Source organism: Cucurbita pepo, chromosome 5, assembly GCF_057944985.1.
Source record: "Cucurbita pepo subsp. pepo isolate OVF chromosome 5, ASM5794498v1, whole genome shotgun sequence".
Classification (NCBI taxonomy): Eukaryota; Viridiplantae; Streptophyta; class Magnoliopsida; order Cucurbitales; family Cucurbitaceae; genus Cucurbita; species Cucurbita pepo.
In genome coordinates, this window is record NC_141802.1 from 15441766 (window position 1) to 15513566 (window position 71801).

General features: G+C 36.2%; 6 protein-coding genes and 1 non-coding gene across 9 annotated transcripts; 2 read left to right on the forward strand and 5 right to left on the reverse strand.

Annotated features, from left to right (window-relative positions):
* The first annotated feature begins 5790 nt into the window (after positions 1-5790).
* Positions 5791-8279, forward strand: LOC111795658 (WAT1-related protein At5g64700). 3 transcript variants are annotated; one of them, XM_023678203.2, is made up of 7 exons: positions 5793-6102; positions 6194-6256; positions 6354-6470; positions 6920-7178; positions 7256-7414; positions 7499-7650; positions 7978-8279. In XM_023678203.2, exons 1-7 carry the CDS (start codon positions 5834-5836, stop codon positions 8153-8155), a joined length of 1197 nt encoding a protein of 398 aa, XP_023533971.2. In that variant the 5' UTR covers positions 5793-5833; the 3' UTR covers positions 8156-8279. The 3 variants fall into 3 exon arrangements, with proteins under 3 accessions (XP_086979894.1, XP_086979893.1, XP_023533971.2); XM_087123768.1 differs by lacking the exon at positions 7256-7414 and having other exon boundaries at positions 5791-6102; XM_087123767.1 differs by lacking the exon at positions 6354-6470 and having other exon boundaries at positions 5792-6102.
* A 5971-nt stretch (positions 8280-14250) lies between these two features.
* On the reverse strand, positions 14251-17359 carry LOC111794691 (uncharacterized). The gene is made up of 3 exons (XM_087123766.1): positions 16926-17359; positions 15117-15485; positions 14251-14936 (listed from the first exon to the last, which is right to left on the reverse strand). The coding sequence occupies exons 1-3, from the start codon at positions 17151-17153 to the stop codon at positions 14478-14480; spliced, it is 1056 nt and encodes a 351-aa protein (XP_086979892.1). The 5' UTR covers positions 17154-17359; the 3' UTR covers positions 14251-14477.
* A 2264-nt stretch (positions 17360-19623) lies between these two features.
* On the forward strand, positions 19624-23390 carry LOC111796190 (Chaperone DnaJ-domain superfamily protein). Its single transcript, XM_023678933.2, has 7 exons — positions 19624-19941; positions 21382-21414; positions 21655-21744; positions 22303-22441; positions 22555-22852; positions 22937-22991; positions 23077-23390. Exons 1-7 carry the CDS (start codon positions 19807-19809, stop codon positions 23149-23151), a joined length of 825 nt encoding a protein of 274 aa, XP_023534701.2. The 5' UTR covers positions 19624-19806; the 3' UTR covers positions 23152-23390.
* A 238-nt stretch (positions 23391-23628) lies between these two features.
* On the reverse strand, positions 23629-24289 carry LOC111796192 (uncharacterized). The gene has a single exon (XM_023678934.2). The coding sequence runs from the start codon at positions 24287-24289 to the stop codon at positions 23696-23698; it is 594 nt and encodes a 197-aa protein (XP_023534702.2). The 3' UTR covers positions 23629-23695.
* Positions 24290-44376: 20087 nt separating this feature from the next.
* On the reverse strand, positions 44377-46985 carry LOC111796096 (V-type proton ATPase subunit D). The gene is made up of 2 exons (XM_023678787.2): positions 46827-46985; positions 44377-45316 (listed from the first exon to the last, which is right to left on the reverse strand). The coding sequence occupies exon 2, from the start codon at positions 45302-45304 to the stop codon at positions 44519-44521; it is 786 nt and encodes a 261-aa protein (XP_023534555.1). The 5' UTR covers positions 45305-45316; positions 46827-46985; the 3' UTR covers positions 44377-44518.
* A 661-nt stretch (positions 46986-47646) lies between these two features.
* LOC111795877 (uncharacterized) lies at positions 47647-63806 on the reverse strand. Its single transcript, XM_023678504.2, has 24 exons — positions 63387-63806; positions 62608-62717; positions 61720-61885; positions 61507-61607; positions 61345-61417; positions 61124-61259; positions 60002-60162; positions 59184-59308; positions 59011-59110; positions 57898-57994; positions 56122-56173; positions 55765-55866; positions 55531-55677; positions 55268-55430; positions 54935-55162; positions 54685-54839; positions 52165-52293; positions 51569-51686; positions 51216-51411; positions 50925-51036; positions 50668-50822; positions 48883-50338; positions 48551-48745; positions 47647-48393 (listed from the first exon to the last, which is right to left on the reverse strand). Exons 1-24 carry the CDS (start codon positions 63517-63519, stop codon positions 47923-47925), a joined length of 4881 nt encoding a protein of 1626 aa, XP_023534272.2. The 5' UTR covers positions 63520-63806; the 3' UTR covers positions 47647-47922.
* Positions 56787-56888, reverse strand: LOC111796275 (U6 spliceosomal RNA). Its single transcript, XR_002815320.2, has one exon. It is a non-coding gene; the product is annotated as a U6 spliceosomal RNA (small nuclear RNA).
* Positions 63807-71801: the final 7995 nt, after the last annotated feature.

Consider the following 71801-nt stretch of genomic DNA (forward strand, 5'->3'; position numbering starts at 1 on the left):
CAACTTAATTGAAGCGCTTCCACTCGACTTGACTTCCCACTCACTTTAATTGTGTGGGTTTAACAGAAAACTAGTTACCTAAAAAATAGTAACTAAAAACAAGTAATGATTTTCAACCTAGGGATTTATCTAACAGCCGATACTTGTCTTGTCTTGACCCCATTGACACTATTCCTATAATACGAATGGTTCTTTAGAAGACACCGGACCTCGCGTGTCTTATGTTTTATCTCTTGACCACACCGGCCCCAGAACCTGAGTTGTCGACACATGATACTAATGAACTTTAGGTAGTCTTGGCTTCAACCCACCACTGATTCTAATTCTGACCCGCAACTTTCCTGCTCACTCTAATACTCTTGAGAAACTTGCAAGGTCTGCAATCCACTCTTGGTTCATTTCCTTGACAATCAGACACAAAAAGTGTGGCTTTGATACCAACTTTCAGGGTTTTACTTTTTCAACTGTGTGGTGCGTGATCTTGACACTCTCACAACCAACCTTTAGAAAAAATCAAGCTCCATATATATTTTTCACCCGGTTTTGCGGCTTCGTCAAACTTTAGGCGAGGTTTGTCTTCGCTAACCAAACATCGCTTGTGTGAAATCTAAGCTTGTTTGACCACACAAGCTGCCTACGCGTGCATGTTCAATCGTCTGTGACACAATCGACTTACCTTTACACTTGGTCAAGTCATTCGGCTAGACCTTGCCTTTCATCATGGCCAAGGTCTCTCAATGCAACGTCGTATCTCATCTTGACATCTTGGTTTCCAATTAACATGGTCCTCATTTCTAGACACAATCCCAAGTTGTGGGGTGTCTTCGACCATTGTAGCTTACTCGATCATGTCATCGAGAACGGACCTGTGTGCCATTTATAATCATCAAAACATCCCAAACATCCATCAATCCATCTATCGAGGCATTGGCCTTCTCATGCCATTCCATGTCATTTACGGATAATGTATTGAATAGTGGGTGTATAAATCAACCTCCAACACTTGAGCTAAGATGCAATATCAGCACACCCATGGCGCCCATTACTGTCCTTCAAAAACTTATTTCAAAAAAGTTGCCAAAGACACTCGTCTTAGAACCCTCGCCCTCACTGTGACACACGCATGTGCCATAGGGTAGCTCGCATAGGCCACAGGCCCAGGGGTGGTGGAGAAATGAAACCATGTCTCCCCCTATAATAGGACATTTTGAGGCATTTTCAATAATCTACGTGTAGATGTCATTTTTGCAAAACTTCATACGGTGTCGTGGAGTGTCCGTCCGATGTCCGATACAAACCAAATTTGGTGAGCATTCATATTTCATATGGATGAACTTAACTCCAAAATTGCATGTCCAAATTCCTTCCAAGATCTCGACTTTCAAGGTTAAGGCCGAAGGCCATACCCCGTCCTTCAACTAGTCTATCTTTGGCACTCTTGTCTACTTCTTGCTCTTATCTTGCTTATGCCTCGACTTCTATTTAATGCCTACTTTGTGTGGTGTATTAGATGATGTACTATCCTTCTCGGTTGTATCATGACACTCATATAGGTCCTCGTGTGGCCGAATGGGTGCCAATTGAGGGTCACCACTTCTCTCGTCACAACGTGAGGGTCACAACCTACTCTCTTCATAGTTAAGTTGTGACGTTCTCCCCCACTTGAAATAGTCACGTCCTCAATGACTTACTTGCGGGCACAACAACTCTTGGGATTGTAACACTGTCCCCAACTTAATCTCGGCATCTTCCTCATGGCGATTCAACTTTGGACTGGCTGCTGAAAGACCCGCTAGAAATAAGTGCTTCAGAATAAATACAGAAACTGTGTACTACTTATGAGTTATCCCACTAATGGAACTTCCCACGATCTTCGAGACTCGCGACATAAGCATGGAAAACAACTGCAATGGTTGTGGGCAATCCCCTTCGGGGCCTCCCTTGCCCTTCTGTGGAACTTTCCTTGATCTTCGAGAACGGGCCCGCGTGTCGTTCATAATCATCGGAACATCCCAAACATTCATAAATTCAAGTTCTATCGAGTCATTGGCCCTCCAGTGCCCATTCCATGTCATTTCAGATATTGTACCAAATAGTGGCCGTATAATTCAACCTCTGACACTCAGGCTAGGGTGCAATACTGACACACCCATGGCGCTTGATATTGTCCTTGAAAAACTCATTTCAAAGAAAGTCGCCAGAAACACTCGTCTCATAACGCTTGCCCTCACTGTGACACACACATGTGCCACAGGATAGCTCCCTTTGGCCTTAGGGCCCAGGGGTGGTAGACAGCTGAAACTAAGCATCCCTTTATAGGACATTTTGAGGCATTTTATATACTTCACATGTAGATGTCATTTTGACGAACTGTCATACGGTGTTGTGGAGCATCCGTCCGGTGTCCGATTGACACCAAATTTGACGAACATTCAAATTGCATATGGATAGACTTAACTTTAGAACCACATGCCCAAATTCCTTACAAAAACTCAAATTTTGAGGTTAAGGCCTAGAGCCCTACCCAATCCTTCAACCAGTCTATCTTTGGCATTCTTGTCTACACTTTGCCTTTATCTTGCTTATGTTCGACTTCTCTTCAATGCCCACTCTTTGTGGTGTGTTAGATGATACATCATCCTCTTCGGTCACATCATGGCACTCATATAAGCTCTCGTGTGGTCGAATAGGCACTACTTGATGGTCGTCGCAACATGAGGGTCACAACCTACTCTCTTCATAGTTAGGCTGTGACACAATGCAAGATGACCCTTTGACACAGACTACGTTGTAGGAAACGCATGAAGCCATGGGCATCGGTACTTAGACTATCTCATAGGAAACGCATGAAGCTCTAGTCATATGTATGCAAATTGTATTGTAGGGAATACATGAAGCCTTTGATGCAAGTATTAGACTATGTCGCAGGAAACACATGAAGTCTTAGACATAGGTTAGGACTGATGAGACAGGTTAGTTTTACCCTACTGATGACAGTGTCGCAATAATAATTCAACCTAGTACGAGAGGAACCACTATGGATGGACTTAACTCCAAAATTGCATGTCCAAATAATAATAAATGAAAGATATCTATGTTAAGAAGGCAAATATCAAGATGTCATTTTGATATATATGGTAGACTATCAAGTATGATATATATGATAAACTATAATTTAATATTAAATATCCTTAACAACTGATATGTTCACTAACCATGGGACCCACAACTCTCTTGGGGTGTCTAAGAGATAAGAACTCAAAACTCAAGATCAAAGTCCTAACTACAAAACTAGGTACAAAAAGGGGTTAACCCTAACTAAAAACAAATATTAAAAGAAGAATGCAAGTCACCTTGAGAGAAGGAAAAGTTGGGAATTAAAACTAAATGAAGTATTTGAGGTTTTTTAGCATTAATATTGACACCTTAGCATTTCCAATTGAATGCATTAGTTTTGATCATTAAGAGATATGATCCAACCATGCGGCTATTTATTGAATATAAGGAATTGATCAAGGTAGCAATGAAGAAGAGGTACACTTCCAAAAACCAAGGATCTCTTAAGTATAGGAGCCAAGAAAGACAATGTTTCAAAGATTTCCACTAAGTTTCAATATGGTCGTTAAGAGTGACGAGGTCTTTTTGGTACTAATGTCCCATAACTTATGTAATTCCCATGGATCAAATATTCAAGGAAGCTTCTAGGCTTGTTTATAGAAGTGCTCATATCGATTATAGAAGGCTAACCGAAGATAAAAAGAGTTGTTTGATATATATATATATATAGTTAGTTGTTTCCTTTAGATAATAAATATTAAAGAATGTGGTCTAGTAGATCATTTTAAGCATGTAATCGGTCTAGATCGGTACCGATGCACAAAATTATAAGTTTACTTGATATTAGTGAGATGATGTAAAAGGTTTGTCCATATGTTAATTTGATATAGTGAGATGTGTTTATTTTTCCACTCAAATGGTAAGATCAATTGCGAGATATTTTTAAATATCTATTCTATCAAGACAAGGGCACATGCATAAATGATGACATTTGTTTTATATTAATCGATAAGACCTAAATTTTAAACTTAATCAACTTGAAGTAGTCAAGCTCATTGGGCTCATCAAGCATAGGTTGGAAGAAAATTTGGGCTTGATTAGATGGTAATTAGGAAGTTGCCTAGGTCAAAATCATATTAGAGTTTTAAAGGAATAAAAAAAAAAGACGCATTAAATAATTTCATCGAACCATATAAAGGTGCACAACAGTACCACTATGTTCCTCGAGCAGTCGTTCTCGACACCCAACAATCTTCTCCGTTCGTTCAGTACGCCTAGGCATTTTATACACATGTTGATAAAGAATCATTATCAGGGAAGTAAGATATAGATTACCTTGATGAAATATCTCGAGTCACTCCACAAGCAAGATCGATCCTGTAAATCTTGAATGATTCTAAACATGTAACCTAAACTACATAGAATTATAAAGAAACTTAGCTTTTGACTAAAAGAGAGATAAGAACACTTAACCCTAATGAAAAGAAATCCATTCAAAGGAAAGTAAAATTCGGATTACCTCGTTAGGCTTTTCTATAATAACCAATTAGTCTAGGTGTCTTTTTGTAATTTCCTATTTTTAAATTTTTTATCCAAAGGACTAATTAATTAATTAAAACTCAAAGAAGTTCGCTAAAATTGGAAAAATGACAATTTTGCCATTTTTTCCTTTCCATTTGCCTTAGATTCCTACCCCACTTTACTAGGGCATAAGGATTCCTTTCTTAAGCATCTTAAACTTAGTTGAATGTTACAATCCCCAACTAAGCCCTAGTGATGCTTGGTTTATCATAATTGACCCGCACAATCAACCTAGTTAGATTAGCTAGGATGGTTAATTGCATATCCAGATAGAATAAGATATTTACCGAGTATTTTTATGTCATTCAACCCCTAGATTAGTTGAACTTATGAGGAAACGAAAAAGAGCGTTTAGTTTGGAGTGACTTCGGAGATAACGATGAATCGGAATTTTCTTTTATATGTTATAAATTTCCAGTTCATATTTTATGTTTCTTTCATGCATTCATAATTCGTTAATTTGTAATTATTTAAATATTTGCCCAATGAATCTAGAAATAAATGTCCAATTTACCTTTTGAGTTGTTCTAATGTTCTATCATATGTCCAAATTTAAAGTATTAAACTTTTTTTATCGATTAACTTCAGATTCTAAACCTTTGGAACTTCCAAAGTAATTTTAAAACATGAAAATTAATAACAAAAAAAAAAAAAAAACATTTTTAAACGCCATTCTTTGAATTGAAACGAATGTTAAAAATAATTATTTTTTTAAAATAAAATCAATAATTCTATAATACCTTTTGAAAAATGAATAATTTAAAGTATGTTTGGCATGCATAAATAAAAAAAAAAAAAAGAAAAAAATTGTAATTAATAGAACATGATGAATAACATTTTAAAAAAAAAAAAGAGGAGACATAAAAATAATTTTTATAAGAAAAAAAAAATAAAAGTATATAAGGTATTTTACACCGACCATAAATTGAAATATCAAGTAAAGGACCACACACGATTTTAAAAGCTCAGAGACCAGAAAAAAAAACGACACGAGAACAAATTGTAGAAATAAAAATAAAGTAAAAAAGAAAAAGAAGAAATAGGACTAGTGAAAAGAGAGAGACCACTGAGGTAGAAAAAAAGTGGCCCCAATAAAATAATTTAAAAAAAAAAAAATAAATAAATAGAGAGATATCTTTTGGAATAGGAGCAATAAGGCAATGGGGATTGGAAGTGGGAGGCAAGTTATAAGCACATGGATGGATACACACCAATGATTCCAGGTGTATCTATAAATACCAGTTTGTTCATCAACAAAAACAACCCAACCCACTTCACACACCCTCACCACATGGAACACAACAAGCCTTTGGCGGCGGCGATTCTCATTCAAACCATCTACGCCGCCATGTTTCTTCTCTCCAAGGCCGCTTTTGACGGCGGAATGAACAATTTCATCTTCACTTTCTACCGCCAAGCCTTCGCCACCATCTCTCTTTCACCCATTACCTTCTTTTTCAAATGGTACTCTTCTCTTCTTTTTTTTTTTTTTTTTTTTTTTTTTTTTTTCTTCTTCTCTCAATAATTTAATTTTCTTTTTCTGTTTGTTTCTCAGGAAAACTGCCCCACCCTTGACATTCTTCACCTTCTGCAAAATATTTTTGCTTTCGTTTTTCGGGTACGTTATTGATTAATTCACCTGTGTTATGTTATCGTTACGTCGAATTAATTATCGATAAAACCCTAATTTTTTTTTCGATTCTTATGGTTTTTAGAATTGCTGTGTCTTTAAATCTTTATGGGATTGCTCTTGTGTATACATCGGCAACGTTAGCGGCAGCCACTACGAATTGTCTTCCGGTTATTACGTTCTTCGTCGCGCTTTTGCTTAGGTATACAAATTTAAATCTTTTGATTTTTTTTTTTTTTAAGCTATGGATTGATTAGTTTTATTGATGTTGAATCAAATATTATGATAACATTTAAGGAAATAGAAGGATAGACGGTAAAAGGTTTGGAATTTATACACATCTTTGTTGGTACTTTTTGTAATTAATTTAATATTGTATTTCATTCCAACTTTAGTGAAAATTAAATTAAAAAAGTGGATTCTTTGATGATTCCCTCCATTTGGGTCAAAGTTGAATGAGATAAAAAGATAAGAAAATATTGTTACAATGTATTTGGGGCGTATATGCTCGTTTTTTATACATAAGAATAATTCTTTTCAGATAATTGGTAGAATTGGTTCATCTGAGGAGAACGAAACACTGTTTATAAGAAAACTTTTCGAAAATAGAAAGTCGAGATTGAGATAAAATGGTGTTGATTTTTGTTGTAGGCTTGAGGTGTTGAGGTTAAAGTCAATAGCAGGAATAGCAAAGCTTGCAGGCATAGTTTTATGCGTCGGCGGTGTGGGGGTGTTGGCATTCTACAAAGGCCCACAACTCAAATGGTTCAATAATCATCACCTCTTTTCTGCCCATATCGCCGCCACCCACGCCCACTCTGCCACTGCCTCTTCCACCAGCTCGTGGCTCAAGGGCTGCTTTTTGATGCTCTCTTCCAATACCCTTTGGGGCATTTGGATTGTTCTTCAGGTATCCATTTTGAATTGTTTTTGGTTTTTTTCTTTTGTTGTTTTCAAAGGTTTAACAAAAAATTACATTGAAAACAGACATTTGTGCTGAAAAGCTATCCATCCAAGCTTGTGTTGACAAATCTTCAGTGTTTGTTGAGTTCATTTCAAACATTTGCTATTGCTATTGCAATGGAGAGAGACCCTAAAGAATGGAAATTGGGGTGGGATGTTAGGCTTCTTTCAGTGGCATATTGTGTAATTTTCTCTACCAACATCATCTTCCTGTGATTTTTTTATGTGTAATTTTGGATTAAGAATTAAGGAGAATTTATGTTGTAGGGTGTTGTGGTGACTGCTGTTACGTATTGCCTTCAAGCGTGGATTATTGAGAAGAAAGGCCCCGTTTTTCTTGCAATGTCTACGCCGTTTTCTCTAGTTATTACCACCGTCTGTTCCGCTATTCTTCTGGGCGACAGTATTACCCTTGGAAGGTACTACTACCTTCTTTACTCTACTAACAGTGGGCTTGGGCCGTTATATTTTTTATCTGGGTTGGATTGAATTTTTGAAAAAACGGAAGATTTGGGTCCATTTATGAATAGAAATTATTTAGTTGGGTGATCCCGACTAACCCAAAAGTAAAGTTATAATTTTGGTGCGGTGGTTGCAGTGGGCTTGAGTAGTTATATTTTTTATCTGGGTTGGATTGAATTTTTGAAAAACTGACGATTTGGGTCGATTTATGAATAGAAATTATTTAGTTGGATGAACCCGACTAACCCAAAAGTAAAGTTACAATTTTGATGTCGTGGTTGCAGTGGTTTGGGCGGAATTTTATTGGTGGGAGGGCTATATTTTGTGCTGTGGGGGAAGAGCAAAGAGCAAAAGATAAGTGAAGGGTTGAAAGAAGGTGGCAAAGAATGCAGCATGCAACAACACAAGGAGAATACAAAATTAGGAGATGAAAATTCAGCATCTCCCATTGAAAATGTCTAAATTTACAATCTCATTATATCTAATTTCTTTTTTTTTTCTTTTTTTAATTTTGAAGATAATCCTTTCTTGGTTGTATTTATTTTAATTTTGACTATGTTTTATATTATTTTAATTTCCTTTTCTACTTTTTCTTTTGCATTGTAATTGCATTTGTTGTTTGGTGATAAAAACATAAATATAAAAACAACAAAAGTAGCAGACTTTAAGAAAAGAGAACCTTGAAATTTGTAAAAGGACACAAATAATTAAATCCTCCCTTTTAAGGAAAGACTAATTTCTCTCTCTTTTTTTCTTTTTTTTTTTTTTTTTTTTTTTTAATTTTATTTTATTACATTAATTACATAAATTATTATTATTTTGTTAGGGTTATTCAATTAAAAATTCTAAAATTAGGAGATAAAAAAAAAAAAAAAAAAAAAAAAACAAATGACCCTTTATCACTAGAGCCGCCACTCCCTTCTTCTTTCATCTTCTCCGGTAACGACACACGAGCAGTGGCTTGCGGTTGGTCGGTCATCCTCTGACTCACGAGTGGTGGCGGCATGAACAAGGGGTTTTTCAGGCACTTCCTCAATTAAGAATGAGAAATATAATTGAAATTAGATATGTGTATTCTCATTGATATTCATAGCTTTCGAATAAGATGCAAGCTACCCACAATTAAATATTGAAAATAAAATAAAATATATTATAAATCAAATCATAAAGAAAAAAATATATTCGAGAAGAGGAGAGCTATCGGGTTAGTGCGAATTCGGTTGGGAAGGGTGGAGAAGGAAGTGATTTACCGACCCTCTTACAACGACACATACACTTTGGGGAGTACTCGATTCCGGAGAGAGCATGTGAGGACTAAAAGGGTCGCGACAACTGACTTTGTTGTCGGACTGCAAAAGTGTTTTGGGAAATTGTGTACTCACTCAAATGTTGGGTTTTAAATGGAAAATGATTACAAATGTATTTATGTGGATGATATTGTTGTAACCACCCAATGCATCATCTTACTTTTCTATCTCATAATATTCACATAAATTATTTCTAAAAAAAACTATGTTATAGACTTGAACCTCCCAATAGGAAGTTTTCAAGAAGATTTAAAAGAATGCTCTAATTTAATCTAACATCTACAAAATATAAAATAAAGATGTTCAATAGAAATAGAAGCTTGTTGATGAAGGTAAAACGATCGTATAACCTCTTGTATAGGATACTATTGGAGACTAGCCAATCTACCTCTCTATTGACGAAACTTGCAGACCCAGCTTGGCTATGGCATGCAAGACTTGGGCACATGAACTTTCATACGCTCAAAATGATGGGAGAGAAGAAGATGGCTACTGGGCTACCTAAAATCATACACCCGAACCAGCTGTGTGAAAGTGATCTAGTCTCCAAACAAGCAAGACTATCGTTCCCAGCTCAAACTAGTTTTCGTGCTGAGCGACCATGGCAACTGGTTCATGCAAATTTGTGTGGCTCGATCACCCCATCAACATCTTCCCAAAGTATCTATTGGCATTGACAACAAGAACCAGTTTCCGTGCTTAGCGACCATTGCAACTGGTTCATGCAGATTTGTGTGGCCCGATCACCCTAATAAGTATTTTCTCTTACTTGTTCTTGATTACAGTCGTTGGATGTGGGTGTACGTGCTCAAAGAAAACGGAGACGCATTATGTACATTCAAGAAATTCAAAAGACTCATTGAAAACGGGTCTGATCACAAGCTAAAAACCTTGTGCACTGACCGAGGTGGCGAGTTCTTATCCCAGAACTTCTCAAAGTTTCGCGAAGAGGAAGATATCAAGCGTCAACTCACTACACCGTACACTCTACAACATTAAAAGCTTACTCAAGAGAATGCAAGTCCAGGTGATTTTATGGGGCGAGACAATATGACATGTAGTTTATCTTCTAAATCGTTTACTGACAAAGGTGTTGGACACTCGCAGCCCCTACGAAGAATGGTTCAACAAGACACCTCACTTCGAGTACCTAAGAGTGTTCGGTTGGACAACACATGTTAAGACTACCAAACCATATATCAAAAAGCTTGATGACATAAGCCAAAAGATGGTGTACTTTGACGTAGAGGATGAAACCAAGGCACACAAGTTGTATGATCCACAACATGAGAAAATTCATGTAAGTAGAGATGTCATATTTGAAGAAAAGAAGAAGTGGGATTGGTGCAGCGTTGGCAATGACAAGCAAACTATTGGAGAGTTCACTACTCTGGAAGAAGAGGGAGACACAACAGACCTAGAAACTGCCCCTACAGCAATACCAACAAGTCCACACATGTCATCACCGGTGACACAGAAAGGCGTGATGGACTCTCTAGAACAAGAGAGCTCAAGCGAGAGCACAGGAGGATCCACAACAAAGGATGAACCAAAGAAGTTTCATTTTCTTGCTGAAATTTATGCAGATACACTTGAAGAAGAACTGGATCTTGATGATTTTTGCTCGTGGCCAAGGAGACGACAACCTACGGTGAGGCAGCAACTAACACGATGTGGCAGGAGGGCATGCAAAATGAGCTTGAAACTATTGAGAAGAACAAGACGTGGGAACTAACTAACTAGTCGTCTAGACACAGGTCCATTGGTTTGAAGTGGGTGTTTAAGTTGAAGAAGAATAGTGAAGGAAATGTCATCAAGCATAAAGCAAGACCCATGGCGAAGGGATAAGTACAATGACAAGGAGTTGATTTTGAGGAAGTTTTCGCGCCTGTGGCTAGACTGAACACTGTTAGGTTGATTCTTGTCCTCGTAGCTCAACACGGTGGGAGGTCTATCACTTGGACGCCAAATCAACATTTCTAAACGGTGACCTCCAAGAATAAGTGTATGTTGCCCAACCTGAAGGGTTTGTCATCAAAGCCAAAGAGAAAAAAGTGTACAAGTTGTCAAAGGCCCTCTACAGTTTACGGCAAACACCGAGGGCATGGAACATACGTCTGGACAAGAGCTTAAAGAGTCTAAACTTCAGGAAATGCTCACAAGAACAAACAGTGTATACAAGAAACGATGGGGTTGAAACAATCATCGTTGGCGTGTACGTTGATGACCCGATCATCACTGGTACAAGTGTGAAAGGCATCAAAGAGTTCAAGCAACAAATGATAAAAGAATTTGAGATGACTAATCCCGGGTTACTCACGTACTACCTCGGTATTGAAGTCGGCCAAATGAAAGATTGCATCATGGTAAAGCAATCGACCTATGCTAAGAAGAAGTTGCAGCAATTTAAGATGGCAGAGTGCAACCCGACCAAGTATCCCATGGAAGCAAAGTTACAACTCGAGAAAGATGCTGAATGAAGCTTGGTGAATTCCACTGAGTATAGGCGTGTCATCAGAAGTTTAAGGTACTTGACTCATACTCGTCCAAACCTTTCATATGTTGTTGGAATAATGAGTAAGTACATGGAAAACCCCACTATGGTGCATTATTAAGCGGTTAAGCACATCTCCGCTATGTGAAGGGAACCACAAACTCTGGGTTGAAGTATCAAAGAGGGCAAGGTCCTAAAGAACTAGTTGATTTTACCGATTGTGATTTAGCTAGAGATATTGACGATAGAACAACTGCAGGAATGACATTTTATCTCAACGAAAATTTGATCTCTTAGCAATCTCAGAAGCAGCAAACTGTGGCAATACTTTCCTGTGAGGCTGAGTTCGTGGCAGCAACTGCGGTGTCATGCCAAGCATTGTAGCTTAGAAATTTGTGGAGCAAAGTGACTAGAATCACTAAAGCCAATAAGTCTCTACGTCGACAACAAATCCACAATTGCACTGATGAACAATCCAATATTTCACGGACGCAGCAAACACATTAACACTCGCTTCCACTTCATCCGTGAGGGTGTTTAGAAGAGACAATTCGTTGTGGAGTTCGTATGCACTAGAGAGCAACGTGCTTATATTCTAACCAAGGCCCTATCAAGGGTTAAGTTTGCATAGATGTGGGAATTGACGGGAGTGAAAAATCTCAACCAAAATCAAGCTTAGGGAGGACAACGTGAGTTAATAAGCTTGACTCAGCGAAAACCTAGAGCAATTTTAGGATAATGGTTAGTCTTTAATTACAATAATGTTAGTAATTAATTAACTCGATGAGAAAGTTTAGGATTTCTACACTATAAATACTCAGAATTGAAAAGCTAAGTGTTTAAGGTTACTCTGTTCAAAAGCTCTCTTCCCTCACGCTGTTTCCCCTATTTCATTTATTTGTTGCGACATATTTCGATTGTGGGCCATTTCCAGCCGTACTTCTCTACACACGACTGGTCATCTTAGTCTCATAGTGTACGTGTACGTACTCATCATAAAAGAAAAATATCCCAATGCACGTGAACATATAAATACGCATGAGGTTCCCATATTTTCACGTGACATAACAAATCATGCAAGACAACCCCATTCTTTCATCACATATCATACTAACTAATATGCATGAATAAACTTTTATAAATCATTTCATTTATAACTTTCAAACCATGGCATGGGGTTTTTCTTCGTAGCTTTTCCTTATTTCAAAATATTTCATAGCATATCATAACCTTACATAATATATCATAGTGCATCATGACATCTCATACATTAGATAGCTCATATCATTTGGCATATCATATAAAAACACCTTCATAACATCACATCATATCATAAGACATATCACATATATGACACGTGAAAGGCTATTGTGCATGTGTCATCGTACATAAAACAATTCTTTTAAATAGAGCCATTTACTTGCCCTAGGTGGGAGTTACTAATTATTTTTTGTATCAGTCTGATTTTGCTCCTCAAGTTTCAATTCAACCTCAGGACCATAATCTTGTTGATATTAATTAAAATAAAATGATTGCAAAGATCAACGAGCTTGTAGTCCAATTATTGAAGGTAAAGAAATATCTCGACATATATATTCTATCTCTTTCTTTTCTTTCCAAAATCAATCTATTGTTTCGTATTTAAAATTCTTAAAATTAAAAATCATACGTATGATAAACTATTCTAGAAAACTAGATTCATATTTATCATTAGCCTAATAATTCTTAATAAATTTTTAAGCTTTCAATTTAGATTTAATGTTTCTTTTATTTAACAAATACAATACTTAAAATACCAATTATTAGATTACTATGGTTTATAAATGTGTTTGTTACGGTGTTATCTTTACTAAGTGTTTTAAACTCGGAATAACTCAAGTCTTTGTCTATCTGGATAGGTTCTTAGTCTAGAACGTTCGCTAAGTCAGTCAAATATTTACGAAGCATGGATATGTGACAATTGTTATATACTGCAAAAAAGGTCTCGAAAGTGTTTTAATCTCGGAGAGGTTCTTCGTCTAGAACGTGTGCTAAGTTAGTCAAGTATTTGCGAAGCATGGATATGTGACAATTGTTATATACTACGAAAGGCATATGTGGTAGAGTTGTTATGTATGTCATTGGTCCGATCCAATCTAGAATGTTGAAAGGTCCGATGAAGAATGGACTTAGCTTGCCGTTTCATCCAAGCCTTAGTATGTTGTTCATCGAGGTCACCTTCAAGCATACCTTGTTGCCTACTTCAAACTCTAGGTCTCTACATATTACCTCAATGTAACTTTTTTTTTTTGTCTACTTCAAGTCTGTACACATCCACATTCTAACATTTTACACGACCTCATTACTGGCTTGGACAAACTACAAAATGTTTCTCGTTTAATATGGTTCACTAGACCACATTCTATAACATTCAATGTCGAAGGAGAACATTTTTGTTCACAAAAAACTCATACTGTGAGAGTTTTGTGTAACACTCACTATATAGAACATTAAGTTCGCTTAAGTGTTTATCCGGTTACTCCCTTTATCATACAGGGTTTATACTCGTGATAGCGCATTATACAACTTGTGGATGTTAATAGCTGAATGCATAGAATGCATGTGATTTGCTTTGCAGACAACATATGGTTGAACTGTTTGTGTGAAAGCATGATCACAACCTCAAAATTCACCAATCTTGACTAATGCTGTCTTGGTTTCTCTCAGGTTTTTTTGTTTTCACATTTGGTTTGTGAGTTACTATATGAACAAGGAACTCCTTTAAAACACAACATTCTATGTTTATACTAATCTCTCAAACTCAAATGTCTATGCAAACTGAATATGCAACTCAATCAAAAACCAACAAATCATATATAGAACAAAACAATAGAAACAAAGCCTCTCAAGAACTTACCTTCATGACGAATCTAAACTCTTCTTGATCATCCCAGATTCCATCCACTACTTCTTCTTTGGCCAAAGTTTCTCCCATAGAATAAATTTAAACACTCATACTTTCTGTACTTCGACTTCTTTTTTCTTCACTACTTACCTTGGCTTCCTCGTTTTTCTGTGCTGGTTCGGTACTCCTTTCTTTCTTTGTCTCCATCTCGGTCTTCCCGATATTGCTGATATCTTCTTTCTTCTGCTCAGATGTTGTACTCTCATGTTTTTCTGGTATTGCTTCAACTAATGTTACTGCTTCAGGTTTCTCAACTTTTTTGGGCAATTTTACATTCTCTGATGTCTTTTCCACAGGTGTTTCGCTTATTGGCTCGACGTCAGATGGTGAGGTTATAGTTACTTTCTCGTCGGGAACGGTCGCAGAAGTTGTAGGACCATCAGTGATCAGTATCTTTTCAGCTGGAATTTCAGTTTTTTCAGTCTCTACTTCTGTTTGAGGTGCCTTTACTTCAGATTCTTCTGCATGTTTTTCAGACTCTACTACAGTTCGAGGCATCTTTTCAGCTGGAATTTCAGATTTTTCAGTCTCTACTTCTGTTCGAGGTGCTTTTACTTCAGATTCTTCAGCATGTTTTTCAGCTGGAATTTCAGATTTTTCAGTCTCTACTTCTGTTTGAGGTGCTTTTACTTCAGATTCTTCTGCATGTTTTTCAGGCTCTACTACAGTTCGAGGCACCTTTATCTCAACTTCTTCTACTTGTTTTTCGGTTTCTACTACAGCCCGAGGCGCCTTTGTCTCATGTTCTTCTATACATTTTTCGGTTTTGACTACAATTTGAAGCCCCTTTGTCTCAGGTTCTTCTATGCATTTTTCTGTTTCATCTACAGTTTGAGGCGCCTTTGTCTCAGGTTCTTCTATACATTTTTCAGTTTCAACTACCGTTTGAGGCACCTTTGTCTCAGGTTCTTGTGTACACTTTTGGGTTTCTACTTCAGTTTGAGGTACCTTTGTCCCAGATTCTTTCCCATCTTTTTCTGTCTCTATAGACTCCAGTTTCTCTGTTTCCCCTGCTGGCCCCTCACATAATTGGTTCACCCCTTCTTTCTGCAGAATATTCAGAATTCATGTTTAAAATAGCAATTTCAGAAGACGTTGAAGGAGGATTTAGATATGCAAAGAACATTAACCTGTCATATGACATTTTACACCACAAAAATTGATCGAAGTAGAAATAGATCAAAATAAAATGTGTCCCATAATTGGAAGTAGTTCAAACCGACAACTTCAAAGCACAGCTACAGCTTAGCTAGCTAACACATTTATGAATACACATACCATACTTATCTACACAATCAGTTTGGGCACCCACCACTAGGCAACGCAAGATCACATTGATGAACAATCATTATCCAAGGCAAATGATCTTTCAATAAACTTCTCGAAAATTTCTGGCTCGCCACTCATCTGATTCTAACAACAACTATTAGCATAACCTATCAATCAATCTTTACCTGACCGTGTAACTAGGACCCAGAAGCATGTCATATCAGAACGTGTGGGTGAAAAATGTATCAACACTTTTCCCATCAAGATCACATGGGAATGAAAGAAATTTCTATAAGGTGCAGACAAACGGGTAAAGTTCAATGAGCCGTGAAGCAATCACAGAATTGAGGCAAGGCATGAGCAGGAATAACAGAAGAAAGTGGAGGAAAAAACGGGTGCCCCTCAAAGGAAAGACACTTTTGCTAGTCACCAAACAAATGTGTCAAGGAATGTGGAAGACACGCACTTACATGATCAAGCCTCCTAAGTGCTGCTGCTGCTGCTTGCATATTATATATCTAAACGTCCAATCAGACGAATAGGGTTCTTGAATGGGAAAGGGAACCATTGGAAATTAGGTAAAAAACGTTCGAACCAAAAGATTTCAGGATGCCGACAAGTCATAAATTATGAAGAAACTGAGCCAGGTTGAAAAATATAATTGCATTTCTTTACATCACTTTTCACCTTTGGGAGGACCGTTCATTTAGCTTTACGCCCAAAAGAGGCTAAAAGTTTCCTTCTGGAAAAGAGTAAACAAATCTGTTTGGTTCCCGAGAAACCGCCGAGATTCGCGAATAAATTGGAGGTTCCAAAAGAAAATATGAAAAAGCTACAAAAACACAACCGCATGTTCATTTAATTCTTTTCCAATAGAGAAACACGAGGAGGCATCAATAGCATATTCTTCAATTTTTTATACGTTTTCCTCAGTTCTTCATCGAGAACCTAATGGCAGCAGAACGCCCTAATTTCAGAATCATTCAGCACAATCATCCAGTTCATTCAACGAACAACAAACAGCGAGAACATGATTTCAACGAAAAACTGAGAAACAAAACCTAACGAGTTCATACATTTAAAGAAGAATAACGATGAATTTATTTTTAATTAACAAACAGCATCGAGAACAGAATCTCAAACACTGATCAGCAGTCGATAATCGGAAGAAATTAGAAATCAAGTCGAAGAAACAAAGAGACGATTATAGCGAAGTACCTCCTTAAACAAGCGGCTAAGAGAGCGGCGTTTAACACTCTGATCATCCACTTTATCGTCGTCAACAACTTCCTTGCCTTTATCGCTCTGGTTTTCCTCAAATGTCTTCTCAGCTTCAACAGAGGCTACAGTGTCAACAAAAACATCCTTCTCCTCAACATTCTTCTCCGGCACCGGCGCCGGAGCCTTGCCGCTGTCGACTTTCGGCTTAGTCGCACAAGCTCCCATTTCTCCTCCCGTTAATTGGATTACCTCTTCTTCTCTTATCTAAGGAACAAGAATTTGACAAAGAGAAACAGAGAGAAATTTTCGAGAGAATTTAGGATTTCATAGGGAATGTAATCGTTTGAGTGTTCGTTGTTCCGACAATTTTTCTATGGCGAAACAGAGAGAGGAGAGGAAATGGTAATGCTGAGGCAGAGGTTTTTAAAAAAATAAAAAAATCATATATTGAAAATAATAATAATAATAATATTATTATTATTATTATATATTGCTATTGTTTAATTAATTATGAAATTAAATTACAGCGAGGCAATGGTGGTACGTGAGCTGGCTATATCTCATTGGGGAATTGTTATTTCCAAGTCATCCCGTGTACACCTCAGCATGTTTTTTTTTTTATTAATACAAATATTTTTCAAAATTTTAAATAATAACCTTTTTAATTAAAAGAAAAATCTTTAAAATACTAAACTAAAAAATTTCTATTAATTTGTTTATATACACTTTATTAATTATCTCCCTCTTCAATTCTCTCTCTTTATACCGTTTACTCTGACTTATAATTCAACAAATTTTCATTCTTTTTTTTTTTTTTGTCTTCGGTATGAATTTTCTTCTTTTATTCATGGTCTCGATAACTTTCCTAATATGAACATTTATGAATATTTCCAAATATAAATATAATAAATTTCAACATCCAATTTATTTTTAAATTGAGTTTTTTAAACTTAAAGTTAAATATAAAAAATTAGCTATTTAAAGTGTATAATAATGATTTATGTCCATAAGCTAACTATACCAAAATAATAATAATAATAATAAATAAATAAATTTCTAAAAATTTTAAAGATAGTAAGTTACCTGTAAAAGTTTATAAATGTTTTATATGCTTATGTGCATTACTAATAAGGATATTTTTAAATTATTTAATATATATATATATAATTTTAAAAAAAATTAAAATATTAATTAAATTTTGAAAGTTAAAAGAGTATTTTTAAACACTGTAGTACTTCTCGAACAAAGTATTAACCATTATGTTATTAAAAGTAGATACATTTATTATTATTATTATTATTTATTTATTTATTTATTTATTTATTTATTGACAAAGTGGAAAGTTATTTTTTTTTAATTAATTTAACTTATTTTTTATCAATATTATGGTCTTGATTTGGTAAATTTGGTTTCTACACGGCCTTGTTGGTAGACCGAGAAATAGGTTGCACATCAAAGGAGAGTCGCCACAGAGAGGGAGCCACTTCCCTCGGAGTAAAGGAAGAAGATAGTGTTGAAGCTAGAAGAGTCGCCACAGTGGACGAAGGTGCTGATTTTGGTGAGGAGGCCGGCAGCGACTTGGTTGGCGAAGAGGCCAGTGCGGCACTCGAGACTTGGCCCAAAGAGTCAGCGATTAAAGCGACAAGGATGACAAAGACAAAAGTAGAAGAGGAAGTCATAGCAGCGAAGAATGGAATGAGAGGAAAGAAGAAGACAAAAGTGGAAGATGGAAGGGAAGTCTTAGTTGCCGAGGTTGAGGATGAAGAGATTTCTAGTTCAAGGGGAGACTGAATGTGTTGGAGAAGGTGAGGTTGTATGTATAGAGTATGGTGAAGAGTGGGCCTGCTAAGGATGATTTGGAGGCCAAAAGAGTGGAGCCGAAGAGTCATCAATTGGCTCTGCTTGCCCCTCCAGCTTAAGTAGTGGTGGAGAAAAAGATGAGTAGAAAATTCATAAGCCATTAAAAACAAATGATCGAAGTTGCTAAACCGAAAGGGCTCTTATACCATGAGAATATTTGCTAAAACTACCGCACCTAAACGGTAGTGAAATTCTCTATTTATAATCATAACATAAATTACAAAATAAATGGAAAGAACAATAAATAGATGAAAGATATTTGCGTATAATAAAGGTCAAACATTATACCTATGGTAAATTGTAATGGAGATATTTGCCTGTAATAAAAGATCAAATATGACATAAATGTAAACTATAATTCAAAACTAAATATCCTTAACAGTTCACGACCAAACGTAACATTCAAAATTAAGTCACTCGACTGTTGGGGTTAGATATGCAATCATATACAAAACATGAGTGAGACCTATATTTTATAAACATTATGCAACCTTAGGCTATTTTCAGATTCGGGGAGGGTTGGATGTATAGTACTTCTCCACACACGATCCATGTACGCGCACATGGGCCCATGAGACGGGCTCGTTTACGTACTTCCTAGGCATGATTTGGTCGGGCACAACGCATTGCACGTCGCAATTAATTTGAAGCAATGTTACATATTATAATTTTCATGTTCAACAAATAGATATTCCAAGTGTTATTGCTCAAGTTATTCATAGTGTTAGGGTGTTAGCCCAAATATTGGTACCGGGGGAGAGGCCCAAGGGCGCAGCGAGCTTGGTAGAAATTCGGCCCATGAGTGTCTTCTTCCATATTTAGCGAAGCTATGGAGCAAGGAATTTGCAGAGGATAACCAAGGGCAGAACGAGGAAAGGCGTCTGCTCCGCTGAGCCAAATCCGCTGCCAACCTTTTCTCAAACCTTCAATTCCACTCTATATTTAACACTATACAACTTCAAATTCCCTTCCGTAATCGCCAATACACTTCCCTTTTGCTTCACCTTTTCAATTACCAATGCTAATTCCCAGATTTCGAACTTCCCTAATTCTTAAAAATTCGTTCATTAGGTCAACTTTGGCCGCTACTCATGTCGCCTCTTTCCACTCCACGCCTGCCTCTTGCGATAAGTGGAAGAGTAAATGGAAATTTGTGAGTTTAATTTTTCTTTTTGTTTCTATTTTCTGTTTGAATTGCCCTATTTTCATGATTTTCCTGTTTGCTCATATCATTTGTTTTCGTTTTATTTATGGACATTGAATGTTCGTCATTGTTGTCTTCTTTGAATGCTTCTTGACTTGCAAAGAGTTTAAGGTTATTTGCAGTTGATTAGTTGATTGAGTTGCAGAAAAGCTATTCTGGCTTTATCCGACAGCATTCTACATATCTAGCAACAGTTGTTGAGAGAGAGCTAATGATATTAGGACCTAAATTTACAAAACTAGTATATAGAAGCAAAGCTATTAGTTTACATTATCCCGGATGAATTTGATTGCCTAGTTATAGTTGGGCTTGAAACTCTGTGGATGAACCTGTTAGCTATGTGTGTTGCTTTTTGCAAGTTAAACAGTTCATGTGTGAGCATATCAATAGAATTACCAAAGTACAAACATTATTGTGATAGTTTAATCTTGTCGCTGGAATGCTGATGTTGGAATTTGGGTGGTGAGTTGATTCGCAATTGATCTTGTTAGCATCTTTGTATCAGGAATTCATTTGATAAGTGTAGGACATAGATATTATCACGGGATAGTTTATTTTTATTGTTTTAATGCAAGATATAATGATCTACCATTAGAGATGGAGACAAACTATAAAAATGATTGTTTTTAATCTATGATCTCCTTTACTCTCCTTGGCATAAAGTATATAAGCAGCCTATAAATACTATTTTCAACTATGGTTTTCCTTGCTGTGCTATCTAAATTTTACATATGTTCCAAAGAACCAGACCCATGTTTCGAAAACTAAAAAAATTTGTTTTTGGAGATTTGGCTAAGAATTCAAATGTTTTCTTTTGAAAGATGAAACTCTTATACACAATTTTCAAAAACCAAAAATTAAAACTCAATTGGTTGTCAAACGAGTTGTGATATTGAGTTAATTGGTACAGTTGTTCATTAAGAAGCGTAAACATTTCTATTTGGGATGTATTTTTAGGCCCAAGACATAAAAAGCATGAAGTATCACTCGATGAATCCTATATGCGAGTTAGCTCAGACATTCAGGGTATTAAACAAAAAAACGTCACGCTATGTGTGTTGGGTATTTCTCTGGCTGTGTTGTGTCATGTGAATTGCTTTTTTTTTTTTTCTTTTACTTTTTGCTTAATAAGATGCTAGTGCATTGTTCAGTCGTAATTTAAAATGGAATGTTTTAGTCGAGCTATATTCTGGTAAAATTAAACATAATCATTCAAGAGAACCAAGAAGAGGATCATCAGTCTACAATCTAGCAAGGCTTTCATTTACCTTTTGATCATAAGAAATGAATTAAATCTACTTATCTATGATCATTTGCACCACTGAATGCATAATACTTTCTGAAGTTATAACTTCTTTAAAAAGAAATTCCTTTTCTATACTTTGGCAGGATGATGGTGTGAGTGGAAAGGAGCCGTCAAAGGTATGTTTATCTATTAGGTGACTATTTTTTCTTTGTTGTTCTTAGATTATAAATGCAAGATTGATGTCATTGAGCCAGATGGAGTTTCGTTTTTTGATTGGTTCAGCATTTTGAATATCTTGCATGTCTATCCCATTGCATAATTGCATTAGATGTTATTGGCTTACATTTATTGGATGATACGAATTAGTCATTTATTATTTATTTTAATGATTCTAATGTTGAAAATGATGATACCAGAATTATGTAAGATATGTGACCCGCCAAAGGCGTGCCGATGCAAAAAAGGCTCTAAAGGACCTCCTCTACAACAGTGGATCTACCTTTCAGGTATTCATTCTGATGTACACTTGCAAAAATTAGAATTTAAGTTGGATAATTATTATGAACATGATGTTTCGTGAGGTAGCAGTAGGTCGTGAGGGGCTCACCAGGTTTGTATTCAGAATTAACGTATACTACAGCATCTTGGGAAGATACATTAGAGGAATCGAATTGATCACTTCTTTCTTTCAATGCATAATAATCAAATGAATAGAGCTGATGCCATAGAATGTGTTGGATGCCATCTATTTGACGCAGGGGTTGAATGAGTTCTTCCCTGGGTAGGAGGTCGGGAGTTGGATGTTTCAAAATACCTTCCAAGATCCCACATTCAAGTCCTTTGATTGAAACCATAATAACTGAACATTCTTGTCCTCTCTGAGAGTTAGCCTTGGGTTCGACAGAGCCTTCCTAAAGATTAGTAGGGGTGGACTATGAGCATAATGCAATGAGTGCAACTCTTATATTCTTGTTATGTACATAACTTTTAAATATAAGGAAAAACAAAACACATAGTCCCATGACTATATATTTTTATTTGGTTCATACCTTATTCATCAATAGAACAAGGAATCAAAATGGAGTCTTGGTGATCGCTGGTCTTCTGATGAGTCATTTGATCAACCGGGCAGCTGTGATAAGAAAGGACGAGCAAAGTCATCTACGCGAAATTTTGGGAAATCCCAGCACAAGAGATCAAAACGTCAGTTCGCATTGCCTACTGCTATTTCATTTTCTTTATATATGTTATTTCCTTTTGATAAATTTCACGGGGATGCGAATGTGTGATTTTGAACACTTTGTATTTTTCTTCAGGTAAGTTTAGAAGAGAGAGTTTCGTTAATGATTCGGAGACAATCTTTCACGCCACATTTGGGAATAGATCATATACATGGTCCTTCGGCACACGTAAGGATTCCTTTCAAAATTCAGCATCTGGTTTTGAGTGGACAGAGTCTCCTCCTAACTGGAAGAACCAAAGAGGTACTGAATGGGAGAATTCAAGTGATTGTGAGTCTGATGAGGAGACCGCCGATGTAGGATCATGTTCAGATAGAACTATTCTGGGGTTACCAAAGACAGGTCCTTTAAAGATTGAAGAAGTTAAAGCAGCGTAAGTTCATTAGTCTTTCCACTCGACTCGACTCGAACCCACTTATTATTTGTTCATCTTACAGTCATCCCCATCCTCTTGCAGGTTCCGCTCGTCTGCTTTAAAATGGCATCCTGATAAGCATCAGAGATCTTCCAAGGTGAGTTTGGAATAATATTTTCAGTCTGAACAAAGCTAATGAGTTACCCATTTCATTGACTGTAGTTTGGGTTGCGTGGTTTCAGGCAATGGCTGAAGAGAAATTCAAACTCTGTGTTAATGCATACAAATCCTTGTGCTGCGCACTCTCTCCAGGTTAAGCTGCTGCAGGTGTGTTCTAACTTGTAACAATTCGAAATGATTTAAGGTTTTTGAAATATAATTTATGTAGAGAGGGTTATATATAGTCTCTATAATTTGATTCAAAATCCGCTCCCTCTTAGTTTGATGGAAAGAGGAGTGGAAGGAATAATGGATGTATTTTTGTAGTAAGAAGGTAATTCCGTCCTTCTACCTTTGTCACCTATAGAGCACTGATCCATTGCATTCGTTGAGGATACTCCAACTTTTGTGTTTACATCTTTAGCTTTATACTAAATTATTCATTAACAGGATGAAGAATTTGTTGAATGTGAGAAAGATAAGATGTTGAAGGGAGGTAAGTTTAGGAAAATCCTAATGAAGGCAAATAAATTTAGTTAGTTGATAAAATGGTTGGTCGGAGAATTAATGTCCTCCAAGACCCAATGTAATGTAAAGATAAAGGGGGTTTATTGGTAATGGGTTCAAGTCAAAGAGATTCGGAAGCCTCAGTTGAGTTAGATAGATTGGAGGTATAATAACAGAATTCAGATCAAATCATCATCAGAAACAGAGAAGAGAAACAGAGGAAGCCACCATAAATCCATAGATGAACACCAAGAACCCAAAATACAGCGCCCAATTCCTCTTGAACTTACCAAAGTAAATCTCAGGAGGCTCCTGGTGCGGAATCTCCAACTCCTCTTCCTCCATGTCTCCGTCGCTGCTACTCATCTTCATCTCCCTGAGCTTCTCCGTCGCCAATCCCAGACTCAGCTTGTGGCATCGCCTTTGGTACTTGAATCCGTTGATGCATCGCAGCGTGTGAGCCACGGATACGTAGAAGGCCAAATGCGCTAGGGTTAGGAGAGCGATCGGGATCCAGCAATGCCGGCACTGTAGCCGAGATTGCGACTGAGGTTGCGATTGAGCGAGGAAAATGAGAGCTAAGAAGATGAAGAAGAGCTGGAATTGGTTGTGGAGCTCCTTCTTTTGGAGATCGATTGAGCGCTTCTTTTCTAGGGCTTTGTCGAAATGTAGATGGATTATGGTGTTCAAGGCTTCGAGAGCTGATTCCTTAGGTATGGAGCGGCGGTTGTTGAGTTGATGATACTGATTTTTAATCTGGTTCGGCGTTTGATTTCCGTAGTCCGCCATGGACGCACAGCTTCGTGTTTGAGATCGAGTTTCTCGGGTCGGCGATGTGGGTCTCTGCCCATTAGTGAATGTGGCCGTTAAAATTATTGTTTCAGGTAATATTCAATTATATTTAATGGAGGTAGTTGAATTTCAAATTTTTGAATAAATTATAAATTTGGTTTCCTTTGCTAATGAAAGAAAATCTTCCTGCACCCCTTTTTTTTTTTATTTCTATTTTATTTTTTTTAATTGTTAAGTTTCAATTTCTTTTTTACTTTCTTTACAAATGGCAATCGCCCCCTCTCATACGCTCACGTCCATCGCGTTCGCGTTCTCTCTCCCTGAGATGTTCGTGTGGGCCCCGTCGGCCATTCCAAGCACGTGCGTGCATGCACCGTCGCTTGGATTATGCCGCCCGCATGCGTTAAATCCAATTTGTGCGCATTCAATGTTGGGTGCGATGCACTAGATCCCATCAGAATTCTGCAGTGAAACGTACTTGGGCGAGAGTAGCGCATTCAATGTTGGGTGCGATGCACTAGATCCCATCAGAACTCTGCAGTGAAGCGTACTTGGACGAGAGTAGTATTAAGTTGGGTGACCACTTGGGAGGTAACACTCATTTTTATGTCTATTTTATTTTTTTACTTGTTATTTCAATTTCTCTCCGTTCTTTTCTTCCTTTCTTTACAAATGGCAATCGCTCCCGCTCGTACGCTCACGCCCATCGCATTTCCTCTCCTCGACGTGTACGTGCGTGCACCGTCACCCAAATCATGTCGCTCGCATGCGTTAAAAGCAATTTGTGCGCATTCTATGTCTGGTGCGATCATACCAGCATTAATGCACCGAATCTCATCAGAACTCCGCAGTTAAGCGTGGACCATTTAGAAAGTCCACGTGTGTGCATTTGATGTTGGGTGCCATCAAATATATGTATTTATTTATATACTCTACATTTTTTTTAAAGTTATTTATTTATTTACTGAATTAGTATATAAATATGAATAAGAATAGAAGTAAAGAATTAAATAAGCCATTTTAAGTACTTACATGCATCCATGTCTACATGTTATGGCTGATTCATATACTTTAAAAAAGAACAAAAATTAGAATTATCACATAGCCCAAAAGTGCTAGTTTGAAATCTCAAACAGGTGAAATGTGGAAGGAAAATTTTGCACAAAATTTAAGTTCAAAACGGCCATATTTTGGGATAAAGGTTGGCCAAGCCGCCTTAAGCGACTTGCCAGTGTGTTTGTTCGTAACCATAATTGTATAGATATTTAAGTTACGACGTTTTTAAGTTTCCACTTAGCTCAAAGTAATATTTAAATTATTAAAGATCTCGATTCACTGACTTTGTTTGTTCGTAACCACGATTGTATAAATAGTGAAAAAACCGTATAAAAACGAGTACTCATGTAGCTAAAACGAAGTTGTATCGAAGAATATATGTTGCTCGAAATGTTTACTCTCTGCTGTACAGGTTTGATTTCTCGCAACCGAGAACCCACTTAGAGCGAAGTAAGATGCAAAATAATATATACTACGTCGGATTTTTGCATACACTTACTTCTGTCTTTTATTATGTTGTCCCGCTAGACTCTTTAGTCATGCCTTATTCTATTGGATTACTTCTCTCTATTCACAAAAACATCTTAATTCAGCTTCTTGCCTCCACTAGATTTGCCCACAACCACGGTAATGATACGGGTCGTTAATCCTTAGATGATCCTTACTTCTCGAATCTTAACTTGATATACATCCTCTCATTATCATTAAAAATAACGGCATTTAGCTGACTTTATTTTTATTTTAATTCTTTTTTGCTTTCATTATATTTATATGGTTAATAGGGCTCTTACGTTAGAAATTCTACTTGTCATCCCCGTAGATCTAGAATGTCCCCACTTTTGGTACGACACACCTAGCGTTCAAGAGTTGACATAGTAGAAAAACATTCATTCCCTCTTTTCTATCGATTTGCACTTTATCCCATAGTTTTAGAGTAGGCACACTTGTATTGCAACTCAATTGAACAAATTGGGAATTGATATGGTATATGGTACACATCAAAACTGCCCATTAGAATAGTGCCGTAGAAAAAATAGACTAATATGATAGGTCTCGTCATTGCATTTACATGTTCTTGCATTTAACCTCCAACAGTGGGGTCACTTGCCGAGTATTTCTTAAAATACTCAAGCCACATGCTACCTCTATTTGAGGTTAAGACAAGACATTCTTATACGGCTGACAACGGTATCGCAACTCGAGACCATGGCACATGTATAGGGTAGTTGTATTATTTTCTTAGACTTAGGCTAGAATAGGATGTTTAATTTAAACGTTTATTTATTTTATTTAGTCTTTTATTTTGTCATTTTTTAAATTGTTTTCAAACACGCAAGTCCATGATAGTGTTTTAAGTTGAAATGTTATGTTTTATGAAGTCGTATTATTTTCAGGTTATGTTTTATGAAGTTTAAATGAAGTATTTTCACATTCAATGTTTATGATATGGATAGAGTAGCGACCTTAAATTAAGTAGAAAATTTCACCTAATTCAGCCCAATATATTGATGACCTGCATCATTACCCATACAAAGTCTCGAATGGTGTCATGTCAATAGTTACTTAAAAAGTATTACTATATACCAATTTCATTAGGTGCAACTTGGATTCTCAAACTACTTGAAAAATCCAATACGCAAACATGTACGTATCTTCTAACATTTGATTTAGATATTTGGTCTGTCCATTTGTTTGTGGGTGAAAAGTAGTGTTAAAATCAAATTGAGTGCCTAACATTTTCCAAAAACTACCTAACATTTTCCAAAAACTATCTAGAAATTGAACGTGAAATGTGGTTCTTGATTTGGCTGCAACGATACTCCACTCTATGCACTCTATCAATATCCTTCATATGTAGTTAGGTCCAATTATATAAAGTATATGTATCTTTTCCTGCCAAGAAGGGTGCGAACTTAGTAAATTTATAAATGATCACTCATATTTTCATAAACCCTTTCAAAGTTCTTGGTAGACCCACGAGGAAATCTATTACTATTTTTTTTTTATTTCCACTCAAGAACACTCTGAGGTTGCAACAACTCCGTTCAAGTGCCTTGACCTATTGGCAAATCAAATATTTGCTCCTAAACTCTACTATATCTTTCTTCATTTTACACTACCAAAAGTATTGGTTCAGATCTTGGTACATCTTAATACCACCTGAATGTATAGAAATATGTGTAGTATGAGCTTTAATTAGTATCTCATGTCATTTCTTATTAGTACATACCAATGTGCTCAACAGAGAACTCCATTGTCTTTGAGCGTCATCCAGCATTTATCACATGACTTTCACTTGTTGACCCATCTGAGTATTTCTTAAGATCTTGCCATATCTTGTCTCTCCTTGTATTTGTGAAACACCACCCTTACACTTCTTAAAATTAATATACTAATGGGATGCACTCACCAGTGTTTTGGGAGTCTCCTTTAATGCCTTCTTTAGGATAACCACCCCCTTGGTACATGCTTTTCACAACTTAGCTAATCACGAGCAAGAATGAACATTTGTTTGACTTATCACTTTCAAATACTTAACTAGTACATGGTCTACTCCTTGAGCATCAATTAGTTTGGTGTAAGTTCAACTATGAGTGGGAAAAATATTATCGTATTTCTTTAATTATCTTAAACATAAGATAGAACACTAACCTTTTCATATTATCTTAGTAACATGGGATAGAACACTAAACGATCTTAAATTTCCACATACTTAGAGTCGCTACTAACATCTCATGCTCATCTCTAATGCAGAAATGTAACTCTTACAATGAATGTCATTTATAACATAAACTTCGAAAACACTTAAAACAACTTCTTCTCTATAAAGCACAGTTATGGTCTTACGTGTTTAAATACGAAATACTGAAATTTAGAGAAAATAAAAACATATACAAAATAATTTAAAACAATGAAATGCAAAACAACCTATCCTAACCTAAGACGAATTTAAATATGAGTCTACCCTATGCACGTGTCACATTCTATGTTCGTGATGCCGCCGTCCTCCGTACAAATACGCCTTGCCTTTACCTGAAAAATGATGTGGCACACGACTTGAGTAGTACGAAGAATACTCAGTAAGTGGCCCCACTATAGGGGGCCATGCAAATGCAAACACGTGCAATCATGATTTAGGGACCCATCTCTAACATCATAAGGGTGTCCTCCAGTCTCGAACAAATTGGATGTGTAGTACTTCCCTACATACGACTCACATGTGTGAGTGTGAATATCGAGGGCGCTCGCACACCCCTGGACCCTATGGTCAAACTAATTTGTAGTGACGTTTGGAGGTTAACGAAACCCTATAGTGTAATGCGCCTCATGAACACCCTCATCATCATATGATGTGTATTCGCACTCATCATCATGCTGTGTGCTTTCGCACTCATCATCATATTGTGCGTGCCCGCACTCATCATCTTTAGGGGAAGTAGCCCTATGCTTATGAATACACAATATGCATGAGGTCCCTCTAAATCCAATTATATGTCTCTTCTGACACAACCCTCTAGTCTCATCTCGTTGTTACACTGTGTAACACGTGCTTGTGGATATTTACATTAATATCATTTTCATACTCTTAGGGTTGTGTCCTATGCTGATCTAACGACATGATGTAATATAACATACAACATCTTAAAGCATGTTCAACATGGAAAACATCATCATGTTAATAACATCGTCATGCATACATCATACTCATCATAAAAGTCATTAAGTGCATCAAATACAACATGTACATTATGCATCAAAACATAAATAACGTACATATAACATACATCACAGCACAACGTCATACTCATACATCATCATAATTCATACAATCTTTAATATATCCTATAGTAAAGCCACTTGGTTGGCCTTGGCCGAAGTACTCCCTAATTAGCTAAACGCAAGCTCCCGTTCCTTGAGAGCTGCTTCCTACGTTGTCGGGGTTTGTCCCCTATCACACCGTTCACCACCTTCCATTAGTATTTCACAACTAAATTACCAATAACTCAATAAATGCCTCGATTGTAGAAACCGGGCCGAAAATAGCTGTTTCGGCTCGACTCACCTATTTTGGAAAAAAAAAATGTTATTAACTAAGGTAGAGCTAAGGTTGAAAGTTGTAAAATATGAAGAACAAAAAATAATGATGGGCTGCAAATGTTGGGTATCATACTCCTCCAACAACAATAATTTTTTAATGAAGAGATATGTAAAAATGGAAAGAGATTCTCTCTCCACTTCAAGAGTAGAAAGTATAAGAAAAAAGATAGAGGTGGTGTGCCATTCTCCCTTTATTCTCAAATAGTTTGGAAGATCTAAAGCAAACATAACATATGGTATGCTTAACTTTTGGATCATATCATATATAATATTAACATACAAATCAAAATTGGCAGCATACAACATGAGGTATGCGTAACTTTTGGATCATATAACGTTTTGGTATCATAGTTGATTTAAAAAAGAAGATCAAAGATCTAAAAAGTGGTGTGAAATTGGGCACAGCCACCACCTTAATATAATGAAAGCTCCAACCCACTTTGTTTTGTCTAAGTGTAGAATCAGTTGTGTCATTCAATTTAAAATGAAATCACTATCAAGAACAAACACCTTCCTCGAGTTAGGGAAAGATCAATTCATATTAAAATACACACAAAAAGTGTGCGTTATTTGATTCTCATTACACCTGTGCTATCTGCTCTGTACACCACTCATCTTATTTTAAGGTCCGCGGGGAAAAGGAAGGAGGGGAAGAAATTAAAAAAATAAAAAAATATCACATGCTACCTAATTTTTTAAAATGAAGGGACAAAAATGAAAGTACTTCAAACTTGACCCTTCAAGTTTGAAAATTCAACCAAATCACCTTAAAACATAATTATGATCTCAACAGACAAAAGTGCCAATGTGCCAATGGTACATCTATCTAAAATGACTCAATATTGCTCGAAAATGAAAGTGTTTAAGTTTGGTTATTTTACGTTTCTTATAATTTCGTTGAAAAATATTGAAAGAAACTTAGTTTTTTATGGTTTAAGTGTCTCCAAGAGGGTCTTCTCCAAAATTAGATACAAAATTTTGTGTTAACCCTAGCTATGAGTGCTACAGATGGTCTAATGAGAGGAATGGAAGTGGTTAACACGAGAGCTCCTCTAAGTGTTCCAGTCGGTGGAGAGACTCTCGGCTGAATTTTTAACGTGCTTGGAGAGCCTATTGATAATTTGGATCCTGTAGGTACTCGCACAACATCTCCTATTCATAGATCCGCCCTGCTTTTATACAGTTAGATACAAAATTATCTATTTTTGAAAAAGGAATTAATGCACCATGTTTCCTTTGCAGGATGTCATGTTTGGCCTCATGTTTTCCTCACCTAGATGAGATGTCTTCTACCATATTATGGGTACCCAAAGATTTTTAGGATGTCATGTTCATGTATGCACCGATCACGTGACCTTTATGGTCTATCATGAGGAGTAATCAACGGCCACAATGGATTAGAAAGAGAGTAAGTTACCTTAACCATGAATCAAGAACCTCCTAAGACCTTACACAATACAACATGCTCATCACTTAGACTACGCTGCTTGGAACGCATGAAGCCTTGAGCGTAGTATTGAGACTATGCCGCTTTGAACGTATGAAGCCTTGGGCATAGGTATTTAGGTTGTATCACAAGGCAAGCCCCTAGATGCAGGATTGGACTACATCATTTTGAATGTAAGAAGTCTTGGATGTAGGTTTTTAAGACTGTGTCGCTTGGAACACATGAAGCCTTCGACACAGGTTGTCATAGGTTTTTAAGACTGTGTCGCTTGGAACACATGAAGCCTTCGACACAGGTTGTCATGTTCATGAATTATTTCATAAATCCTAGAGGGAGTGTGTAACGACCCAGATCCACCGCTAGCAGATATTGTCCTCTTTGGGCTTTCCCTTTCGGGCTTCCCCTCAAGGCTTTAAAACGCGTCTTCTAGGGGAAGGTTTCCACACCCTTATAAAGGGAGATTTGTTCTCCTCCCCAACCAATGTGGGACATCACAGAGTGTCTTGAGGAATGAATCAAGAACAGAATAAGAACCTAGAAAGTACCAAGAACCAGACGAATATCAAGGTCTAGAATATGGATAAAGATCCAAGTTCTAAAGACAAGGCCAAGAACCAAGAACCATAATTGGAAGGCCCTTAGAGAATGACCAAAGTTTCATAATCCAAGGACCAAGGTCCTCATAATAGAACATGATAAGAATCCACAAGTCAAGAACAAGAACTAGAGGGTCAAAATACTTACCACAAGAACAAGAAAAGAAAGAGTATGGTACCCTTGCATATCAAAGACACGTTTAAAAGCTTATGTAAGCTACGTACTGAGTCTTTTCTAAATGAATTTCAAACTTTTATCTCAATTTTCTTGAAGTTAAGCTATAATAATTAGTTCCTAATTAGACAAGACATTCTTAGCCAAAGAATTCTTGATATTAGAAGAAAAATCTAAATGGAAATATATTTGATTTACTAGATTTTTAGTAGAGAATAATTTAGATGATATAACATCCACTATCAAGATTTGTTCTTCATTCCATGTGATTTGTAGTTCTTAAAAAAAAAAAAAAAAAAACATATTTAATGAGTTTCTACATTGTTTGCACTAGGATTCAGTCCCAGTTGGTGCAGTAGAAGACACTAAGATATCATTAAGTAAATATTGTTATTAAATGTTGAATGCAGTGTTTTTACTGGCCACAAGAGAAATTCAATTTCTCGAACTTTATTATTAAGTAGTTCTAGCAAGAGGTAATTCTCTTAACGTTGGAGTTAATTACTTCACATGTCTTTAAATCTTGCTTTTTATGTAAGTTAAGGCTAAAAAGCACTTTGGACTTGTACATTCTGACATAAATGAACGGGTGAATACAGATGTCAAAGAATATTGTGAATATTTCGTAAGTTTGATTAATGATTATTCAATATATAAGTATGTTTAACAAATGCTTCAAAAAAAAAAAAAAAAAAAAATGGAGACAAAAGTTCTAAATTCATTTAGGTCTTAAAATTAAGATTCCTCAAACTTCTCTCCACCAACTTTCATCCCTTCTCCAAATAACCCTCCTCAACCAACCCCTCTTCAAACTACAACTACAACTACAAAATGTAAAGTAGTTTGTGCAAGAATAAAATAAAAGAACAACAAAAATGGCATATATTGGAAAGAGATGTGGGGATTTACATGGTGAGAGATGTCGTTTCAAAGTAGTTATGAGATCATGTAATGATCATATTTAGAAAGAAAAAAAATTAAGAATCGATTTAAATTGGCCAACTACTTGTGAACAAAAGTAGGTGTATAGAATATAAAAAACAAAAAAAAAACAAAAAATAAAAAAATAAAAACACATGGAAAAAGAAAAGAAATTTTTTTTAGGTGTTGAACTATTTTAAATGGATTGTATAAAAATAATATTAGGATTTTATGATAAAAAATACTATTGACATATTTTTAAATTTAAGTTTATTACTTAAAAACAATTTTGAAACACAGAAAACATGGAATTCAATTTTTACTCAAACAATTAAGTGAATATTTAAAATAGGTGAAGACTCGACATAAGTGAGAACGGTTCGAAGGACGAAAGCAAGCGAATTTGCAGCTAGATAGAACTTTGGCTAAGACTAACCAAGTAAGTGGTCTTACTATCGTCTCGGTCGAAAAATTTGACTTTTGTTTGATGACATATGTCAGTGACCCTTGCATGTATTATTTATGCTTTACGTACTATGATGATGATGATGATGATGTGAAGTAGTACAATATTATGTTATATGATGATGTGATGATGTTATATGATGATATGATGACGATGGTATGATAATGATGATGATATGATGACATGATGATGATGCATGATAACATGATGATGTAAGATGCATTATGATGATATGACTTAATATGATGATATTTCATATTAAGACGAGTTACATGTATTACATGTCATGATGCATTATGATGAAGAGTTTTCTAAGACACAACCCTAATGATGTTAATGATGATGAATATAGGAAGGTCAATGCATGCATGTTACCTAGAGTAATATGTGAATGATGTATAGAGTCAGTCGTATCATAAAAACCATTTATGATGATGAGTATGAACATGTATACTATGAAGATGATGACCATGATCATGCCTTGCATGATATTCGAGGGTTTGCTAGCCTCTAGAAGTCCAGCTATGGACAACTAACCCGACTATCACCTAGGGGATGCGAATCGCCTAAGGATTCACGCTCGCACGCGTGGATCATGTATAGGGAAGTAATACACATCCAATTTTTCTTGGACTGGAAGCCACTTCTATGATGGTTTTAACGATAGGTCCTTAAGTATGAGTTGCATGTGTTTGCATTCCCCGACGCCAATAATGAGGTCACTTACTGAGTATTTCATAAAATACTCAATGACTGACAATAACATCGCAAGTAAATATCATGTCACATGCATAAGATAATTGTATTTAAATTCTTATATAATAGGTTAGTATAAGACATTTCCCAATATTAATATTTAATATTTCGTTATGTTGCTTTAAGGAGTTTTTGAAACATGTAATCCATAGCAATATTTTAGGATGATGTTTTAAATACTTATTTCCACATCAGAGATGATGTTCAGATCAAAATGGATAGTATAAAAACATTGTTGTAACACCTAAGATGGAAGGAAATTAGCTCCAACAAAAATAAGTCACTCATGTAAGACTTAAAGAATCCAAGTGAAGAAAATAAAAGATTGAACAAGAACAAGGTTCTTAAGCAAGTAATTCCTATACGAGGAAAATGTCATTTTTCCAATTTTTAAGGAACATTGCAGATTTTTATTTTCTTATTCAAAAACAATTTCAAGATTTTCAACAGAGAGGAAAAACGAAGAGATGAAGAATTTTTAGAAAATTATGGATTTTAATAATAAAATATTTAGAATTAGGTAAATTACCAAAAATACCCCTAAAGTTCTTCTTAACTACAAAACTGCCATTGAAGAAAATCGCCACCAAAATTTGTTTCCAGAACTGACTGTAGAAAGAAATCGATCCTATCTTCACATTCAACCGTGTGATCGAGCCAAAATTTGGATATGTCTAACAAGACTCGACATTCCTTAGATCCAATAGTTGATAGTCAAACCCATTGTCAATAACACTCTCATTGAAGTAGATATTTACTAAGTAAATTCAAGAAGTGCTTAAAATAAAAAGGAGAAAATTGAGTAAGATTCTGGAACAATCAATGGCTGTGCTAGACTAGATTGATCTATAAATAAAAAGTTCTAGGCAATATTTTAAGACAAAAATAGAGTGATGATGATTCGTAAAACTCAAAGTTTGAAGCTTTTTAGATTATGGTTTTTTCATCCTCCGATTTCTTCTAAATTCGAGGGTTAGATTTATTCTAGCGAGAAACATGTTTTCCGGCGAACTTTGGAAGATTATAACTTGAACTACAAACCACGAAAATGTATGAACTTGGTATCTACTTCTTCCTCGAAACTTCATCTAAAGGTTTCGTGAAGAAATCGAGTTCATTAAAGGTCTGTATAGAGCTGTAAAAAGGCAAAACTAGAGGTATATGAAAGAGAAAATCGTGATTTTTCTAGCGACCAAAGAAGAAGATGAAGTCCAAAGTCAAAACTTTGACCAATAAAAGTCAAAGTTAACCATATAATGACCTTTCTACACTTTTTGATCTATTTGGATCACTTCCAGACTAGTTCTCATGAATTTCTTTATGGTTCCTGAAACTATCAATTTAGAATAATTCAGATACCGAAAGCTTGAGAACGGAGGTTCCGAACATCGAAGACGAGGTAAGTAGTCACCTTGAACTTTTCTTAAGAAATACTCGTAGAAATTGCTTGGATTTCCATATGAACCCTAAACCAAATATGAATTAAGGATATATGAAAAAAAAAAAAAAAAAAACTCAAATAATCGTGAGTTAAGGCCATGAATCGATTAAATTGCTCAAGATTTAATTAACGTTAAAATAACTAACTAGAACAACTCAGTTGTCTATGAAATTTTAATGTTGAGCATATTATAGCATGTTGAGGATATATATGAAATTTGGTGGTCATTGGATAAGGATAAGTAGGCAAACCAAGAAACGTTGTAAAATGATCATAATGCTCTTAAGGATATCTACCTATGGTTCATGACCTAGATGACATTCAAATGCTATGAAACTCCATAGTATATCTTACTTTATGATGTTTGATGATGTGGTGAAGTTTAAAAGCCATTGGAACTCGTTAAGTAGCAAAACAAAGAATTAGGGATAAAATGACCAAAATGCCCCTAGGACTACTTATGATATTTCAAGGTCTAGATGAGCTCCAAATGACCTACTATTTTCTATAAGGCCTATTCTAAAGAACATGAAGATATGCTTCAGATTTGAAGTTGTTTAGAACAAGTTTGGAACCTAAACCAAGTTAGGACCCAAAAAAACACCTAAAGGAAATACCACAAGACATAAGACTCTTCTAAAACCCTCTAAAAAACTCACTAGGAATCTATGACCTTCGGCACGTGTCATATATATTCAGTGTGAATTGTTTGTGAATCGATATGCTTATGATATGTTATAATATGTGAATTGTATGATAATACTTACGGTAAGATGTGTTCAATGATATGTTTGAGATAGGATACAAGAATGATGCACTAAACGTAATGTAGCGATAGGAGTAAGACATGTTCATGAAACGTTAAGGTTAGGTTACGTATCGAAGTGTTATGGAGGAGAGGTTGATAACAACGATATGATCATGATTGATTGATAAAAGAATATGATTAGGTTGTGGGTAGAAAGTGATAGGATTATGATAGATTGATAGAACGATAACGTTAGGATGCATTCTGTAACGTTACGACTAAGGTACGTTCAAGTAACGATACGATTGTGATATATCTAAGGACGTTAAGGCTATGATAAGTTAGGGACGTATATGACCACGAAGTGTTTACGATATGATATGATTATTATACAACATGTGAAGAACAGATATATATATATATATATATATATATATATATATATATATATATATATATATATATATAGATATATTGTAATATGATATGAAAATGGCTCGAACGAATGAGAAAAGGGAGAACTCCGATGGTAAGCCTCTAGTGGTGTGATTTTCGTTGTTTTTCCCTGAACCCTAATACATTTCGCTGGGGTCTTCGTACCTAGGTTGTTTTCAAGGGAGGGAAGAAGAAGATGTAGGGTGCTGAGAGGGAAGAAGAATCGAGAAGAAGATGGAAGGAAAAGGCCAAAAATCGTGGGACATGGCCTGACCCAACCCGTTGTACTAACCCACCTGTACAGAACCGAAATCCAAAATTTTTCTTCCATTTCACACCATTTGATTCATCTTTATTCAAATTTAGGTACTTGTCCCACACATTCCATAATGTCTCATTCATAGGAAAATGTCAAGTAGCTTAGTCAAATGGATACTTGAAGACCCGATAAAGTTTCGGGAAGTCCACGATCGTGTAAATAACCACATGGAGCAAGTTTCTAAGTAATGCTTGTAGGAATCGGTTTGGATTGTGGGCAAACGATCTAGTATCATACTTAGGGTGTTGGATAAATTTAGTTTGATGAGAGTTGTACTTCGATACCGTGAATGGTTATACCTTGATTATAGTTACAATTGTATAGCTTCTGTATGCATGAATGTGAAATCTCTGATAAGCGTTCAAATTTATATGTTTCATAGTATGTCAAGGTAAATTGTTATTACTTGATTAGCATGGTGAATATGTTGTACGCCTTTATACTTTGTTATGCATTTGATTTGGGGTTTGGGTAGCCCGTTATTTGTTAGGTTATTTTAACATACCTTGATCTCCAAGTAAAAGGTTTAGTTTATGTTCTTAACTTGTGGTTCTTGGCTTAATTCTTTCATAGTTCTTAAATTCTGACTTAACTTGAGGTTCAAAATGAAATCCCAGCAATTCTTAAAGTATATCATAAGAAAAATTCAATATGGCTACATACATTCATCTTGACGTTCTAGTCCTCGATTCTTGAGTTTTTTGTATTCAAATTACTCCAAATTTTCTTCCACATGTCCATATTAAATCAATTTTTTTAAAAACTAAAAAGTGAGAACATATAACGACCCTAAATTTCTACTTACCTAGAGTCATCACCATCATCATAGCGTAATCATTTCTATACATAAATAAGCATTTAAACTTTCTTCATAAAACATAAACATCATCTTAAAATACAGTCATGGACTTACCTATTCAAAAACATCTTTAAAACTAAATGAAATAAATAAACATTTAAATTAAAAACATCATAGTTGAGTACAAAGATGATATTAATGATCATGTCGGCCAAAAAGTAATATTAAATTAAAAAAAAAAAATTATTCATGTTTGTTATGTCTGTCCATCTTAAAGTAAGGGTCAAATATTTAGATTCGATGAAGAAAAAAGTATTATGAATCTATAGAGAATAATATGCTGATTTTATTATTATTTATATCAATATCAAAGGAATATCTATAATTTATAAGGGAATCATTTACTTCAAATTAATAAGTGAAGGACAAAACAAATGCTCTTCACTTTATTTTGTCGTGTACTATAAATCTTTATGGTCAACCGCCCACTATATTTCCACACACCTCTTATCATTTCATTTATTTTCAATATTTATGTTAATTTTTTCAATCTATTATTATTATTATTATTATTATTAAATATTAAAACAATAATCATTTGTGAATTTAAAGAGTTTTTTTTTTTTTTTTTTCTATATTACTAATTTTGAAATATAGTAAAATTACAAATATGTCCCTTTCTTTATATTTTGATTTGTTAAAATTATGGTAAATAATTTGTAGTTAGTGAACTATATTTTAAGATTTTTATTAAACTATAGAATTATGTATGACTACTTAGTGACTAAATTCTATTGTTTTTTAAAATTATATGGACCAAATTTGGAATATATATATAAATAAAAGTAACATATAAACTAAATTAATATCTTATACACCATCCACTTCTTCATGTCTTCCAACTAAAGTGGATTTATAAATCACAAGAACATAAATCTTATCCATCCCTAAGTGAAAAATTACATGTGGGAGAGAGAGAATGCATAAATAATTTGGTTTTGTATAGTTAGTTGGAGTTGGAAGATCTTTTCATTTAGGTTCAATAAACCAGTTATGTATAGACCATTTGTAAGAGTCTAAGCTTGATATTGTCTACTTTGGTCCGTTACGTATCATCGTCAACCTCACAATTTTAAAATGCGTTGATTAGAGAGATGTTTCCACACCCTTATAAAGAATGTTTTGTTCCTCTCTCCAACTGATTGTGAGATCTCACAATCCACCCCTTTGTGGGTCCAGCGTTTTTTATGGCACACCGCTCAGTGGTTAGCTTTAATACCATTTGTAACAGCCTAAACCCAAGCCCACCACTAATAGATATTGTCCGTTTTGGCCCATTACGTATGTTAGCCTCACAGTTTTAGAACGGTCTACTAGAGAGAGGTTTTCATACCTTTATAAGGAATATTTCGTTCTCCTCTCCAACCGATGTGAGATCTCACAATCCACCACTTTGTAGGCCCAGCGTTCTTGATAGAACACCGCTCGGTGTTTGGCTTTGATATCATTTGTAACAGCCTAAGCTCAAGCCCACCATTATCAAATGTTATCTGCTTTGGCCCATTACGTATCACTGTTACCCTCATAGCTTTAAAACACGTCTACTGGAGAGAGGTTTCTAGACCTTTATAAGAAATGTTTCGTTCCACCTACAACCGATGTGGGATCTCACACAATCACATTGCAGCGATCTCGTTGAGTAATTTTACATTATATTAGGGTATATTTGATAGGTCACTCAAAAAGTTTACATCAAACGTTGTAAACCGTTCAAATCAAAGTCATTGTATCCACAAGTTTAGTTTATTCAATATTCAATAGGTATCCTCCATTTTAGGCATTGTCATGAGGCCTATAAATTCCCTCACCATATCAAGTCTTCTCCTCACTCAACTCTCCCTTCCATTTTACAAACCCTAAATTCCCTCTTCCAAAACCCTTCCCTCACAAAGATGGCAACCCATTTCCCTATCCTTCTACTCGCCATCTTCCTAGTCATTGCAACTCACCAAATCCAGGGAAGGCCTTTCAAACCTCAAATGCCTCTCCACTCCTCTCCGAGCGTCGTCGGTTTCGGCCAGTCTGATACCGGTAGCAAAGACGATTTTCGCCCGACAATGCCTGGAAACAGCCCTGGAGTTGGCCATCATTCAGTCAAGAAAAGCGGCAGCGGCGGAGGCGGTGGCGGTGCCCAATCGGAGAACAATATGGAAGGGGTGAAGGATGATGATTCAAGGACCGCCGGCAGTCGCCATGCTATCCACCGCATTGCTTCAAAACCAAATGCTTAGAACAATAAGAGATAAGAAGTTGTGTTGTTTCTGCCATATTTTGTTTTGGGGTGTGTTGTGGCTTCTTCTTTCTCAGCTTCTTAGTATGGAAGTGAGTGTTTTATGTGTGTGTGCGCTTTTACCTCTTCTAGTGGGTTAAGTTTATGTGTTTGTTCTTATGAATATTTCGTGGTATTAAACATTAAATTTTGTTGAACAAGATAGAAACCTTAATTTCATCAAACCTACTAACTTAATATAACCTTAATAATAAATTATTTCATGTAGTTTATTTAGTAAATAAAAAAGTGCCCATAAATTTACTTAGGTATTAAATGCAAGATTTTTGTAATATATATTTCATCATAGTCCATAGTAATATTTTTGTCAATATAATGTAATATAAAGGAAATATTAAACTTTAAAAGCAAGATGCAATAAAAGTAGACCAAGTAAATAAACTATATAAAAAAATTAGTTTATGTCGAGGCCAACCAAGTTCAACTACTCAAGAATATTAATAACTCTTTCATTAAAACTTTTAATTTGAAATCTATACTTAAATGGGCCAATCTTAATGAGTATTATTCGAAATACTTTCGGCACGGTAAGGCACACTTGTACAGCGCACTTGAAAAGAGGTAAAGGTAAGGCACACTTGTACAGAGGACGACGGCATCACAAGCAGAGACTGTGCATGTACATAAGATAGAAGACACGCTTGTACAGAAGTAAAGGTAAGGCACACTTGTACAGAGGACGACGGCATCACAAGCAAAGACTGTGCATGTGCATAAGATAGAAGATACACTTGTACAGAGGTAAAGGTAAGGCACACTTGTACAGAAGTAAAGGTAAGACACACTTGTACAGATAACGGCGGCATCGTAAGCAGAGACTATACATGTGCATACGGTAGATTCATATTTAAATTTTTTAAGGTTAGGCATAGGGTAGATATTTAAATTTCTAGTTTTACGTTAGAATAGGTTGTTATGCATTCCTTATTTGCACTTGTACAGAGGACAGCAGCTTCACAAGTGGCATTGGCATAGAGTAGATTCATGTGCATAGGATAGAGGCATGTGCATAGTGTAACCTTATTTTAAATTACTTTGTGTTGCTTCTATTTTCTCTATATTTCAGTATTTTGTATTTAAACACGTAATACCATGACTGTGATTTCCAGAAAACAGTATGTTTTAAATATTTTCGACATCCATACTATAGATGAAATTTACTTTTAAGAGTTATATTTCCACATTAGAGACGAGCACGAGACGTTAGTAGCAATTCTGAGTACGTAAACATTTAGGGTCGTTACATTTTTAGTATGGAGAAAATAATAATGTGAAAATTAGTTGATAAGCGTTTGAATTGGGATACAAATAAAAATATGTAGCTTAAGAATTGTATAATGATGTATGCTTATAAAATTTTGATACGGTCATGGGACAACGTAGAGTTGAAGGCAACGACGACAAAGAATATATTAAGGTACATACAAATATTGAGTACAAATAATTTATTTAGAGAGAGAAAAAGGAAATAGTAATAAACGCTGAAAAGGGAATATAAAAAAGGTTACCATTTGCGGCAAAGGAAACCCATTAAATATTTGTTAATAAATTAAACATCACGCCTTTTCATATCTCCTTTTCTCTTCATTTTTTTTTTTTTATTTTTTTCCTTTTAAATTTAATTAATATATTTATTTCAAAACATGATCTTAAATGATGCATTTTCAATAGATTTAGTCTTCCACTTGGTAGAGGAACTCAAGTTGTGGGAGAAGTCAAAATTACACGGCCTATATCAAGACTGAACTATTGATGAACGACTCTAAGATGTAAGGCGAAGTCAACTCTCTTTAAGTGGAGGCAGTTGTAACAATAGATCCAATTCACCCATAATCGGGGAAGAGATAGACTGGGAGCCGAAGGGTAAGATCAAAGAACACCCCAACAAAAGAGTAGAGTCCTAGGGCGAGGGCCCTACAATCAAAATTACTTCAACCGACCACCTACCTCCTACCTCCTGACGGAGCCATAGAGTATACGCGTGCTCAAGAGAGCGACCCTTCAAGCTGCATTAGACGTAGACTCATAATCGAAATTGGAGGCGGTAAAGCAGAATATCATCATAGCATAGACAACCCTAGTATGGGGTCCTTAAATATTTGTTTGCCCTTAAGAAGAAATAGGGGGAGTCAAAAGAGCCCATTGAAAAGGGTCTCATGAATGGAGAGGTGTGGGTTAACCATAGGTTGACTAAAAGCACAATGGTCGAATCTGGAACCACCCACAATTTTATGATTGAGATCGAAGTCAAATGATTGAACATAAATTGGCACTGAGACTCACGGAAGATGAAAATCGTCAACTCCATGGCCCTACCTATTTTGGGAGTAGCAAAGAGTGTCGCCCTCAAAGTGACATGTGCTTACTTATAAAATGTTTCGCCGTGGTCATGTTTGTCCAAGGCATGTTATCCATGGTTGCATACCCGTTGCATATCAAACCCCTCATGTCAAGGTGTGTTGTCCATGGTTGTATACTCGTTGGATATCAAACCCCTCGTGTTGTACTACTTTGCCACGTTCTTTTACAGCTCTAATGATGTACAATTTCTTATTGTATTTTTTTTTATTAGTATGACACTTCGCTAAAATCGTGTCTACGCCTGGTAGACTTGAAATGCCTTAGAATGTGCGGTAGGGGATGCGACTAGTAGTCAATTCTTTCTACTCTGAGTTATATGTTGTCTAAGTAGTTGTGTTACTTTCACTAGTAGTCAATTCTTTCTACTCTGAGTTATATTTTGTCTAAGTAGTTGTGTTACTTTTTTTGCATGCTAGCTTATAACATTGCTTTCAACCTTGCTTTCAACCTTGCTTTCGAACTCTCTTTCTAAAATCCTCATGCCCCAATTTTCTAAAACTTTTTTCTCAAGACGAGGTCAGAGGCATAGGTATACGTTGTTCGGCCAACGGCCGAAGGCAACACGAATTCGAGTTGGCTAACTCACTTAATGGTGAGAGTGAATGTCGCACAATAGCTTGCAAGCATCCCAAAAAATGTGTGATTGTGACACTGTGCAGCTGTAGTGGGTGTCCTTTAGAGCGAATTGGCATTTTAATATTATTTTAAATGTCACGAATACTTTTGAAAGTATTCTTTTGAAAGTATGTTTATGTCAGATTTACTATTGGGTTTGAAACTTTAAATTCTTTGCGTCTCATTTTACCAATTAAAAAAAATACCGCCTTTTAAACCTTGAGTCTACGAGACATCCCTATTGCTAGAGACATTAAAAAGCGGGTCATTGCAAAAACTTATCATCTAACCCGAAGTTCCTTGCTTTTATATGAAAAAATATTGGGAAGAGAATAAATATTGTCAAATACTCATTAAATGACTATATTGTTGTGGTAAAAAAACGCAATCACATAGAGATCTAAATTTGTGACTTACTTGAGACTCTACTTTTATATTTGGGTATTATTAGATGCATAGTGCTTGACTCACAATCCACACATGCACATTAATCTACTAAGCACGCTCAGGCTAGTGCACGTTCATGTAACAAAAATCAATGGAAAAAGAAAATAAAAATAATATATCATGAGTGAACGTATTTGTAGAATACATAACGAGAAGTAATACATGACTATATGAGCATATAACATGCATGAAAACCATTAGTTAGTGAAATGATGCATATAAATATTTTCATACATTTCATAATTTTAACTTCTCATCCAACATAATTCATAGCTATGTGTAATTTATTGTTTGACCTATGTGTAATTTATGCATCAAACAATTCATTCAGCATAGTCGGTAGCATCCCAACTGCAAATCCACTTGCCTTGATAAGCTTAACAAATGCTTCTACACTCAAGTTAACTGACCGTCACATAAGTTCAACCCCATTCAAAACAATCCAGAAATTGTTCTTAAAGCCAAAGCCTAATCATAGAGCTACAACCACCTAATTCATATAAAAATCAGTGAGAAATACCATTGAATAAGCTAAACAAACTCAAATCGGTTGAATTGAACATGAAGCGGCTAATCGAGTCAATTGACAATAGAATGAGTGAGTTGTGCATCTAGGCTAAGCCTCTATGTAGTGTGCTTGGCCTGACGTCTGGGACATGGGTTGAACAAGGGCTTGGGTTGGTATTGGCTGAGTAGGGATCGTGAGCTTGGGCTTAGCTAGGATGATGGTCGATGTGTTGAGCTGTTGAGAACGTGTTGGCTTGGAAAGGCTAAATCTGGTTGCTAGATATCTTGAAGGTTGGATCTTGTAGGCTACTATGGGCTTCTTCTCCTTTACTCCAGAATTCAAATTTTTACACGACAAAGCTTTAAGAATGGCAATCTACTTCCACGGTGGTTTTGTCCACCTCGTTAAACAACAAATTCAAATTTTTGAACTGTTATCAAAGCAAACTGTGATTGTACTCTACAGTTGACATGGAAGGCCATTTTTTATCAAATAAATAGATTGATATGGTGTTTTATTCATTCATACCCACTTACTTAACTCAAGTAATTACAAGACCCGGAAGCCTTGAAACTGACAGCAATCAAATAAATACATTATGCCTACAGCTTATGGTGTTTTATTCAGATCACCAAATCAAATTTTTACCACAGATAACCAAAAGACAATAGAAGGACTAACCTTGAACTCAAAATATAATATCCTCATCCTTCTCACCAGCTGCAGACAATAGACTGTAAGCTGAACTTATGGAGACGCCCTTCTGCAATGACACCTTCTCAGCAAGCTGTTCCTCCGCATATAGCTTGGCGTTGGCTCGTTGTCTCTCGATTTCCCTTCTCTTATAACCCTGAATCTTTTTCAGTCTAAAGAAATCCTCCCTTTCTAGCTCGTCCAGCTCTCCCTTGATGTAACTTATAGTATTCTCTATCCTTGGCTTCACCACATTCTCTAGAGCGTTAACCCTGCGGTTTGTGGTTTTAATTGCCTCGTCAAGAGTCAAAAATGACGTCTGAAGTGAAGCAAGCTCAACAAGAACCTCAATTGCCTTTACATACGCGCCACGACATAGCTGGATCTGTTGTCCACCCCTGGCTAACCCTGTGAGATCATTTTTGGTCTCACCATCCGAATAATGTTCGAATTTTGGGAGTTTTACACCAGCAATGTTGTCCTGTCGAGATCGAATCTTAATAGCTGCATTTTGGACATTCTCAAGGACGATATGCTTGATGTTGTCACCAGCAACATATTTCGCTTCAGTAAGAGAAAATGAAGATGTCTTCATGACTTCTCCCATTGATTCCTTAGCCGAGACAATCTTCTTGAGTATCTGACGGAACTGAACAGTCAAAGCATCACTCTTCTTCTTGAGGAGAGCATGACCTCTGGTTGCACCAATAAGACGAGCTTTCATCGCTCCAAGCATTGTCACTGTTGGAACTACATTCAAACGCTGGGTTTGGCCCGACATCTTTTTCAATATCTAACAACAAGAAGACCAAGCAAGGTTGCTATCAGGGAAATATAACACAATCACTTGCAATGTATAGTTGCATGAAAGTAAAAGTCAGCACACTTGGGTCTACTTTGGAACATCCTGATTGTAATAATGAATCAATTATGCAATGAGCGAAATTTAACCACTAACGTAGAACAAGTGAAAATACGTCATCAGAAGTCCATCATATGTTGTCCTTAGCACCATTAAAGTCACAAGGTTTGTAGTCATTTGCTGTTTGCAAGGGGGGTCGGGACATGAATAACTAGTAAGCAAGCACACCAAAGGAGACATGCACAACTTTCATGTGATGTCACAACAAATTAAGTCACACAAGATGCTCCTTAAATACCGTATAAATAGTCAATCATAACAAAGAAACCCCGATACCACAAGTGACATATCAGCCCTTGACTGATATGAATCCAATCACTAATTCATTACATGTACCCGAAGGAGCAATTACAAGAAGCAAGGCAAAGAAGATTTAAGTATCAAATCAAAAAAAGAATAGAGTGAGTCGTCTTGGGATCTAAGAGTGACCATCATAGACTCCAAGTTTCGATCTAAGAGTTATTCATCATTCTAACTAGCTCTTGGTTGGAATCATTCGTTAAACTAGCTTTTATTCGTGAAATTTTGCTAGAAAGACCTCTAGCTTTGCAAAATCCAGCAAAGGCATTGATAGCAAAGGCATTGATATTTACCTATAATCCTTTCTTTCCTCGCATACGGATTCTATACCCTTGCACCACATATTGTTTTCACATTACATCTAACATGTATAGCCCTATGCTTTTTAATCATGAAACGTGTAGTTTCTCAATGTGTACACAAAAAACACAACTCCAACAACTAAAGAGCCACATAACAAAGGTCAACAAGTTTCTGTAAGGAATGTTCTCACAATTCTATTAAACCCATTCATCAATCACATGAAATTTTGAGCATGATAATACCCAAGCCAAAGTTCACATAGCAACCCATGAAATTTTCAGCATGCTTTTCCAATACATATCATCATTCAAGGCAATTGAAACAGTGCATATCAAATTCCAATCAGTGGTTTACTTACTGTGCTAAGCGCTCCTAAAATCGGATCGAACCGATACTAAACCTTTAGTAATTAAAAAAGAGCTTAAGGAAGTAGAATAATGGGGATTTGGCAAGAAAATTGTAGATTCAGATCTAAAGAGGATCCCCAGTTCAGATCTGGTTTGTGCGAATCGAGGGGGAAAGAATACTAAGGTGTTGGCGAAAAGATAGGTTATAAATGAGAAGAAAACTTAAGGTTTTAAACTCCATTTGAGAGAATTGATTAAGGACCGAATTCATGAAATCATAAGGAAAACTCCCTTTCTTCAGTTCAATCCGTGTAGATTATGGAGGCAAACCGAAACCAAAACCAAAAGATTCTCAAAATGTAAGCAAACACCCAACAATGGTAAATTAAGTAAAACGAAGAGGCAAAAGGAGAATTAAAGAAGAAGCTAACCTGCGGCCGAGAGGGAGAAATGGAGAAGAAGGAAAGAGGAAAAGGAAAAGGAAAATGGTGCAGACGGTGTGCGTGGGCGGGGCGGTGGCCGTGGACGTGGGCGTGGACGTGGGAGGGAGAAGAGAGGAAAGGGTGAGAACTGGGAAGGATTTTGGAGTTTTCTGATTACTTAATTATTTATAAATATTAATTCACAATAAACATAATGGAAATGACAGAGGTTCTTATTTTCCACTTTATTAATATATATATATATATATATATATATATAGCTTATAATATTTTGTGACTAATATTTTTTATCTCCTCTATTAACCATAAGGGTAATTTTTTATATTTTAAAAAAGTCAAAAGTGTATTGATAGAAAATTTTAAAATAATGTCCAAATTTTTTTAGTACAAAACATATTGTATTATTAAAATCAATTTTCATATAAAGTTTTAATTTGATTTAATGATTCTAAAAATACCAAATCTATTGATGAGATTTGTAGCCGTAAGAATGCACATTTGGCATCACAACATTCCAAATGACAAAACGTTTTAATTACTGTAAATAAATGACACACATCTAAATATTTTCTTTCCTTTCATAAAATTTTAAGAAAATACACTCATCCCTATCCATACCACAAATAGGATACGCATTAGTATAATTGTATAGTGTTAGACGAACACAATTATCTACAATGGTATGATATTGTCCATTTTGAACATAAGCTCTCATAGCTTTGCTTTGGGCTTCCCCAAAAAGCCTCACACCAATGAAAATAGTATTCCTTGATTATAAATTCATGATCATTCCCAGATGATAAAGAACTAAGAGGAAGAAAAAATCATTAGCACTATATAGCCTTTAATCACAATAGTACAATTGTACAAAGCTAAAGCCAACTCTACCCATCACTAACCATAAAAAGTAAAAAAATGAAAATGTAAAGAATTTATATTGTAACAAACTAACACAGTGATGGTCAAAACAAAAAAAACACATACAAACTATATAACACAAAACATCAACAACTCAACAGTTCTTCAAATGCATTCTGTTGCACCCGCTTTGAATCATGAAAGTTCATCTCGAATTATTTTTATTTTAGCCAAACGGAGAAGGTACAGGTTCTGCAAGAGCATCTGATCTTTTTATGCTTCCCATGCCACAGATAATGCATCCAGGAGAAGTTAGAGCTGAGAATTTAGCTCCACAAAGATCGCATACATCATAACCAATGGTTGACAGTCGGCTGAGCGTGGCAGCACAGAACATAGAAGGATCTTCCATTGGATCAATGGACTTATTCATTAAACCCCTTTGAACACAAATGTCAATGAGGCTCCTCAATTCGGTTTGCTTACTTGCAGGAGCTTTGGAGAAGAGAAGTTCAAGCATCTGTTTAGAATAAGAGTAATTCTGAACCTCCATATTCCGTTTTATGGCAGTTCGAATGCAATTTATTCGATGCTTTGCCAGAAGAGGCAAAGAACCCAGATGGCGTGATAGCCTGCCCATCTCGTCTTTCGCACTCAGTGCACTTGGACCTTGAACTTTTTGTAATCGTCCGATTTCCTGCAAAAAATGAAATTAATCATGGTCTGGGATGCTATAACATTAATAGTCATTTGCTTTTATTTCCAACTACCCAAAATTTTAATCGCCAGAAAACATATTAGGGTACTGAAGGACCTCAGAAATCATTTATAGACAGAATAAAGATAACAGTTACCTGAAGAAGAGTAACAGCTATCTTGTACTGTGCACATATGGTTGCTTGAGCTTTAATATCAGCTTCACGAGAATGGTCTTTGGCAAGTGCAAGAAAAGCTTCATCAAAGCACGACAAAGCATCTGAAAGATGATTCTGTTCTAGATGCGCTAGCCCAGTCTTGAAGCATACTGAAGCAGCAGCGCCACGGGGAACCTGCATTAGCAAATTAAGGTTGAAATTGATTAAGAAGAAAGAAACTATGACAATAGATGGAACGCTACTGTTAGAGCTAGAGAAGAAGGATGGCGATGCACATAATGGAGCATATAAACAATTGTAGATTTGTGAACCTGTCCAGGTCGCACTGAAGTTGCTTGAGGTGGAGGAGGCTTTCCAGAGTCAACAGAATTTTGAACTCCTAGGACACTGAGATCAAGAGGCTGTGAGGGAAGTGAAGGCTGAGCTGGCTGAACTGGCTGAACTGAAGGCAGTATGGCAGAAGCCTGACCCAAGGTCTGTGGTGGTACCCCACCATCAGGTAGTCCGATTGATTCAAATGGCACAGCTGGTTGCTGGTTGACTTGAGGGGGAACACCACCATCTGGAAGGTCAACATTAACTCCAGGTGCATTAACCTGGTTGGAAGAGACCATGTTGGTCTCAACTCCACGGGAAGAAGGATCTAACTGTGAAAGGTAAGTACCAGGAGGAGGAAGGGAAGCTGCAATCTGAAAAGAAGGAATTGTATTTTGGAAAAAGTCCTCTGGAATGGGTCTGGCCGCAACTCCTACACCCGTGGTGCCCTGGGTTGGAGGCTGCAACACTGGTACTGGTGGCGGCATCAATGAATTGGTACCAAAAGGATCAGACGGGGCAGCAGAAACGATTGGAGCTGTTAAAGCAGCTGTAGCAGGAGGTTGGGATAAATTTTGCACAAGGTCCTGGGTGGTACCAGTCAAAGACTTGGTTCTGCTAAAGGGTGGACCAAATCCTTCCCCAAGTTTAAATTGCATTGTAGCTTCTTTAATCTTTTTCACATCAACCGTTGGAGATGTAACTGGTTTATCTCGTATTCTAATATGTAGTTTTCGAGCTTTTGAAACATTCTCTTCATCACTACTGCTCCCATCAGCCGTACCGTACATCGTTTTCTTGAATTCTTCTTCTGCTTTAGCTTGTTCATCTGCAGATGTTGAACTGGAAGATTGTTTCATAAGAGTTTCCAATCCCATCAAATTATCCTTTGGCTCACCATCAGAAGATGCTTTGGATTTGTTGGAAATGGATTTTGCTAAAGGTGTTTGGAGCCCAGAGGATTTATCAACACTTCCACCAGCAGGTGTAAAAGATTTGACCAGGCTGTCCTCACTGACTACTTCAACAATATTGCCTCTACCTTTAACTGAGCCAAGGTGAACACCAATATGATCAGCAACAATTGAAGGTATAGAACCATCGTCAGTTTTCATATATGGCAACACTTCTGCAGCCAGTTCCCATTGAGGTATAGCCTTCAAATTGGTAGGAGTTTTGATTTCCCAGTTTCCACCACCCCATTCTGGACCTTTGGGAACCATGCTCTCAGCAGCAAAATTAGCAAAAATTCCTTGTGTCCATCCTGTAGAGCGGACTCTTAAAATTCGTTCACAATATCGCCTCAGTTCAGAATCTGTGCCATCCTCTTCCAATTTTTGAGCTAAACGACGTAATGCACTGGGGTTAAGGTGGCAGATAAACAAATCGAGTATGCTTTCATTGTCTGCTATAACTTCAAAAGTTTCTTTGGCACTATCGAACTGACCAAACCTGCAAGCTTAACTCAGTTACTATAGCAGTAAAAGGGAATTTTCACAAGTTCCAATACAATAACGAGGGAACCACAATTCATTCGATTTTTTTAAGAAGCATTTAAAGCAGCATATGACCAAAAGCGACCAAGCCTTCTCGGTAGAAAATGAATTCAAACAATAGGATAAATATAAGCAAAGAAGATAAGATTAAAGAAAACAAAATCCAAAGGGAAGAATGCTAATGCAGACCCAGTACTAAGAAACAATGAATTTTTAGGTACTGAATCAACATCTTCTGCCCGCAACAAAGAAAACAAAAAGAGAAATATGATCTTATCTGCATACTTGATACATGCGTAACCCAACTGGCGGAATCGATGGAACAAATGAGAGGTTGGAGGGCATCTTGGGTAATCTCTAGAACGTAAGAATTCGTCCTTTAAAACGGATAAAGCAGTAGAAAAACGAAGGGCTTTAATAGCATAAATACCCCGCAACACCTGAGTTCATTGAGCAACAGATGAAGAAAGTTATCGATTAAAAAAAGATAGGTTTGGAAAGTACAGTGGAAGATAGAAAATAAAGAATCATCCATCACTCACCTGAGTAAACTGTGGACCAGCTTGGGACAAGGACACTGCAAGATCTCCACAGACAGGAGGACCACCAGCTAAAATATCAAGTGACCTTGGAGTGATACGCAAGCTGTCAAATCTTCATGGTGAAACAAGAAAAGTAAGATTTCATTACTTCAGATGAATTCAACACATAAGGTAATAAAATGCATTAGAAAAACATATTGTATTATATATAAGATCTTATTTAGGCACTAAAATCAAGAAGACTGCATATTCTGGAGAACCAAAAATATCTACAGATGTGAAGAAGAAAACCTTGATGTAATTTGATATAATATTTCTGAAAGATCAAGCTTCTGCTCAAATCGTTGTTGCATTGTAGCAAAACCAATTAAAAGAGGTTCAAGAAGTCCAACAAGACAACTCCTTATCTCCACTCCCTTCTTCTGTCTGGGGTTTATGTCTGTTGGATTTGCAAGCAATAACCGATCATTCAAAGCACCAGCAAGAACTGCACAGAAGTCACACCTTTGCTGGTCAGACTTATACAAGGAAAGTACTATATTTCTGACTATTACATAATTGACAAAAACATTACAAGTATAGTAAGGCGCAGAATAATATGCAGTCAGAATAAAGAAAATCAACACCTACATTGTGAAACGCACCTGCATAAGGCATACTGATCGAAAGAATGGTCCTCACTTTGCCATCCCAGCCAAGCACACTAATCGCTGTTGCTGTAGAAAAGACAAGCGCAGGTCCAATCCACAGCAGGGACCGATAGTGCACATTAGTTAAGTGTTCAACCATTTTCTTTTGACCAGAAAGGTTCACAATTCATGGACTAAGATCCAAGTGTTATAAAAGGCTTAACTCATGTTTTGAGAATATATTGCAATATTCATTAATATTATTTATAATGGTACAAATTTCCGAGAAGTTACAGAATTTAGGTAAATACGAATGGTCCTACTTTATTTTCCCCCTAACTCTTAACTTGGTTTCAAGTTCTATTGCTTGCCAAAAACAGTTTGATTATTCCCAAAAAAAAAAACTCAGCTAGATGTATGACTTTCTGTTGCATCACAATAGGTAAAAACAAATGAGCACTTAGTCTCGTTTCATTTCTTTCATGAAAAATGTTGTTTCTTGTTTTTTTTTTTTTTAAAAAAAAAAAAAAAAAAAAAAAAAAAAAAAAAAAAAAAAAAGAAAGAGCGAGAGATAAACAAAGAACAGCTTTATCAACTAATGTCAAGGATATTGAAGGAATTCCCTTATCAACTTTTGCATAGCTGCTTGCCAATATATCAAGATCAGCTGAAATCATAAGCACTCTCTGGGTGGTTAGTATTCCAGCAACAAGCCCTCTAAGTGTTTCTTGCCAGTGAACCTGCAAAAAAAAAAAAAAAAAAAAAAAAAGCAAAATGATAGTTTTCTCCATGACCATGCTGGAAATGATCGGTCATCAGAAGAAGAAAGTCTTTAAAAGTTGATTGCTTTTCATTGGGATGGGGGGAGGGGGTGAGAAACAAGAACTTGATGTATATTATGCACAAAGCCAAAGAAAATCCTAGGGGCAAGGGGGAAGAGAGAAGCTTTCCCACAAAACACTGAAGAAGAGCTCTCCAATTGGATTGAACCATGGACAAGCTATAATTACAAAAGAATTGCAGTTCCTCAAACACCACTGAGTATTACTACAAAAAGAGTCCAAAGATGTCTGTTTCTCATATTCCAACCCAACAGAGCCTCTATCAGCCATTCATCGATTATGTTAGGTAAGCAAAGGGAAAAATTAAATACCCCTAAAACCCATTGCCATACTACGAAACTAAAAGAACAATGGATGAACAGATGGTCATATATAGATTCAGTATTTTGATGGCACATAAAGTAAACAGAAGGAGGGACCACCCAGTGAGCACATTTTATTTGGAGCAAGTCATGAGTGTTTAGACTTCTATGGGCCAAAGACCCAAGGAAATTTTCACCTTCGCACCATTCTTTCACATAGCATCTATTACAAAAACTAATGGGAGGGGGCTGTTTCTGTGGGCTACAAAAAGGCTGACTTAGAAATGAAGGCCCTTGATTTTTCAACGGACCAAATTGCTTCGTCTTTAAAAGTTGATTGCTCAGAAGAAGATTATATGCATCACAAGGTACCGTGATTTATTTGTTAATTTAACTCATTGATTTATTTGTTATTTGAGTTATTTCAACTTGGGGGGCAGTGATAAGATATAATTGTTACAGCTTAAATCTCACGTGAATAGATAATATATGTAAATAATGCACTTATGCTAATAAATGTGAGAGAGAGCATTATCTCCTTTTCCAGCCCCTTTTATAACATGGTTTAAAGCATTAGAATTTTTAAGCTATTAAAACTTTTTCTTCATTCTCCATGTAAGTCTATCAAGGCGTAGAGTTTCATGTCTGGATAACGTTCTTTTGATTCTCTCCTTCCAGATAAACCAAAGAAAAGTTGAAGCCACGCAATTCCACTTAACCTAGACCTTCCCTTTTAAACTCCAACCACAAGCGTTTCCAAAAGCCAATCATCCACTTGCCTAGGCAAACAAACCACATGTAATGCCACATTTGTGTGTTAGTTTGGTCAACAACCCTTCGTGTTCAAGACCATTTCTGGAGAACAGTTTCGGTTTCCTTGAAGTTCAACTTTGATTTTGTATTACTCTCCATAGCTGTGGTAGCATGGCTAAAAGAAAACTTGGGTTCCTGATGTGGTTCCAGTTATGCAATAAATCACATAGCTTAAACTAAACAACCCAAACCTACAATGATTAATTAGAATGGCTATATTTTGTCTACAAGTGTCGCTATGCATAACCATATATAATCCACATTTACTCTCACTAAGGAATCAGCTTTCTCAAGTCTAAGCCTTCTGTAAAAATCCATAAAAGATCTTCATACTAAAAATGTAAACTCGGTCTCTTTATCGTGACACACAAGGCTTAGGCACCAACAATAAATTCCAGAGAAAAATTCACAGTTCCTATCAAAGCCACAACTCCTGCTACTCTATAAAAGCATTGAGGAATCAGCCATTCACTTCTTATTCGACTCTTTCACTTCCAGGAATCAGAATGCATATTCAACCTTTTTCATTTAACTCTTTCCCCTCCCAAATTTTCCAATCAACCATCAATGCTTCAAATGAAAAAAATAAAGTTTCAAGGGAAAATGTATGCAGTGCACATTTTGGCAAGTTTTAATGGATAAGAATTTTCAATGGCAATGAAATTTTTTAAGATAACCCCTGGGATAAATTTCTTTTCTTGCTTCTATTTGGTGTCCCTGACCAGTTTAATATCTTTGTAACTACTCTAACTACTGTAAGCACCAGTCAGAGTTTTTAAATAACTCCATTACCATCAACTTTGTAATTTCATTTACATCAACCTGGATAGCACATACTATCTTGTTGCTCTTTTACTGTTTAGAATGTTTGTCCTCAGCATATGAAATTGGTTTCAAATTATTTGAACATTTTTCTTGGTTCTCATATATAAAATGGATTCAAATGCTATTGTCCCAGTCTTTTAGGTGCCTTGTACTAATGTCATTTTTTTTTTTTTTAGGAAAACCCATTTTCTTAATCATTCCCATATCCAACTTAAATGAGAGGTCAAGTGTGTGTGTGTACTCTCCTTTGCTTCCCCTTTCATACTCGTACAAAAAGCACCAAGAAAAACGCTTTGATGATTCCTCACATACCAGCATGTTCTTACTGCTCTTGAGCAGTTCTCATTACCTGAAGTACAATCTCATTTACTCTCAGCTTAATTGACTTTCTCCCTTCAAACTTTGTTGGTATATAGTTACCATCAGCTGTTGAATTCCGATGTCCCTGGACCAGTTTTGCCAAGAGAATCTGGTCCCCATGAGATGCAAGCATTAATGTTGATTCTACAAATGCAGTGAATTAGTATCAGCACAATGCATTAACGGCACTAATGTAATAGATAAAATAAGGCTTGAATAGATAATATCTACTCATTTACCTATTGGAGTAGAGAAGATACGATCCACTTCAGTCTCGAACATAAACGGGATAGGTTTATTGATAGAGGTGTTATTAGTATCTGTCGCGTAGTTGTCCTCAAGAACTTTTTCATTGTCATTTTCTTGAGAAGTCTTTCCGGATAGTATATATAAAGCAAGTCCATTCTTATCATCATCAAGAATAGCAAATTGATTCTCATTGGGACCAATAAAAGCAGCATCTCGACCTATTGACACAAACATATAGTATTCAATTCTGTAGTCGATCATACCTGTATTTCTCATAATTTTACCATGATGCACTGCAACAAATTGAACATAAAAAGACGAACCTTTGACTGTGGTACATTTACTGTTAGCTGTTGAAGAATCAGAGTTTTCCCAATAAAGAACAACTTCATTTGTGGCCCCACTGAACTCATAAGTTACAAGAAACAGACGCTGCTTTGGACTATGAGCAATGAACTTCGGATGGAATTCAACATTCCCTGGAATCTGTAAGATAAAATATTTCTCTACTTTAAAAAAACTTTTTGATTTGGATAAAATGAACACTATATCATAATGATTGAGAATACATTAGTCAGCATATTACCGATGTGTAAAGTTTCTTATAGATGCTATCTGATCCGGAGCATAGATTATATGCCATGAGGTTTTGACCATCTACATAAAAAGCCCTAACAGGATAGTGAAGAACTCGGTTCTCTTTACTGAAGAAACTCAACTCCAAATGAAAGGGCTGTCATTTTATACCGTAATGTCAGGTATCCAAGAAAACACAATATAAATGTTCCTTACAATACAAGCATTGCACTGGAAAAGATACCTGACAAACTGGAACATCCTTCAAATGATGTTTAGAGTCTAAAATTGAGATGATAGGTAACCGAGATATAGGAGCAGTTTTTGAATGGCCTTCCATAAAATGCTATAAAAGAGAACAAAAAAGGCATAAGAGTTCTTTAAATAAAGGAAACAACAGACAGAGGAGTTCAATTGAATTACATGTATATATTATGAAAAGGACAGACAAAATTCCAGGATTTTGGATCAAAGACTGGAAGTCATCAGAGACCCTTACACTTATTAGAACGAACTTTTACATATAACTCAGAACTTAAAGTTGCAAATGGAAAATAGATCTCTACGAAATGTAAAAATCACAAATAGAAAGGTAGCCTACACTGTAAAGGAAAGCCTTCCGAGCAATGTCTGATATAGTAAGCGAACTATGGCTGCCAAAAATGGTGAACAAAATAATCAGAAGTTATTCAGGAATCCTCAGTTTAAAATAACTTTTGATTGGGAAAAAAAACATTTGGATAAAGCCAAGAAAGTCATTAGTATTACCACTAACCGACCTTACTTGAACAAAATCTATTTTATAGGTTGTACCTCAGTATCTTTGTGTTATAGGGTAATGCATTATTACTAGTGTTAACTTTAAGACATGCAAACATTAGTATTTTTCATTTCCCCCTATCTGAAGTTTTATTTATTTTATTTTATTTTCCTTTTGATAAGATACCTGCAAATTACATCACTAGAACAGCAAGAACAGCCAAGGGGCCGGGGGGAAGAGAGATCTCCCTCCTAACAAGATCTAGTTATAAAAAAAAAACTTCCAATCTCTAAGGATCATAAAGAGGGATAATTACAAAAGAATTTACTACCGTAGTCACACCACTAAGACAGTATTATAAGTAGAATAACATTAAAAATCTCTATCCAATGGTTTGTCGTTTGGAATGATTTAGTCAACAAGAAAAGAAGTAAATAGCTGCAACCTTGGAAGATGAAACAATCTGATGACAACTCTAATATCAATGTTAATAGTAAAGATGAGGAGGAGATTTAGACCATTTCTTGATTTGGGTGTCATCTTTGCATAGGGGCCATGCTACTCTACTATGTATCGTTTGAGCTTTTTTCGGATGTCCCAGAAGGGACTATAGATGAGGAGGAGATTGGTTGATTGAATCAAGAATTGGAAGCCAAAAGGCTATCCGAGACATCGTATGAAGAAAAAATTAGTGAAGATTTTAAAAATGGTAATGACCTTTCATTTCCTTCAAAGTGTCTCTTAACTGATAGCCATAAAATTAATTCTTTCATCAAAGCATCTGAGAAAGAGGATTCCATGAATTAATTTGATGGGGTAGAATCATTGTATTTTAGATTAATCCTCAAATTGTGACTTGCGACATTTCATTGGATTAGCCATCAAAAAGCTTCAAAAACTGAAGCAGTTTATGAATCATTGTATTTCCAAGTTCAACAAACATCTGGATGTTCTTTTCTTCTTGGCAATAGATTGATGAAGCTTTTGCAGCTTGATTGGCAGTGGTTTTTGTCGCTTTGGCTCATTGGTGTGTCAAGATCTTCTTAGGTGTTTTGTTCTTCAATGTCTCTCTTTCTTATTTTTTGCTCTTGTAATATTTGGAGACTTTTACTTGACTCGGTTGTTTGATTTACTTTTTCCACCCTCCCTGAACATTTTTCTTACTTTTCATCGATAAAGTTAGTATACAGTCTAAAAAAGACATGCAAACATTAGTGAATGAAGAACTCGACATCTATTTGAGACTTCTTTTACAGTTACGATATAGCATCACCCTAATTTCTTTATTTATTTATTTTTAAGAAAAGGAAAATGAGAGAGTGGGTATTTATTATTTTGAAAGTAACCACTGAGGAAATGAGTCATACCAGCATTTAACCAAACGAAGCCTAACGCTGCGTCACTACTTTCCTTTTTCATTAATAAGAACCATGTTTTTTAATTCTAAACCTAACAAATTTCTCAAAATCAAATTCAACAGTTTACTTTCAGCTTCATCAAAGATTAAGATCAAAGACCCTAAAAAATGAAAAGGCAAAGAGTATCATAGCCTTTTCCCATTTTTTCTTGCAATTGGAAGTATTCATCTATCAACAAGTACAAAATGCAGAAGCTCACCCTTTCAGAGTATGTTCTTGCAGCTGCGCTTGGAGTTGATGGTCGGCCAATATTCCAGATGCACCCAAGGATGAAAGCTTTTCTTTCAAAACAGATGCTGTAAGCAATTCTACTGTTAGTCCATTTAGCACAACAACAGATTGGACATAACATATGAGAAGATGCCACACTTGCAAAGAAAGAAGAAAGCTTTTATGACTCCGTTAAGTTAGGTTTGTGTGGGCATGTGGCCTCGTCAAATTGTGTGGGCATGATTAAAAGGAATTTTACATCAATTAAAAAATGCAAGCTTATCACTCCATTAAGTTATAAAAGCCCCTTGAAACTTGTGGATCGTCTTAGGGAGAACTTCTCTTATTCTAACAGCACCAAACTTATATGTAGAAACTGATAGCACCAAACTTGTATGTAGAAACTGATAGCACCAAACATATACGTAGAAACTGATAGGTCTAAAGTCCTTCACCCAACTCACGCTTAGCCTTCTTGGGTATAAGACAGAAAAACGTCCCAACAAGGGATTTTTCCAGGATATCTCTCTTGTAAAACTCTCTAAGACCTCGCAAAGATCGTCCTTAATAAAATCCCAACTATCCTGCAATAAGGCCATGGTAAATATTCTTATCCCATCTACGGAAATAAAGTACCCCATCTCCCCATGACTTTCTGAAATGGACACCAGGCAAGACCTTCAAGAAAAAGCTTAGGATGAATCACTGAGAAAAAGGAGAAGGCTTCCTCAATCTCTTTGTCCCCATAATAGGGTCTCTCCATTAGCATTTTCCAACGAAATGACCTCGTCTCCTCTCACTATTGCATGAAAAAAGGTTGCATTGCAATCCCTTCCTTAGCCCAATTCACCTTAGCTTTCTATCTCCAACTCCTTCGAAACTGGCACCTCAAAACTCACTTTCAATTAAACATGCTCCTCCCTCGATGCCTGACTTCAAAACCCCTCCTCCTCTTGCCCATCCAGATATCATATTATTATGTAATGCATAAATTATAACTTATTTCCATCACTAAGCAGTGTGTAAGTTTGATTTATACATTTTTTCTTCTAGATGATAGATGCATAAATATGAAAAGACTGCCCAATAATATAGCGATTACCAGAAGATCCTCTTGCACTTTGCAGAACTGCAAATAGTTGTTTTCGCCCTTCCCTTGTGTATGCAGCCCTGTTTTTCACAGTATCAGCACCTGACATGTTCTGTCAACCAAACATGTGAATCTTTCTGAAAATTAACGAACAAATTAGATGATATAGCACAGGCTCACTTAACTGCAAACAGCAATGCTGCTAAATTGAGTTTAGGGTGAACTTCTAGTGCTTTGATCCTAGGTAGAGGATAAACTGTGTCTCCACCCTGCTGAGAAAGGATTCGCGGTATATCGATTGATTCAATCACTGCAAAGCATAAAGAAATATAGGACAATAAAAACAATTAGTAAACAAAAACATAAATGAAATAATCATCGTCTTGATTGGGTTGCATTCATATTCCCTTGTTAGTCTCATTTTTCTTTTTTGATAAGACATTACTTTTATAAGACTTGTTAGGCTCATTTTCTGCTTTCTTCTCTCCCAATAGGAGTTTGTATCCTTGACCAATTTTTTTTATTTTCATCAATCAGTCAAAAGTTGGTTTCTAATTTAAATAATGACAGATCACAGACACCTTAGGACAAAAAGCACAATGAAAGAAGCAGAAGAAGATAATGAACCAATAAATGATTGTCGCATTCAAAACAATCAATATTGCTGCCTAAAGGCAAAATGAACAAACCATAAGCCATATAACTTCCCCAAGGGAAGAAATTATGTAAAGAAACAACAAATGGAAGATATGATAATATTCAAATGAAAAAGCTTCAAACGTTTAGTCAATTCTTCAGAGGAATAATAAAAGGAAAAGGTAAAAAAAGAACAGAGGCCAACTTCTTTTCAACATGGAAAATCAAGATTACATTAAAAGACTAACTCATGGTGGTAATGACTTTCAAGAGGAAATACAACTCCAATAAAGAACCCAATATTCAACACCAACAACTTATATCCTAATTATAGATTTGCAGTAAAGTTATTTAAATAACATCCCACCTGCAGGTTCAAAAAAATTTGCTTGCGTGGGCGGTCTATTTGGATTCAAAATGACTCGTGTTTTCCATACTTGGAGGTTTCCATCACTGGAGAGAGTAACAAGTAACCGCAACATTGGTAGCCAAGCAACTGATGTAATCGGCTGGGAACCTGCTTGCGTACTGAAATTCCAATGGAAAAGAAGACTTCTATGATATTTTTCAACTTTTAAAAGGGGGTGAGCTATTTAAAGTGATTAATGCAATAATGAGATCTACTGTTCATGATACTAAAAAAAATCCCAATGGGTCCAGCATTTCAAGCAAAGATAAGAACGTTCAAAAGACTGTAGTCTGAGGCTAGTTGAGACTACATAGAAAGCTAGGTAAAGTAATAACTTCATTTATTCAACCTGGAAGACTAAAAGAACCTTCTCCTCAAAATATTGAGTAGAATTGCATTGACATATAATCCAAGACTACACATATACACTACTTGGGAGATTGTATCTTAACAACATGTTTTGTACCTATCTTCTCATCAAAACATCAAGTAGGATAGATAACTAATCAAACAGTTCTTAAGGTAAAGTAATAACTTCATTTATGCAACCTGAAGACTAAAAGTAGCTTCTCCTCAAAATATTGAGTAGAATTGCATTGATACATATCCAAGACTACACATATACATACTACTTGGGAGTTTGTATCTTAACAACATGTTTTGTACCTATCTTCACCTCAAAACATCAAGTAGGATAGATAACTAATCAAAAAGTTCTTAAGGTTACAAGAAGCAGAGATGAGCAGTCTCGTTAATACCCCCAGAGTTATGCTTAATGGTAGAAATACTCCGCAGCTGAATTAGATCCAACAATGATGCAGTTTAGTTCTTCAGAGAATTGGAATCTTAAAGATCAGTGTTAATTGACCAGAACAAACTCCAGATAAAAGTGATGCTATGACCACTTAGAGTTGGAACTTCTTGAGCATCAATTTAATTATATAAATAAGTAGCTAGCAATAATGACAAGGGAGAAATAAGCTACTTCTTTTTTATGCAACCAGATGATGGAAAAAGGTTAAAGAATCAATGTGATGGCAAGTAAAACACGCAACAGAATACGTAACCATAATGACTCACATTCCAATCATACTAGGTCTCTCAGTTGAAACATCCCATGCCAAAAGTGTACCCCTTCGATCACCAACAAAAATCCACTCCAGAGTTGGATGAAATGCAAATGCTCCAGCACCAATGAGTTTTATAGTGTTGTCAACTGAATAAAAAAAACTTATTACTTTCATATGTGCAATATGAAGCATCTTAACAAAGAAAAAAGAAAGAATCTATTCTCATCTCACGTTGCAGAGTATAATGAACAGCATAAGTATGAATGTTATATGCCCGAATCAAACCATCAGCATAAGCCACATACTGCATGAGAAGGAAGGACAGACCCTTAGTATCAATAAACAGAAAAGAAGAAGATGTTTGAAAGTTAGCGAAGGGTAAAAAACTATTACCAATAGAGGTAGGCGAGGATGGCATGCAAGATTGACAATAGGTTTCTTCAAATCTGTCTTAATTTTTGTTGGTGTCCTACCCCCTTCGACTGTACCAACAACTGTCATGTAGCAACGAATATTCAACAGTTACACAGGCAATTATGCGTCTTAGACAGCAAAAAATGCACAATAACAAAGAAGATGGAAATCCATTAAATGATGGTAGCTGACCTGTCACACTCATCCTTTTGTGGAACCCAAAGAACACAACAGGCTGTAGTGGTGTCAGTGCAAGATGCACTTCTGTATCAGATGAAATCTGTTCCATCTTCTTTTCGGGGGAATGCAAGACACAAGTTTGCTCTGAGTCAAAGTCACAGGATCTAATTGTGCAATCCTACAAAAGGGAAGGTAAAATATACATGAACTAGGGTAAAAAAATTCCCACATAGCTAGCATTTTTACTTCTTTACAGTATTTCTACTAGATCCTGTTCCACCAGTCACGATACCTACTGAATCCGGATTACATACTAACCACCCCAACCACACACCACATAAAACCTAAATAACTGCAAAAAAATAATAATAATAATAATAATAAATAATAAATAATAAATAAATAAATAAATAAACTCCATTGCCCTGCTAATTGAGAGATTGACGGAGAGTTGTTATAGAACTTTGGAAATCTAGTAACCTGGAATGACGTTCTAAGGAGCAAACTCCAACCATTTGATCATCCATGATTCTATCTACCCTTGCAACTTTCCCTATTATTCCAACAAAATTCCCCCAAAAGAAAAGCTAAGCCTCCTTTCATCCACAACTCCAATAAAAAGGGAGTCTATAACCTAACTAACAAAAAGGACTTCAATCCAACATAATAAATCCTAGCTCATAGTTTTTTAAAAAAATAAAATGCTGCTCAACCAACAACCATAGTGAGGCATTAAACCTAATAACTTCTCAAACCTCCACCTCTCCAAAAATCCCGCTGCTTTTATTCTTTCATTTTGCTTAATAAAATTTGATTCCTTGTAAAAAAAAACAATAATAGAGAAAAAAATATATTAAAAATACTCAAGAATGTTGAAAAATCCCATATACAGTGGATCACCTGAAGCATTGCAATCACAGCATGCCCACTTTTGGGGCTATAAGACATGCGAACAACTCGAGCACCAATGTCAATGGAAGAGATCTTGCAACCAGTTAATGCATCACATTCTGTGGACAAAAAAGTAACGTGGAAAAACATCATTAAAACATGTAACAGCGGGCATAGCCAAATAGAAATATGTAACAATAAGCATACATCTCAAAAACTGATTAATGAGGTTGCCAGATGCTAAGTTTATAACATTACAGCCACCAATAATGATGTTTTCCCATTATTCAGTAACCGTGTCAAAAACTAATTTTCCCTCGAGTGAGGCAGGCACAAAAAAGAGGTCGAGCAGAAGCCTGGTCCCTAGGTAAAAAAGATTTTTCTGCCAATTCCAGCTCGGAAAATCTAAGTACCAACTACAAGTCTAAAATCACATAAACCCTAGTAGTGGTCTGATCACTCGAATCCCTAACATGGCTACGAGCACGGTATCAGGACTTAAAGATCACAGTATGTTCCCAATCCCAGAAAAATAGTCCACGAGAAAAAGTACATAGTTCTCTCCTTCTACTCTTAACTTTCACCATCAAATATTTCCACATTAGAAAGAGAAAAATCACCACTTTTCATAAGTTAGTAGCCTATAACGTTTACAGAGTGACCTTGTCATTAGAATGTTTACCTAATTGTCGTAAAATCAGAATTAAACCGCTCAAATTGGCAGAGAGAAGCAGAACTGTAAAAGATATACAGTAATGAAATAGATCACAAAGGAAATGACTACTGACCAACGATGTAGGTCCCGATGGCGACGGCAACGAGTGCTTGATGGGGATGAAATGCAGCAGCATGAGGTTGTAATGGTTTCAGCCCTCGCCCTACATGCCGTAGATCCAGATGGTGAATCGTGTTCCACTCCATTTTCTACCGAGAGTTCAGCTTCACAGATTTCTCGTCATATAACTAAAGACGGAGTAGAACTTGAATTTAAGAATTGAAACCCCAGCTGAGAAAAGTTGTAAATCAAACTGGATGAGGAAGAATAACGGAGCGAGGAAGCTAGATCTTCAATGGAGGAATGATTCGAATGGAGCCTGCTGAATTAGCGAAGGATCTGGTTCGGTTTACTCTACTCCATCTCTGTATCTTCTTCCTCTGGAGGTGTAGTTCGAGGGGAACGAAGAAACAGAACTGGGTCTCTAATGGGCTCGAACCCGTCTATGTAGCTTTGTCATTTCCACCCAACCGGGAGGTGACAGGTCATAGCCCATCGTCAGTCTCCAATGTATTTTTACTTTAATTTCCAATATAATAACATATTTTAATTTTCTTTACCATCATTTCCTACATTGATAAATTTATTTTATTATTTAATAAATAGTGTAATTGTATTTTTTGTCTAATTTAATGTTTAAAAAGACAATAGGATTAAAAAAATATTCTTCTACAAATTTTAGATTAAAATTCACATTTATAAAAATAACAACATGAAAGCAAGATATAATCAACAATTATATTATTTCAATTCCATCTTTGTCTAATCGTGACATAGTTTGTACGAACTGGGAGACGGATAAAATTTTTGTGAAATAAAATAAACTAAATTTAAAATATAACCAATATTATATTTATATTATATAAAAATAAAGTTTATATATAAGTATTTAAAACCCAACATACCATTTAAAACACAAAATAAGGAACGGACACAAAATATTTTAAAATAAAAGGGTTGAGGACGACGGGTGAGGCTTGTCTATGGCACCCGCTCCAGAGTCCGCTCCCGACTTGACCAACTCCTTGTTACCTGACAAAAAAAAATGGAGAATAAGGAATGAGTACAAAGACTCAATACTTGTAGGCTATTAATCGTGTCCTTAATATGCTAAGGTACCACACTTTTTTTTTTCTTTTTTTTTTTTTTGGTTACTTAGGCCCTCTAATTCGTGTTCTTGACTTAGGGTTCTTATCGTGATCTATCATGAGGAACTTGGTCCTTGAATTCTAAAACCCTGGTTATCCTTTAAGGGTCTTGGTACTATAGTTCTTGTTTCTTTGTTCTTGGTTATTGTTCTTAGAACTTGGATCTTGATTCATGTCCTAGTCCTTGATGTTTGTCTTATTCTTGGTACTTTCTAGGTTTTGTTCTATTCTTGGCTCTTTCCCCCAGACACTCCCCCTAGGATTTACGGTACTAGACATGAATCTGACAACTTGTGTTCAAGGCTTCATGCGTTCCAAGTGACGTAGTTTGAACCTGCATCTTAGGGTTTGCCCTTTGATACGGTCTGAAAACCTATGGACAAAGCTTCATGCGTTCCAAGCAGCATAGTCTGAAAACCTACATCCAAGGCTTCCTACGTTCCAAGCGATGTAGTTTAATCCTGCATCTTAGGGTTTGCCCTGTGATACAACCTAAATACCTATGCCCAAGGCTTCCTGCGTTCCAAGCAGCATAGTCTGAATACCTACGCTCAAGGCTTCATGCGTTTCAAGCAGCGTAGTCTAAGTCATGAGAGCATGTTGTACCGTGGGAAGTCTTAAGAGGTTCTTGATTCTTGGCCAAGGTAACTTAATCTCTTCTTGTTTCATCGTGGCCCTAGACTACTCCAATGACAATATCACTATCATGGTAGCAAAGTTGCAGTTCAATTGTGTACGCTTGACATACTCAATCCACATGTTCACATGCCATACCAATTTGACCGTTCAACAATCTCTCGAGAATTTTGATATGAAAAATGTCATGGCAGGCATAACACAAAATAATTCTTCTATGTTGAACATGACTCTGGTTGAAACTTATGGAGTTGTGGTTGATTCACTTGCAACACATGGAGTCATGGTGGTTTCAGATAACCACATAAGCCAACCACGCTGGTGCTATAACGATGACGATGACAATAGTCTTTTTAGAGATCGTTATTTTGATGCTCAAGAGTGGCTACAAGGAATCGGCTTGACCACTCAAACCCTAAAACATAAATCTCAAGTATTCTTTTTTTTATTTCTTTTTCTTTTTGTCCATGCAGTCATTAGCATGCACCAGTAATAGAAACTTGGATCAAGAACTTTATTCAATGACGCATTATTAAAAATTACGTCTTGAACGATTCCCTTTTTTTATTTTTTTTTCTTTTTGTCCATGCAGTCATTAGCATGCACCAGTAATAGAAACTTGGATCAAGAACTTTATTCAATGACGCATTATTAAAAATTACGTCTTGAACGATTCCCTGATAATAAATATGCAAAGGTGGTAGCAATGAGCTTGAGAAACGAACTGCGAGGACCAAACTAGAATGTTGACAAGTGGTTTCAGTACATTTCCTAAGGAGCAAAGCTTATTCATCAAATCAACCCAAATGCAGTAATGGTGGTTTCTGGGCTAAGCTACGACATTGATCTCAGCTTCTTGAAAAACAAATCTTTAGGATTTAACTTGGACAACAAACTTGTATTTGAGGCTCACTTGTACTCCTTCACAAACAACGTGGGCGAGTCGTGGACATCAAAGTCATTAAACACATTTTGTGCAAATGTTAACCAATGATTTGAAGACCGAGCTGAATTTCTAGTGAGAGGACAAAATGCAGTGCCTCTATTTGTTAGTAAATTTGGGATTGACCAAACTGGTGCAAATGATGGACAAATACTATGCTTGCAAAGGGCTTCGCATTCACTTCAAACTGTGACTAAGAAGTCCATGTGTCCAGATGATTTTCAAACCGAAGAAGATCCACAAAGTCAATGGTTTATGCTTGTCCAATCAAATGTACACATAAAGTAAGCTCGAGTATTAATTATATTACTATATATTTCACTCAGTCTTATTTATTTCATTAACGATACAAAAGTTTCCTTAAAGACGTATTACGATATTTCATTACGCCATGAGTTTCCTCACTCTTTAATTTAATTTATTAACTTACTGCATATGATATGATATCATTAATAAAGCTGACATGCCGCATTTACATACGCTCGAGTTCTATGTATATTTTGCCAATTTGTTGAGCATAGCTATGAGGAAAAAACACCAATTTTGTCATTCTAAACTCTGATGTTTCAATCTTCTCATCTCGCAATCTTTTAACTCAAAAAGAAAAACAAAAGACAAAACACATAATACTGTGTGTTTTTGCCCATTCAAATACGATTCAGCGTTCACTATCTCAAAATTCGATGGTCCGATTTCTACATTGCAAATGTTAAATTTAGATAAACAACGTACAAAATATTTTGTGTCATATTGGAAGTATAATTTAAGCACACTTTGAGCATCTGACTAAATGAAAATTTCCTTGCAAGGTCAAGCCACAAAAGTCTGTTCTGCATTGTCATCCAACTCATATGAGGACCGTTCCAGAACTTCCATCTTAAACAATCGTCTGTGTATGTTTAAGACGATAGTAGGATATAATATCAGTTGAGAATTGCCATTTTCTTTGGGTGTTAGCATACGTGCATGATGATGGTTAGGTACAATGTTAGTTTAGAACTTCCCAATGGTACTGCTTTGAGAAACTGCAAAAAAGTGGACAATGGTACCCTTTAAAAATGACGAAAATATGACCCGAGGAAAAAACATTTGTGACGTCTATTTTTTTCATAAAAGATTGGTCAAATTCATTAATATTTAATATTCTCTGAAGTTGATAAATGTCGGTAGTAACTAAATTTTTTTCACCACGTGCTTTTCACTACCCGTCTTTGAGTTTCGAGATAAATTTTGGGTGTTGGGGAATTGTATTTATGGCTAGAGATTTCGAATCGGCGAGAACGTAGGCCTATTAAAATCTTGGAAAAGAAGACTACGAAATTTAAACGAGAAAGAAGCTCTTATGAACTTGTCAATGGTGCCCTTATGAGAATCCATGACGAAAACGATGCGTTGGGAATATTGGCCACTTTGCGAACGATATATAACATACGAGAACGATGCGTTGGAATTTGAATTTGGGTACCACAAAAAAATTATCCAAATTGTTGTTAAATAAAACAATAGAGTAGTTATTTAGCGTTATTTCTTTTTCGCAAATCATATCAGTCTACTCGTTATAGATCCAAACATATGTTGGAAATTATTAATATATATAGGTACCTTGCAACATGGTCTGCAAGAGCTGAAACTTTTGGGCAACGTTTGAATTTTTAATTTGAGTCCAACTGAAGTCGAGAACTCCAAAGCTTTTGCGAGCTGTGCTTGACCTTCTCTGTAATAATAGCTACCTTGCCAAGTCCACAATGCCCAATCCAAATGTTTTTGTGCAAGATGAGCCGTAAAACAACTCATGAATCAATTTTCTGCGTCGTTAACGTCCCTTTGAGCATCGAACACCATTATCATAATTTAAGCCTGAAACAATCACTAAAACCTTTGAGTTGATGTTGTGGATTGTTATTACTCCTTGAGTTACATAATTGTTCCAATGCTTTACGTTTTCCATTGTTCCTAGTATCTCACTTGGCAAACTGATTGCAACTATCAAATGCAATTTATGTTCATTCTAGGTTGGGTGGGATCATACGAGCACTAATGCACCGTATCCTATTAGAACTCTGCCGTCAAGTGTGCTTGGACGAGAGTAGTACTAATTGGAGGTGTTCCACCCCTTTTTATTTTTTTTTTTTTTTTTGCTTGTTATTTCAAATTTTCCAGTTATTTTCTTCCTTCCTTTACAAATGGCAACCGCCCCTACTTATAAGCTCACACCCATTGCATTTTCTTTTCCCAACGTGTTTGCACGGGCCTATTGGCCGTTTCGAGCACGTGCGTGCGTGCGTGCACCGTCGCTTGAATCATATTGCCCACATGCGTCAAATGCAATAATCGAATTCAAATGCATTTTTGGAGTTTCTCAAAGCAGCACCATGCACATATGACGACTCCCAAAAAGATGGCTTTGGACTTCCCAAAAGGCCTCAAACCAATAGAGTTAGTATTCCTCACTTATAAACCTATAATCATTCCCTAAATTAGCCGATGTAAGAGTTCCATCATCCAACAATATGAACTTGCAACGTACATGTTTACAAAATTTAGTCGGGGTAGAAAAAACCCTAATTCTTGTAGTTATAATCCATAATGAATGAGAATGGGAATAGAGATGGAAAATATGAGTATGAAGAGGACATTGAATGAATTAAATGCAACACTGACTGAGCTTCCAAGAAGCAAGTAAAAGTAGGGTATGATTACAAAAAGAAGATCTAAGTTGTGCTAAAGAGAAAGGGGGAATGAATGAATGAATGAATTGGTCTCCCTTTTGTCATCACCAAAATTGGGATTTCATTGTGTTTTCGAGGCCAAAAAGGGTGTTACAATTTTGAATACTTGGCGAGCAAAAAGAGGTACAAAATAGATAGCAGTGCAACATCGGCATCGGCATTGGCATTGGCATTAGGTTGTTGCGCTTTTGTCATCACCAAAAATGGGTGTTTTTCCTGCAAACACTGGCAGCAGCCCACTGCCCCAAATGGAAACAAATGGGCATTTTGAGTAACGGTTTAGCAATTTACAAGGATCAAAACTTCCACCAAACTTATCATCATCTTCATCATTATCAATTTAGCAGTAGCTGATGCGCTGCTCTGCTTCAGACACACTGTCAGCCCTTTTCTCTATCCTTCTCAAATGGCGTGCCACTACTCCCCCAACGCGCCTGCTGGCTGGCTTTTAATTGCTTCCCTCAATACTCCCCCCTTCATACCTCCAACCTCCCTCTACGCCGACCTTCTCCATTTCATTTAACATTAAATGCTTCCCTCAATTATATAAATATTTATTCCCTCCCAATTATTTTATTTTATATTTAATACATCTTCCTTATTAGGGGATGGGGATGTGGGCTAAATTAGGGGATGTGGGACTTTCATCATCCAACACATCCAGGCTGGGACTTTCCTGAACTATAAACACATGATCATTCTCTAAATTTGGAGATGTGGGACTTTCATCCTCCAACCGTCACATCATTTAATTTTGTCAATATATTAATTACCATAGAGTTATATTAGGACGCGTAATTTGAGAAATTGAATTAAATTGCATTCCCATGATACCCTTTTAAAATGAGTTGTGGAAATCTGACATTTAACATGTGAATGTGGGGTTCCCCATTTGGGATTTTTCTCCTCATCAGAGATCCAAACTTTGTACGCAAAACCCCCAAAGCAATAATACCAATTTTTCTTCAACCATTTCTATATCATTTTTTTTTAATAAAAATGATTTAAAAATATTCAAAATTGTGAAATATGATATTTATAAAATTATACAAAAAAAAAAAAAAAATTAAATTAAATGTCATATTTTAAAATAATGAAAATTTGGGTAAGGTTTAGGCCCACACATGATGGGAGATTGCGTTAGAGAATCATAAATGCATTAATAAATGGAGTTAAGGACATTTCCTTTCTTTATAATTTATCATGGATCTTCAACTTCCCTTCCCCTCTAATTTTTTTAAGTCTTTTAATTATTATTTGTTAGTTTATTGATACCATTTTTACGTGTTTTATGTTAGATTTGAACGTTAGTATTTTGAGTTGAATTGATATTACTAATAAGAGGTTAATCCAAGCGGCGAACGACCAGGTGGCAGACTTCCAAGCCACCTTCTAAGACAAAATGATAGAGTTCGTGAGAAAGATGGAGGTCATGGCACATGTCATAACATTTTCCAAAGATGATGCACAATGGTCGACCACACAACTCAACTATCAAAGAAGGCTTTAAAAGAGTTGTGGCTCTATAATTGGCAAGTTCATACCTCATTTATAGATGAAACATAGAGACTCCAAAATGTCAGAGTTAAGGGTCAACCCACTAAGATTATGTGAAGGGTGAGGGACATTTTGTCTAACGAAAATGGTAAAAGCGCTTAATTGACCAACAATTTAATCTATTGAAACTTAGAGAGGTGTGACCGTTGAATTTAAGAGTCGGTTCACATGGAACAACCTACATTGGGCGGCTAATGGAAGCGCAAAGTGGTCAAATGCCCCACCACCTTCTATACACAAATCCACTCTTGGGTGGGACCAATGTTATGGGCTAACCCTAAACTTTTAAAAAAGATTGGTGGTAAATGCACTACGCTAGAACCATCCGAGCCTAATAAATTGAGTAAGAAACATTGGTCATAAGCTCGGATCAAGGACCGATCATGACACGAAATAGACGTTGTCTCATCATCACGAAGATATGCTCATTTCTAAACTACTCTAATTATGTCAATTTAAGTGTGTAAGACATAACATTACATTGATACTCGTTCTCTCGTAAGTTCGTAGGTCAATGTTCGACACAACCCATGAACTAACTCGACTTACGGATCGAAACCCATTTAATTTTAATTTTATTGAATAAAAAAAAAGGGGAAGAGAGAGAAATGAAAAAGAAAACTTGGGTCTATAAATACACAAACTTCCCTCCCTTGAAGAGACAGACACATTGAGCAAAACAAATCCCATCTCCAAAATGGACGACATCGACATCCTCAAATCGACACTATCACCTTCGAACTCCATCGACATGTCGTCCACAATCCTCCTCAACAACAACAACAACAACAACCTTCACTACTCTCCACTCCCCTTCTTCTCCGACTTCTCATCTCCCTCCTTCCACACCGCACAGCCAGCGCTGCCGAACCATCACCAGCAGAACCGGCAGAAGCGCGGCGGGGGCGGAGGAATGGCAGCAATGAGAGAGATGATATTCCGAATAGCAGCAATGCAGCCAATACAAATAGACCCAGAGGAGATAAAGGCGCCAAAGCGGCGAAACGTGAGAATCTCGAAGGACCCACAGAGCGTGGCGGCGAGGCAGCGGAGGGAGAGAATCAGCCAGAAGATCAGGATTCTGCAGCGGCTGGTGCCTGGGGGAACTAAGATGGACACGGCGTCGATGCTGGATGAGGCGGTTCATTATGTGAAGTTCTTGAAGAGGCAAGTGCAAACGCTGGAGCAGGCAGGGTTTCACAATACTACTAATACTAACAACTGTCCTAACCTTACTTATTCTTCTGCGCTTTTCAAAGCTTGCCAAATGCCCCACGCTCCATCTATGTCTGGCTCTTTGCAAATGCATTGAACAAAATCAGATCTTTGATTTGGGTTTGTGATTTGTAAAGGAGTTCTACTTTATTTTGTTTTCAATTTCATGGAGTGTAGTTTAGTTGTTCAATATTAATGTA

Bases quoted from the DNA above. Each gene is read 5' to 3' on its own strand.
- LOC111795877 (XM_023678504.2), bottom strand. From the start codon at position 63,519: ATGGAGTGGAACACGATTCACCATCTGGATCTACGGCATGTAGGGCGA. The intron at 61,260-61,344 runs GTGAGATGAGAA...TTTTTTATTCAG, and splicing joins TGTTCATTATACTCTGCAAC to TTGACAACACTATAAAACTC. The intron at 60,163-61,123 runs GTGAGTCATTAT...TTGGAATTTCAG, and splicing joins AGACCTAGTATGATTGGAAT to TACGCAAGCAGGTTCCCAGC.
- LOC111794691 (XM_087123766.1), bottom strand. From the start codon at position 17,153: ATGGGAGCTTGTGCGACTAAGCCGAAAGTCGACAGCGGCAAGGCTCCG. The intron at 15,486-16,925 runs GTACTTCGCTAT...AATATTCTGCAG, and splicing joins TTAGCCGCTTGTTTAAGGAG to AAAGAAGGGGTGAACCAATT. The intron at 14,937-15,116 runs GTGCCTCGAACT...CCAGCTGAAAAG, and splicing joins TAGAAGAAGTTGAGATAAAG to ATGCCTCGAACTGTAGTAGA.
- LOC111796192 (XM_023678934.2), bottom strand. From the start codon at position 24,289: ATGGCGGACTACGGAAATCAAACGCCGAACCAGATTAAAAATCAGTAT.
- LOC111796096 (XM_023678787.2), bottom strand. From the start codon at position 45,304: ATGTCGGGCCAAACCCAGCGTTTGAATGTAGTTCCAACAGTGACAATG.
- LOC111796190 (XM_023678933.2), top strand. From the start codon at position 19,807: ATGCTAATTCCCAGATTTCGAACTTCCCTAATTCTTAAAAATTCGTTC. The intron at 19,942-21,381 runs GTGAGTTTAATT...ATACTTTGGCAG, and splicing joins GGAAGAGTAAATGGAAATTT to GATGATGGTGTGAGTGGAAA. The intron at 22,992-23,076 runs GTGAGTTTGGAA...GCGTGGTTTCAG, and splicing joins AGCATCAGAGATCTTCCAAG to GCAATGGCTGAAGAGAAATT.
- LOC111795658 (XM_023678203.2), top strand. From the start codon at position 5,834: ATGGATGGATACACACCAATGATTCCAGGTGTATCTATAAATACCAGT. The intron at 7,179-7,255 runs GTATCCATTTTG...CATTGAAAACAG, and splicing joins GCATTTGGATTGTTCTTCAG to ACATTTGTGCTGAAAAGCTA. The intron at 7,415-7,498 runs GTAATTTTCTCT...TTTATGTTGTAG, and splicing joins TTCTTTCAGTGGCATATTGT to GGTGTTGTGGTGACTGCTGT.